Here is a 69,409-nt window from a genome sequence, read left to right on the forward strand (position 1 = left end):
AGATCAAAAGGACTAGGTATGTCATTGAACAGCATAGACATAATTGACCCCTATCTTGGAAAATAATAGATAGCTAATTAATGCATGAATTCAAATATATCCCAATAGTCATCATTTTGTTATGATCTTTCTTTGGAGCCGTTCTTTACAAACCCTCAGTGTATAAGAAATGGTACAGTGTATGGCATGTGGATACTTTTAAGACTGACAATGATGGATGGGGTGTGTTGGCTGTATTCGAAGTCGGCTGTTATATAACATCGTTCTCTCATCATGTGAAATCCAATACCTTGTCAAACCTAAGATCAGGTCACCGGTATGACTGTATAGTGTTTCATATATTTTGAACTCAGTCTTTTATCCAGTGTCGTCACTTTGAAGACAAACAGATGAATAGCATGAGAACACCCATTATTTAAAACCGTTTTACTGCCCCTTGAGAATATGATTGACCACATATTTTCTCCAATGAAAACAATTTTGAAATATTTAAGTGCAGCGCAGTACTATTATGTACATGGTGCATTACCATAACCTTGTACCGTAAAAAAAGTATAAAATGATGTAAAAATCCCTGCAATTCCTTAATCAGAAGTTTATATTTTGTTTTTGCATACAGTGATCAAATGCAGCATTATCACTTCACCATTACACCACAGAACTATATGAATGAACTGTATATTCATTCAGACACTTTGTATGTTTTACTGAGCCTACCTGGAGCTCCAGGTTGGTGGCATTTGCACTTTTGGGACCGTCGCACCAGACAAGCTGAATCAAGCACAACTAAAGTATATGAAATATTTCAAACACTATTTGGACCCAGGTTTGCAGAACACCATATGCGTCCAGTGTGATTCAGTGGACAGAGAGAACGGGGTGAACCAGTGGGCAGAGAGAACGGGGTGAACCAGTGGACAGAGAGAACGGGGTGAACCAGTGGACAGAGAGAACGGGGTGAACCAGTGGACAGAGAGAACGGGGTGAACCAGTGGACAGAGAGAACGGGGTGAACCAGTGGGCAGAGAGAACGGGGTGAACCAGTGGACAGAGAGAACGGGGTGAACCAGTGGACAGAGAGAACGGGGTGAACCAGTGGGCAGAGAGAACGGGGTGAACCAGTGGGCAGAGAGAACGGGGTGAACCAGTGGGCAGAGACAGTTCACTGCACATCCCTCAGCCTACTTCATTAAGCCCCCACAGGCAGATACATTGTTAAAATCACTCCGAGGGTGAAAACAGCATTGAAGATGTCATTACTTTCATCCTAGCACAACAGAGTAGATGTCCTTCCAAATTGCTTCCATTCTGCCTGGCTGACTGTCTGTAAAACCATCCTTCCCCGAACAGAGCTTCCCTCTGAGTGGCCCAGTGAATGCGGAGGAGGGAAGAGAAATCACTCTACCATAAACTCATTAAGCAAACACAGCAAATTAAGATTAAACCCATGCTGTCTCCCTCTGCTGTGATTCACCGATAATAACCGAGCAGATCAACAGGCCTTTATAGGGCTGAAACATCTCTCTCTCTCCCTCCCCCTCCAGCAACCGGAGGAAGTTTGAGATACCTTGTGTGTACTCATTATTGAAAATAGGATGTGTGTGAGTGTCTGTGAGTGGAGTGTATTTTGTTTTTAAACGAGGACATGCTACAGCCAAGCATCACAGAGGGCATTTGAAATGATCAAAGTCCTTTGGCATGGCTGGTGGATTCCTGCCATTCATCGATTCCATCCCCTTAAGATAACAAAAGGCAGGCTTTGTTATATGAGGGCAAGCAAGCGTTGAAATTGGGCAAAGTCTCGCAGGCAAGTGAAACTCTCAATGTTCACGTCTTCAGCATGGCCACATCAAATGGCAGTACTCACGTGATTGTGGACACCCTGAACTTTTGTAGCCAACTCCTATAACTGCCAGTTCAGCTTATCAGAATACACTAATCTATATCAAGACTATATCAAGACCATCCTCAACATAAATCCCAAATAGCACCCTATTCCCTATCTAGTGCACTACTTTCCCCCCTTCTTTTCTACCATAGGGCCCTGGTCAAAAGTAATGCACTTTACTGTATAGGGAACAGGGTGCTATTTGGGATGCAACCAATGTCTTTCTAAGGTCCATGTACAAATCATGTTTATTTCAGAGCTAAATAAAAGGCATGGGAAGCGTCAGAGACATGTGAGACGACACTTATACCGTTCTAATATGTTAATGGTGTGTGTCTTCGTACATAGCAGTGGTGACCAGTTCAAACTTGCATAAGAATACAGTAAACTCTGTTGAATGAAAATTGGAATTAGATTTTTTCTGTTTGTATAGGCCTATGTGTGCTCAGTGATGTAATTGTGTACATTGCTGTCTGATCCCTCCTTATAAAATCGTAATGTTCTGTCTGGTTTAAATCATATCAGTTTCAACAGTTTTGGCATATCAAAGTTTTTCTTCTGTTTTGTTGTTTCTTTGATGTTGTAGAATTGAATGGATAGATACATGTCATGAGAATCATCAGCAAGTACCCCTTCTACTGACAGATTGGTTGGAACAATTAAGGGGAAATATTGCATAACATAACCACAGACACTCACTGGAACACCAGGTGAAAATGTAGATATCTTGTTTCTTCTTCTTCATTCTAATTGGTTTGGAGGCGGACAGTGGAAACTGGGGAAATAAGTCACTTTCACACACAATGGCTCTGTTACAATTCATCTTGACTTCATTGTTACCCATTTGGAAAGAATGCCGACCGAAAATCTATTCGTCATGTCACTTGTAGGGTCGTGTGAGTGTAGTATGTAAAGATCCTTGCCAAAGCACTACCATCAACATATGTTCCTTGGTAGGTATTCAGCCTTTATGCAATCTCAAACATTTATTTTCTAACAATAGTATGTATATAGGCAAGTTATCATTACTCATTGTGTATTTATTCCAACTTTATTTATTTTTCTCTCTGCATTGTTGGGAAGGGCATGTAAGTAAGCATTTCACTGTTAGTCTACACCTGTTGTTTTCGAAGCACGTGAAAATAACATTAGACAAATAACAATAGTCAATGACTATTGTTTAGACTTCTAAGGTATTATACACATGCTGGTAGACATTATGGAATTAGCTGTCACCTTTCAACCAATCAGAGTAGGAGCATAAGAGATCCTTCAGATAGATAGTCACCGGGAAAAAATATGTTGAACTAACGTTTCAACTCAATTAAATATCAACCACAAATTGACATTGGTTTTACGTTACATCATCTTTTTTATGTTACGTCAGGGTACAGTCCGATTATTTCAGATGACAAGGTCACCATGGAGATGTGAGAGAGCCAGTGACCTCACCACTTGTAGCCCACTGCTTTTCATTACACCCTGGTGCTGCTTTGCCTTCTAGGGTTCCCAACGCTGCAGTTTAGCCCTTATTTTGATGGGCACCATACCTTTTCACCATAGCAACCTAAATCTACTTTAACCTTGGAAAATCCCTAATGATGTCCTCATTAACAGTTTTTTTTCCAGAGGAATAAGAAGGCAATGTGAGACTGTTCCTTCTCCCTAATGCTGAGCTGTAGGTCTCCTCTGTGGTATTGAAACTACTCAAGGGGAACTCACAGTAGTAGAGGAGTATTGTACTTGTGAATGTGCATATCTAAATAGTGGAGTTGAACAGTTGCTTTTAAAATGGGGGTGTAATTGTGTGTGTGTGGAGGGGGTGAGTGTGTGTGTGGAGGGGGTGAGTGTGTGTGTGGAGGGGGTGAGTGTGAAAGAGCTAGACTGGTTCCTCATTCCTGCGATTGGAAAAACAACAAACCGGCTGCCCCACCACTTGTTTTGGTAAACAGCTGATGATTGGCTATACTGCATTTCGTTCATTTAATAGTCCAAAAATGGATGTACCAAGCGAACAATGCCGTTTTAAGCAGAAAAGTTGTGGAATTTATTTTAGACAATACATTTTCAGAATAACAGCTAATCTCTAAACTTCAAAGGTCCGGCAGCTTTTCTTTTGGATACATGCCCTCCGATGCTGGCTCAACATACAATGCAGAAATGTTCAGCTCAGTTCAACTCAGGACAGGCTTTTCTGTGACGTGTATTTAGCCAGAGACAATGGTAAATGAGGGCTGTCATTTTGACTGCAGTGCCACAATTACGAGAGCAAAGCTGCTTTAGCTGTGCTGCACGATTTTCCTATTTTTTGGGAGAGTCTCAAGATTTCTGAGGACCGAATTTAGCCCAGCTGGTTGTTGTTTACGGGCCCTGTCAGAACATTTGATGAACACAGCAATATGCCTGCAAGTTGTGTTTCCTGCTTCTGTCATTGAGCTTTTCAAATCAAATGTCAGGCTTTGGTTTGCATGGGTAGCCTACATTATTAATTGGTATTATGTGCAATTACATTAAAGGAGAAGTTCACTTTATTTGAACAAAATCTCAATTTGTTATGTAAGTGGCATATTATAGAAGTGTTCAGACACTTTTTTTAAGATCTCACTTGTTTTTTAGAAACTTAGCCCACCAATGATATACTTCCTCATGCTCGTTTAGCAGTTATAGGGGCAGAGATTAAACATGAACATAGGCTCCAAAAACACAATATGTCCTTTTGGAAACGACAACGCTCTCAGTATAGTGATGCAGGTCTTTAGATGGTGTACACATGAAATTGTGTCATTCTGAACTTTATTCGTAACACTATATTCCATTTTGTGGGACTCTAAAGATACGTCTCTGTGTAAGCCCAGGATAATTTTCCGTGTGCGTATGAGCGGGCTACACCGAGAAAAACGGTACAAAATGGAATATAATGTTGCAGGTAATGTTTGGAATGGCAGAATGCTGTTGTTTCTAGGGGTACACCATCTGTTAGTTAATGAACTTCAAAGCAAGATCACTGCCGGGTGAGGTAGCACACAGTTCTACGCACTCAAGTGTGTCATCCAATGAGTTATTGATTCTCTGAATGTTTTAACCACAAAGTCTTTGATTCAACCAAAGTGGTCCTCCATTTTGGCAACACGTTGACCCAAGTCAAGATGTGGAGCTGATGACACAGACGCCAGTGAGATGAACTGCAGTTGTTAATGTCCCCTTTGAACACGGCACATTCTGTATCTGGCCCAGGGGCTTATGATATTAAAGTAACCAAATAAATACATCTGTCTCTGTCTCCCCTCTCTCTCTCTCTCTCTCTCTCTCTCTCTCTCTCTCTCTCTCTCTCTCTCTCTCTCGCTCTCTCTTTCTCTTTCCAATTAAATTCAAAGGGCTTTATTGGCATGGGAAACATAATGTTTCCATTGCCAAAGCAAGTGAAATAGATAATAAACAAAAGTGAAATAAACAACAACAAAAATGAACAGTAAACATTACACTCACAAAAGTTCCAAGCAATTTCAAATGTCATATTATGGCTTTATACAGTGCTGTAACGATGTGCAAATAGTTAAAGTCCAAAATAGAAAACAAATAAACATAAATATGGGTTGTATTTAGAATGGTGTTTGTTCTTCACTGGTCACACGTCACAAATCTTGCTGATGTGATGGCACACTGGTATTTCACCAAATAGATATGGGAGTTTATGAAAATTTGATTTGTTTTCGAATTCTTTGTGGGTCTGTGTAATCTGAGGGAAATATGTGTCTAATATGGTCATACATTTGGCAGGAGGTTAGGAAGTGCAGCTCAGTTTCCACCTCTCTCTCTCTATCTCTCTAATGTTTCTCTCCAATTGAGTTCATGGAGTATTTTATCATGATTGTGGCAAATGGTCCATTCCAACATCCATTTGTCAAGAGTAACAACTTTTCTGGTGCCCCTGACCTTTTCAAAGCTAAAGCCTCCAATAACGGGGGTCGACGGTACAGAAACATATCACACTGTTAAGAGGTAATTCTTCAGAGCAGAGTTGTTTGTGTTTATTACCGCTGTGTTTTTAGCTTATTGCCCTCGCTAGTCTCCTTACCCAAGCAGAATGACCAGTTTCAGTCCCACATGGCCGTGATCGAGGTATTACAGACACTTCCAAACAAATTAGCGCCAACAGAAGATATATGTGTACTCAGAATGCACACAGCCATTTTTCAGACAGACACCCTTTCTATGGGGCTGTTTTTCATGCTCTGACTTTTCAACAGCACAGTGGTCCCTCCCTACAAAACACTTCTGGGTAACAATGAGTCAAAAGCTGACTATTGGAATTCAATTGGTTTCTGGTGGACTGGTGGACTGGTGGGCTGCCCTGAAGGTTTAGGTCGGTGGCTATAGTATGACTTGATCCAGCCTGCAGAACAGGTTTTCAGTAGTGAGGCCTAGTGCAAGGACAAGTTCACCCTATTACTATGTAACTCACATTAATAACTGTAGCAGCGACATAGTAGTTGCGTAGGTGTTACTACGTAATTACATGGTAACAAGGTTGTAGCACTATCAGTTAATCTGAATCTTTGTCAAATCCATTAAAGGGAAGTCATACTGAAAAATATTATCCTGTCTCCTTATTTCTCCTGGTCAGCCTATTGTCTGCAAAGGTTGTTACATTGTAACTACATAGTAATTATAAAGGTTATAACCAAATGGGTTTCACTTTACATTAAGTTGCTTGCTCCTGGGTAGGTACATGATAACTACAAGTATATCCTATGTAGCTACATTGTTCTTACATTACACTTGATTCGGTATAGCGTTTGAGCCAGGTCATAACATAGAAATAAACAAATTGAAAATGACCGGTAGTTAATGACAGGGTGTGCCTTGTTGCAATTGTTCTTACCAGGTCCTAGCCTACTTATCAAGCCTGGTATTACATGTGGATTCGATGGTAGTGGCACCTTGTAGTTACATGTAACAAGGTCAGATATTGGTTAGAGTTATTAACATGGTAATTCACAGGTGACTTTCAAACATGTAATTACAAAACATCAGTTACATAGTGGAACAAGAACATGTATAATAGCATCAGTAATTACACATGTGGAATAACCTTCAGCAAGTGGATGTGTAATTACACATTCCTTGTTCCAATTGTGCAGTAACTGATAGTGCTACAACCTTATTACCATGTAATTACATAGTAACACCTATGTAACTACTGTTGTTACTACAGTTATTACTGTGTAGTTACATAGTAATAGGAGCAAAAATATAAAGTGTTACCTAAAATATATCAAAACCGTTTTTCCTACATCTACGAGCTGAAATGACCTCGCTTGAAACTTGATACATTCTTAGATTTGTTAATCTGTCTGTTGTACATGGCCTTCTAAATGCATTTAATTCTGCAACGCTGGTCATATTGATTTTCAAGGTTATCTAAGTGGCCCAGCCATTGCAAAGGCCAACTTAGTAAGGGCTCAATGGTTCCAAAGGACCGGAAAATATTTACCCTTTGAGGATGTTTGCTCCATCAGAAGAGAGTGAAGGGGCACACAGCCATCCACGTAGAGAAAAGGGGGAAATGAGTAGGGGAGTCTTTTCTGCTACTTGTTGTGTCCATGTGTCATCCATTGCACCGTTATGTCAAGCGCATAACGGGATTTCCGGACAGAAATTATCCTCACACATTGTGCGGTAGTACTGGGGGTAATACTCTTTCAGCTGAACTCAAAGCCAGAAAATAAATAATAAATAAAAAACTAAACTGGTGGCATGTCTAGATGTCTTTCCTTTTTTAAAACCTGTGCAACAAGCACCAAAAACACATCCCAATACATCAAACTTACTTCAACAGGTTTCTGTGGAGGATGGAAAATGTCATTACTTTGAGATCCACTTGTTTTGTTTTGATTTAAACATAGCTCGGTGACTGTGGGTTGCTACTCATCATGTAATTCTGGGTAGGGGACATTTTATTAGTTAAACCTTTATTGAAATGGAAACAATTAGCTGATCACAGTGGCTCAACCTTGACATTTAAACACACATGAAGGAGCAAACTGGACAAGAGCCAGGAGAGATCTGAGACCAGTTTATTTTGTATATGCGGTTATATACAGCATGTGTAAATATATTCTTCTTACAAGCTCAGTTTTAGTATTCCACAAAGTCAAACATCACAGAGCTGGCCAGTTTGGGTGATGGAAACGAGAGGGAAATGCTTAATAGGAATTTCTCTCTTAACAACTGAGATGATCCATGATCCACCTCTACGCAGACGACATCATTCTGTATACTTCTGGCCCTTCTTTGGACTCTGTGTTAACAACCCTCCAGACGAGCTTCAATGCCATACAACTCTCCTTCCGTGGCCTCCAACGGCTCTTAAATACAAGTAAAACTAAATGCATGCTCTTCAACCGATCGCTGCCTGCACCTGCCCACCCGTCCAGCATCACTACTCTGGACGGTTCTGACTTAGAATATGTGGACAACTACAAATACCTAGGTGTCTGGTTAGACTGTAAGCTCTCCTTCCAGACTCACATCAAACATCTCCAATCCAAAGTCAAATCTAGAATTGGCTTCCTATTTTGCAACAAAGCATCCTTCACTCATGCTGCCAAACATACCCTCATAAAACTGACCATCCTACCGATCCTCGACTTCGGCGATGTCATTTACAAAATAGCCTCCAATACCCTACTCAATAAACTGGATGCAGTCTATCACAGTGCCATCCGTTTTGTCACCAAAGCTCCATATACTACCCACCACTGCGACCTGTATGCTCTCGTTGGCTGGCACTCGCTTCATAATCGTCGCCAAACCCACTGGTTCCAGGTCATCTACAAGACCCTGCTAGGTTAAGTCCCCCCTTATCTCAGCTCACTGGTCACCATAGCAGCACCCACCTGTAGCACGCGCTCCAGCAGGTATATCTCTCTGGTCACCCCCAAAGCCAATTCCTCCTTTGGCCGTCTCTCCTTCCAGTTCTCTGCTGCCAATGACTGGAACGAGCTACAAAAATCTCTGAAACTCAAAACACGTATCTCCTCACTAGCTTTAAGCACCAGCTGTCAGAGCAGCTCACAGATCACTGCACCTGTACATAGCCCATCTATAATTTAGCCCAAACAACTACCGTAATTTCCGGACTATTGAGCGCACCTGAATATAAGCCGCACCCACTGAATGTTAAAAAAAGTATTATTTTGAACATAAATAAGCCGCACATGTCTATAAGCCGCAGGTGCCTACCGGTACATTGAAACAAATGAACTTTACACAGGCTTTAACGAAACACGGCTTGTAACAAAAATAAATAGGCTTTAACGAAACACGGCTTGTAACAAAAATAAATAGGCTTTAACAAAACACGGCTTGTAAAAAAAAACAATTTGCAGTAAGCTTTAGTTGTCTTTTTGCACTGAGTCAATTCCTAACGCTGCTGTTTCCAACGTCTTATCATCGACTCATTAAGACCAAGCTCCCGTGCAACAGATCTATTTCCTTTTCCAACAGCCAGATCAATCGCCTTCAATTTGAAAGCTGCATCATATGCATTTCTCCGTGTCTTTGCCATGATGAGGGTGACAAAATGACTACCGTAATCAGAATGATGGGAAGTTTGAGAGTGCTCGATTTAATCTAAACAGTAAACAAAAAAGTTGTTTGACCTTAACCCGTTCGGCAATTTCATTGGTCTAATGAAAGCTTCATGCCGCCAGAAAACTGAGCACGTCACAGAATGTGTTTTTTGGGCAAAAAAAATGTGAAAGCGGGAAAAATCCATATATTAGCCGCGTCATTGTTTAAGCCACGAGGTTCAAAGCGTGGGAAAAAAGTTGCGGCTTATAGTCCGGAAATTACGGTACCTCTTCCCCTATTGTATTTATTTATTTATTTATTTATTTTGCTCCTTTGCACCCCATTATTTCTATTTCTACTTTGCACTTTCTTCCACTACAAATCTACCATTCCAGTGTTTTACTTGCTATATTGTATTTACTTTGCCACCATGGCCTTTTTTGCCTTTACCTCCCTTATCTCACCTCATTTGCTCACATTGTATATAGACTTATTTTTCTACTGTATTATTGACTGTAAGTTTGTTTTACTCCATGTGTAACTCTGTGTTGTTGTATGTGTTGAACTGCTTTGCTTTATCTTGGCCAGGTCGCAATTGTAAATGAGAACTTGTTCTCAACTTGCCTACCTGGTTAAATAAAGGTGAAATAAAATAAATAAATAAATACCATATATTTGTGTATTTTTCACATGTACGGAATAGAAGACCTTTTGCAATTCTACAACCGGCCTTTTTATCCATTTTTCAGAAACAAACTGTGATGTGGTAGTAACAATTAAAGGGATAGTACAGCGATTTTACATATTCTAATATGGATTGCAGTCACTCCTTGTCCATAGACTGCATTCAATGTAAAGAAACACATTTCTAAATATGTCAAATCGCTTAACTATGACTTTAGAAGTAAGGTAGAGTAAGTATAACATTACATTTTAACATTTGAATTTCGGAGAAGGAGGTGTGGTGCACTGAAGAAGCGCTCCAGGCCTGTTTGTCAGACTCTTTGTTTCTCCCTGGCTGTACCATCACTGCCCCCTCCACTCAAGCTGCTGTATACTGCCTTTCTAGCCCACTGCCTCAACTCCCTTTCCATCGACCGGAACCAACTACTAGAGAGACTTTTCAATCTCCATCTCCATCAAATACTTTTCTATTGCCATTGTCACGCCCTGATCTGTTTCACCTGTCTTTGTGCTTGTCTCCACCCCCTTCCAGGTGTCGCCTGTTGCCAGTTTGTTTTGTTCGTCAAGCCTACCAGCATTTTCCCCCTTGCTCCTGTCTGTTTCTAGTTTTCCCGGTTTTGACCACTCTGCTTGCCCTGACCCTGAGCCTGCCGTTGTCACGGTTGTCGTTGGTGAAAGAGGACCAAAACGCAGCAGGTACGTGTATGCTCATCTTGATTTTTATTAACTACAAAAATGAACATACAAAATAACAAAACGAAACGAACGAACAACTACAAACAGTCTGGTAAAGCATACGGCTTACACACAGAACAATCACCCACGAATAACAAACACACCCTAATATATGGGACTCTCAATCAAAGGCAGATAGACAACACCTGCCTTCAACTGAGAGTCCCAACCCCAATCAGCACAACATAGAAACACACTCACCAGACTACACATAGAAATATATAAACATAGAACATCAACCCAAAACCCCGGAAATACTAAATCAAACCCCCCTTTGAACAAACACACCACCCTGAACCACACAAAACAAATACCCCCTGCCACGCCCTGACCAAACTACAAAACAATTAACCTTATATACTGGCCAGGACGTGACAGCCGTTCTGTACTTTGTCACACCACACTGGATTATTGACCTCTGCTTGCCCTGACCCTGAGCCTGCCTGCCTGCCGTTCTGTACCTTTTGGACTCTGATATGGATTACTGACCTCTGCCTGCCCTTCAACTGTCGTTTTGCCTGCCCCCTGTTCTCGTAATAAACTTTTACTTCGACACTGTCTGCATTTGGGTCTTCCCTAAAACGTGATAGACATTTTGTTTTTTGAACAATAAATACGTCTCTGACTTTCTTGTGATATCCCTGTCACGTATTTAAAATGTATGTACTGTGTGTATATGTGTATTTTTAACTGTTAAATAAAATAAAAATTACAATCAAGTAATATCTGAGAGGTCGTGTTTAGGGTTTCTGCATTGCCAAGACTAGGGGGAGTTGTAAGGGGTGATATGTTAGCCAGGACCAGAACTATACGTTGTATAATTAAGCAATAAGGCCCGAGGCGGTGTGATATATGGCCTACATTATATACCATGGCTAAGGGTTGTTCTTACGCATGACACATCACGGAGTGCCTGGATACAGCCCTTAGCCATGGTATATAGGCCATATACCACTAACCCCCGAGGTGCCTTATTGCTTTTATAAACCGGTTGCCAACACAGTAAGGCAACGAACTACACATCTAAATAGAAAATGTTGCTTTAATAAATAAATTCATTATAATTACATTCCGCCAGAAAAAGTAGTCCGGACAAAAGTCTCATTGCTTGACTGGTTGCTATGCAACAACCACAGGCTATCTAGCAAGCATACATTAAATGTATGCAAAAGCAACGCATTAGAGACACTTCTAGAGTGACTAACACATTCAAATTATTTATTCATGTTGATCTGAATGTTGCCATTTATTGTGCACAAATGAATTTTTTTCTCCATGTTGTTGGCTTGCCCATGCCATGTTGTCATTTGTTGTTGGCTTGCCCATGCCATGTTGTCGTTTGTTGTTGGCTTGCCCATGCCATGTTGTCGTTTGTTGTTGGCTTGCCCATGCCATGTTGTCATTTGTTGTTGGCTTGCCCATGCCATGTTGTCGTTTGTTGTTGGCTTGCCCATGCCATGTTGTCGTTTATTGTTGGATTGCCCATGCCATGTTGTCGTTTGTTGTTGGCTTGCCCATGCCATGTTGTCGTTTGTTGGTTCTAAGCTGCTGGAAATGCAAGCCGTTCTTTTAGCTCGGGGAGCTGCTGCTGTGTTGTCAGAGAACAGTACTCCACCGCTTCCAGATTTGGCCTCCTGTAACTTTGAAGAGAGGTTTTGAATGTGTGTCCTGTGACAGACAGTATTTCTCGCCTCTAGTCAAGCATCCGACAGTTTCTGGATCATGGTGGACCGGAGGCAGTGGTTTGTGTAAATCTGGGACGGGCCAGCTATTTTGCAGGATTTAGCCTTAGGCAACATTGCTGTGAGCGTGGTTACTCCCATCAGCTCTTCTGAAACATATAAGACAAAATAATGTTAACTAATAGTTTGGCCTAAAACACTACTGGTTCTATTGTCAGGGTACATTAGAATGATTTAACTAGCTAGCTAACAGTTACATACCATATGTAACGTTATCCATTCACTGGTGGGCAGCTTTGTCGCGCCCCTCTTCCTCAACTTTTTAATTACGCCGACAGACACTTTGTTGCTCGTTGCGAATTCAGTGTCCTTCTGTATACTCCATGTCAGACTGAGAGGGGGGTCGTTGATATGTCGGTTCAAACCAGAGTCCAGAGTAGCTGCTAATCCCATATTCTTCGCCATTCATGTTTCTCACTGAACAATGAAAGTCCCATAGAATGGTGTTCAGCTCCGTTTTTGTTGTATTCCCAAACTCACAGTGTATCTCTTTTTCTGCACACCAGTCAGTGAAGCAGATAAGTGCTCATCTTGTTTGTTTCACAATGTTCTTTTCTTTTTGGTGTCACGTCCTGACCAGTAAAGGGGTTATTTGTTATTATAGTTTGGTCAGGACGCGGCAGGGAGTATTTGTTTTATATGGTTCGGGGTGTGTGTGTATGTAGAGGGGTGTTTGGTTTATGTATTCCGGGGTTTTTGTCATTGTTCTATGTTAGTGTATTTCTATGCTCTGTCTAGTCATTTCTATTTCTACGTGTAGGTAATTGGGGTTGGGGCCTTCAATTGGAGGCAGCTGTCCTTCGTTGCCTCTGATTGAAGGTCCTATAAATAGGAATGTGTTTGTCATGGGATTTGTGGGAGGTTGTTCTTTGCATAGCTGTGTGTTGCCTGCAAGACTGTTTTGTCGTCTGTTCATCGGTTTTCTTGTTTTGTTTATTAAGTATTCACATTAAAAGTTAAATATGAGCACTCAACCTGCTGCGCCTTGGTTCATTCACTACGACGACCGTTACATTTGGTTTCTCTCAAGTTAATCTGAACGCTTCTTTTCTACATCGGCATGTCGAACTATTGTTGATGTAGCCATTTTATCGAGGTGAAAAGGCACAGTGATATCAAGGTGAAAAGCCTGAACACCATAGTCATGATATACATTCTCACATACACCCCGCTAAATGATGTTTTAGCCAATCAGCATCCAGTACCCAAACTACCCGGTTGATAATGACAACCAAATGCATATAACATTTGTGAAAGTTACTCGGTCAGTGTTTTTGGGTAACGACAGTGTTCAGGACCTGTCGTCGGAAGTCTTCTCAAAATACCCAGCTGCCCCAATGCTCATTGAGACGAAATTAATGTGGGAGACTGCCTAGCTCTCTCCAACAATAGGCGTGGATTACACGGCATGATGTAGTGGGTCTGTGAGTGTTGTTTCAGGGAAGCCAGAACACTTGAATCAGCAAATTCCACAGTGACTGAATGAGGTGGATGTGTTGGAGATAGGCTGTGGTCGTGAGCCTCTTTGACTGCATCATCACTTCGGGATCTAGACTGAAAAGCACAGCAGTTTGTGCATCGTCATGTTTATCTTTGGCATTCTAAACAGTTAAGTTAAAGTGATAGTTCAGTGATTTTACATATTTAGATATGACTGCTTTCAAGGTAGGGAAACAAATATCTACATGTGTAAAATTACTTAACTAGCCCTTTAAGATTACTGAACTATCCCTTTAATATGACTGAACTATCCCTTTAAGATAGTGGTCATAGGAGTATGCGTTATTACAGTTAAAGAGCTAACAACTTCCACACATCTGTCAACTTTTTGGCAAATCTAAGAAAGTTTGCAGGCTGTCATACAGTAGCTAGCCAGCAAATACATCACTACCACACAACATTGTTCAATGTTGACTCAAAGTTGCGGGCCTCAACATGCCATTGCTACTTTGTAACAACCATTGGACAACTTTTGTGTTGCGCTGCATGAAAATTGGTCATTGGTTGCTACTGCTCCCTACTGTATGTAATTCCCAGAAGTGGAGAGTGGGAGTCATCTGACTACTTGTCTCCACATCATTGACATTAAATACAAGTGATGAACACAAAGAACACAATATTCACGTGTTATTTATTTGTGCACAGATGAATGTATACATAGTATACAAATGCAGCTGATGAAAGAACAAGTCTTTTGCTGCACATAATGCAAAAAAAATGAAATAATTACAATTCCAAAGAATACAGGAACCATCTTTTAGATGGAAGATGTGGTTCCTCCGAACCAAGACTGTCAAAATAAACAACAGAGTTGTATCATGGGAGTGGATTCTATGCTAGGAAAGTACCTTTTCATTGGAATGTAGAGCAAAACAAAATGCCTTTTGTCACTTTCCTATGCATTGTAATAAAACAATTATTATGACATAATAATGTAACACAGGCTTTATTAGAAAAGTCAGTAGAGAGGACAAAGTTTCAGAAATTTCATTGCTGATGATGTGACATGGTCTTGTAAAGTTCCTATGATAATTTACCAGCATTGCATTGAAATAGCTGAACTGAACACACTGTAACTAATAGTATTTACTTGAAACTCAAATTCTCAAATGACCATCATGCAAAAGGGGACAAGGAAGAATATCAGCATCCACTCTACTGCAAGAGGTAAGAAAGCTATGCTATGTCAAGTTCACGTAGTGAATCTGAGATTTGTCTCTTGCAGTACAAAGGCTTTCCTCCTATTCAGTATCCAAGTATCTTTGGCGAAAACATGAATACAATCTGAGCTTTGTGAAATTTGCACTGTTCAAGACACAACATTAAGAGGAAAATTATGCATTGCACAATACAAGTACATTATTTCTTGAAACGAATCATTAGTTATATAGTACATACAGTGCGTTTGATTCTCTATGTCTATATATACATATATTGTTTCTTTCTCTTAAAATATTTCATTGTTTGGCCAAATTTGCTTTATTGCATCACTGGATTGATTAAAATCCGATTCATAATTGCTTTTATAATTGCCAATTGCTGATAATCTTTTCAAGTGTATAGGATATTTCATTAACAATTTTTAATTATCATATGAGAAATATTACTATCAACTGTTTAATCATGGAAACTGATAAAGGTATATTGTAGGGTTTTAACAAGACTTTAGCAAATTGTTCAGATTACAAGTGTAATTTTTATTTTATTTTTTAAAAGGATATTTAATTTATGTCAATGTACCTAATAGATTAACAATGAACAATATTAATAAAATTCCATTGTAAATACAAAAATATCATTTGAAACTAGTGCATGGACCAAACAGGTCTTATATTTTGCAGATACAGTACTGCATTTCACATTTCATTAAGATTATTACTGGAAAAAATGGGGATGGTGAATCACAGATGAAAGATGTTCACTGTTCCAGATTTCAATAAATCAAGATAGCAAACATACTGCTCCATAATCCAGTGGCTGATTTGAAGTTGATTGAGTCTCTTGTGTCAAATACGGTAAGTCTATAGACCTCCTGTATATAGACTGTACCTAGACCGGTGCTGTGTGTGCATGTGTGTTTTACTCTTTGTCTCACTAGAGGTAGAATGGCTGTGGCTGTGTCCAAAAATCGTTCTTCCCTACTGCCCACTAAAAGAATAAACGATGTATTAACCTTACTACATACTGTTTAGAACACACTGTTTTGTTAAAAATATTTGCAGTAACCAACAGATATCAACATACTAGGCTCCTCCCTACTGAGAGGGTGTCTTCTAATGGGTTGTTCCCTGCCTTTCATTCATTTTGGTACAGCCCTTCCCCTTTTCTGATTAGCAGCTGTTGTCAAACTCACGTGGATCTAATAAACACGATAATCTTCCTCAATAGTGTACAGCGAATTCATATTAGATTAAAAGCCAAAAGAAGTCCTGGCATTAAAACACTCAATATTAGAAATTTCCCATACAGTAAAACATTATATTTTCGCATACTCAAAAACCCTACTACTTAGGACACAAGTACGAGTATTCGGGCACTGCCAGTAACTCCAACTCAACTGAAATGGTCCCACAGTTTGTACCTCTACCCCTTTCTTTCCCTTAGCTGTTTCAAATACCATTTTGTCATCACAACAATGCCATGCACTATGGGAGTTTGTCAGAACCAAATAGGACAGCGAATGGGTTTTCTTTTCAAGAGCATCACTGGAACAACACAAAGAATCAGCAGACATAGAACTTCTCTAACACGGCTGCACTGTGCAGAAATCTAGTTCCTGTGGCTTCTTCATGCCAGAGCAGTGCTCTCTGGGTAGGTGCATGCCAGTCTGAGTGGTGCAACGCAGCGGCCGCCGTTTGAAGCCCCTCCCACATGTCTTGGAGCACAAAGACCACTGGCCTATGTCCCACATGGGACAGGGGTCCCCACATACCCTGGTGGCACCCGGCCTCTGTAAGCTGTCACAGTCCGTGGCTGTTTTGCCCTCTGGGTCCGTACACTGAACCAGTCTACTCTGGAGCCCGTTCCCACAGGTCACGGTGCACTCTTCCCATGCCCCTGTCGACCAGATGTTCGGGGGCATGGACTTGTGCGACGACTCCTTCAGCTTCACCTTGTTGCTGTCCATCAGGACGCTGTTCTGCGAGTGGCTCCTCTCCATTTTCTTCAGGATGTTCTCGTCCTTGTGGTTCTCCCGGCCCAGGTAGAAGGAGTATCGGACCCGGGGCGGGGTCATCTTCCCCACCGAGAGGACCTCTACGGTAAGTGCTTCCTGGAGAGGCCTGGTGGCCTGGAGGATCTCCACAGCACTAGTAGTGCCGCTGTAGCGCAGCAGGCTGCCCTTCACAATGATGTCCCGCTCCACCGCTGACACCACGTAGTTCCCGTTCAGAAGGTATTTGCCATGTCGGTTCTTCACCGCTAGGTAGTTGTCATCGTTAACCAAGCCTCTGTAGCCACGCTGCCGGATGTCGATGTTGGACGCTCCCACAGGCAACATCACCACAAAGTTGTAGCCATGTCTGAAAAAATTATGGTGACATAAAGTATGATGACATAAAGTATGATGACATAAAGTATGATGACATAAAGTATGCTGACATAAAGTATGATGACATAAAGTATGATGACATAAAGTATGCTGACATAAAGTATGGTGACATAAAGTATGATGACATAAAGTATGATGACATAAAGTATGATGACATAAAGTATGCTGACATGAAGTATGCTGCAATAAAGTATGGTGACATAAAGTATGGTTACATAAAGTATGCTGACAAAGTATGATGACAAAGTATGATGACATAAAGTATGATGACATAAAGTATGCTGACATAAAGTATGCTGCAATAAAGTATGCTGACATAAAGTATGCTGCAATAAAGTATGATGACATAAAGTATGCTGACATAAAGTATGATGACATAAAGTATGGTGACATAAAGTATGCTGACATAAAGTATGATGACATAAAGTATGCTGCAATAAAGTATGATGACATAAAGTATGCTGACATAAAGTATGATGACATAAAGTATGCTGACATAAAGTATGATGACATAAAGTATGGTGATATAAAGTATGCTGACATAAAGTATGATGACATAAAGTATGCTGACATAAAGTATGCTGACATAAAGTATGATGACATAAAGTATGCTGACATAAAGTATGATGACATAAAGTATGCTGCAATAAAGTATGATGACATAAAGTATGCTGACATAAAGTATGATGACATAAAGTATGCTGCAATAAAGTATGATGACATAAAGTATGCTGACATAAAGTATGATGACATAAAGTATGGTGATATAAAGTATGGTGACATAAAGTATGGTACAATAAAGTAGTAGATTCTTGCATGCACTGTAAGTGCTGGTCACTTACATGGGTTTGGTGAACAATCCGGACACTTTCTTGCATCTTTGGTTGTCCCCTCCACACACACCACACTTGTCATACCTCTTATTGGAGCTGAGCTTGCCGTCACAGCCCGCCTTGATACATTTCCCTTGGACACACACTGCAGAGGTGTCAGGAGAACAGGGTGTTCCGTCAACCACCTGTAGGTGTGAATAGGGAAATATATTTGTGAGAGAAAAAGGAAGCGAGAGAAAGAGTGCATGTGTGTGTGTGTGTGTGTGTGTGTGTGTGTGAGAGAGAGAGAGAGAGTGTGAGTGTGAGCTTGACACTAACTTTTCCTTCAGAAAAGTAGAACACATTTTTTACTTGTCCGAAAGCTCAAGTCACTTGGTCTGTAACACAATGCGCCAAAAAGGTAACTGGAAATAGTGTAGTATGACGCAAGGAACCACTTTACAAAATGAAATGTATTATTATCATTATTATGCCTATTAGCATACAGAAAATCAGACAAAAATGTAGGCAACCCTCTGCCTTTTGGCTTCTTTGCAGATTCAAGACTGTCTCAAAATACAACACTGCCCCTTTAAAGGCCCAATGCAGCCATTTTATATCAATATCAAATCATTTCTGTGTAACAATTAAGGACCTTACTGTAATAGATTTCCATTAAAATGGGCAAAAGCTGCTTTTTAGCAATAAACAATATTTCAAGCAAGAATTTTGCTAGGACTATCTGGGAGTGGTCTGAATGGGGATGGGAAAACTGAAAACTAGCTGGTATTGGCAGAGAGTTTTAGAACTCTTTTTGTTACTTTTCTATTAACCAATGAATCGCATGGTGACGTCACCATGGAAAGCCGATACTCCTGCCAAAGAAAACCTGCTGATTAGAAGGTCCTGTGTAGAGTGTATTTTCAACCAGCAACTGTCAGGAAATAACACTGATCCATTTTCCACACTTTTACAGTGCTAGTTTCATCAGCAGTTCTACAATATGATATAAAACACAGGAAAACAGAATTTTGACTGCACTGGCCTTTAAGTCTCTCCTTGAGGATGATTGCAACACTGGCCAACATTTACAACCAAATACTTTTTATGTCTTTATAAAATAATTTCCTCATTCAATGAATCAGGTGGCAAATGGCTAAATTAGGGTACTTCAAAGGTAGCTAACTAAGACATGTTTATCTATAAACCTAAGGCAAAAACATTCAAGTTTCAGGGGATATCTATTGACTGCATGGGAGAGATTTGTTAATTCTAAGAATATATTTTAAAGTTGTCAGAATGACATGGCCAATGTTGAATAGATGGGAATGCCAGCATTCCAATGGTGTCAGTGTCACGTCCTGACCAGTTGTAACGCCCTGGCCATAGAGAGGGGGTTTTGTTCTTTATTTTGGTTAGGCCAGGGTGTTACATTGGGTGGGCGTTCTATGTTCATTTTCTATGTTGTCTGTTTCATTGATTTTGGCCATGTGGCTTCCAAACAGGCACAGCTGTTGTTGGTTGTTGCTGATTGGGAGTCACACATAAGTGCCTGTTTTTCCGTTGGGGTTTTGTGGGTAATTGTTTCTGTTTAGATCATTTCCGAACAGGACTGTTTTGCTGTCGGTTATCTTGTTTTTGTATAGTGTTCTTACGTTAATTAAATACAATCATGATGAACACTAACTCCGCTGCGCCTTGGTCTACTCTCTCTCCCGACAGCCGTTACACCAGTAAAGGGGTTATTTGAGTTTGGTCAGGACGTGGCAGGGGGTATTTGTTTTATATGGTTCGGGGTGGTTGGTTATGTAGAGGGGTGTTAGATTTATGTATTCCGGGGGTTTTGGTTATTGTTCTATGTTAGTGTATTTCTATGTTCTGTCTAGTCGTTTGTATTTCTATGTTTTGCTAATTGGTGTTGGGGCCTTCAGTTGGAGGCAGCTGTCTATGGTTGCCTCTGATTGAAGGTCCTATAATTAGGCGTATGTTTGTTTTGGGGTTTGTGGGAGATTGTTCTTTGTACGGCTGTGTGAGCCTACAAGGCTGTTTGTCGTCTGTTTTTCGTGTTAAATAAAATGAGCATTCACATACCCGCTGCGCCTTGGTCCATCCATTACTACGACCGTGACAGTCAGATAACTTTTTTTCAGCTCCCAATACTCAGCGCTGCAGAGATGGTTTTACAACCGGAGTATGAAGCATTGGTTTATTAAGTCACCCATTCATCAACTGCATGTCGGCCATTTGCAGTGTGCCAGTGGAAAGTTTTTAGGGACATCGGACTAGACAAAGACATAATACATGCTAATAGCTAAATCATTAACTATCAACATAACTAGCCAGGCTACACGATATGTGGTGAATTGGCTATCTAGTTAGACTACAGGCTATCATTATTTTATAGGCTAGTGTCACAGTATCCACAGAAGGTGGCGCCCCTCGGTCGGGCGGCGCTCGGCGGTCATCGTCGCCGGCCTACTAGCTGCCACCGATCCATGTTTCTGTGTCTTTTGGTTTTGTCTGTCTTTTCCGCACCTGTTTCTTGTCTGTCATTAGTGGGGGTGGTATTTAGTGTGTCTTTTCAGTTCAGGATTTCGTGCGGGATTGTTTTATGTCATTTCAGTATAGACGTTAGTGAGCACTGCTCCCTATTTTCTATTATTGACCGGGCTGCGCCCCATGTGTCATTTGTTTTGGGAACATGTTTCCCTCTTTGATTATTGTGTGCGCTCTGTGCCTTTCGGCTTCTTGTGTTTTCCGGATTGTTATTAAACACTACGATCTACCGGACCTCTGTCTCCTGCAATTGACTCTGCCTCTCTACTGATCCTGGGAACTCGTGACAGCTAGGGTCTCTCACTGGCACACATTTACATTTTTTATTTAACCTTTATTTAACTAGGCAAGTCAGTTAGAAGAAATTCTTATTTACCATGACAGCCTACCCTGGCTAAACCCTAACCCGGACGACGCTGGGCCAATTGTGCACCGCCCTATGGGACTCCCAATCATGGCCAGTTGTGACACAGCCTCTAGCACTGAGAAGCAGTGGCTTAGACCACTGCACCACTCGGGAGCCCACATGCAGGTGATGCACACACCATGCCTTTTCCAGGACTTCCATGACAGTACGAATTCTGTTTGCTGACCAAAAATCATGTTATAACTGCAAATAACTCCAAAATCAGTAAGGAATATCAATATGTGCAGACGCGGTTACACTGCTCTGTTCTTTAATCACAAACCCTTGCAACCGGGAATTATTGAAAAATCGCTCATGTCAATGCAATACAATACGCTCTGCAGAAATTGGGAAAACAGCAATACTTTGCATCCAGAGGACAGTGATCCATTTCTGATCCAATTCTGATTGGAGTAATTGTTAGATATTGTAATTGTTAGAGAGAGATTCCATTCTAAAAGACCACAAATGGATCCACACTTTTCTATCCAGCAACTATCTGGACCATCTAAGGACAGAACAGCAAACAAGCAAGTATAAATATCAGAGTGCTCAAAGGGAAAGAGAGGTCTGGTATGTATTGCTATAAAAGCTTGTTTGGTTGGTTGGTTGTGTAAATACTTGCCGACATACAACAGCTGTAAACGATACAGTCCATACAGTCTCTCTCTCTTTCTCTCTCTCTTGCTCTCTCTCTCTGTCTCTCGCTCTCTCTCTCGCTCTCGCTCTCTCTCTCTCAATTAAATTCAGTTAAAAGGGATTTATTGGCATGGAAAACATATGTTTACATTGCCAAAGCAAGTGAAATAGATAATAAACAAAAGTAATCAATCAAAAATTAACAGTAAACATTAAGTCACAAGTTTCAAAGGAATAGACACATTTCAAATGTCATATTATGGCTATGTACCGTGTTAAAATTATGTGCAAATAGTTAAAGTACAAAAGGGAAAATTAATAAAGATAAATATGGGTTGTATTTACAATGGTGTTTGTTCTTCACTGGTTGCCCTTGTGGCAACAGGTCACAAATGTTGTTGCTTGATGGCACACTGTGGTAAATCTTGATGGCACGCTGTGGTATTTCACCCAATATATATGAGATTTTATCAAAATTTGACTTGTTTTGGAATTCTTTGTGGGTCTGTGTAAACTGAGGGAAATATGTGTCTCTAATATGGTCATACTGTACATTTGGTTAGAAAGTGAAACTCAGTTTCCACCTCATTTTGTGGGCAGTGTGCACATAGCCTGTTTTCTTTTGAGAGCCAGGTCTGTCTACGGCAGCCTCTCTCAATAGCAAGGCCATGCTCACTGAGTCTGTACATAGTCAAAGCTTTCCTTAATTTTGGGTCAGTCACAGTGTTCCGGTATTCTGCCACTGTGTACTCTCTGTTTAGGGCCAAATAGCATTCCAGTTTTCTCCGTTTTTTGGTAAATTCTTTCAATTGTTTTAAGTAATTATCTTTTTGTTTTCTCATGATTTGGTTGGGTCTAATTGTGTTGCTATTGCTGTCCTGGGGCTCTGTGGGGTCTGTTTGTGTTTGTGAACAGGACCAGCTTGCTTAAGGGACTCTTCTCTAGGTTAATCTCTCTGTAGGTCATGGCTTTGTTATGGAAAGTTTGGAAATCGCTTCCTTTTAGGTGGTTGTAGAATTTAACGTCTCTTTTCTGGATTTTGATAATTAGTGGGTATCGGCCTAATTCTGCTCTACATGCGTTCTTTGGTGTTTGACGTTGTACACAGAGGATGTTTTTGCAGAATTCTGCATGCAGAGTCTCAATTTGGTGTTTGTCCCATTTTGTGAATTCTTGCTTGGTGAGCGGACCCCAGACCTCACAACCATAAAGGGCAATGGGTTCTATAACTAATTCAAGTATTTTTTGCCAGATGGGATGTCGAATGTTATGTTCCTTTGATGGCGTAGAAGGCCTTTCTTGCCTTGTCTCGCAGATCGTTCACAGCTTTGTGTGAGTGTCTTTTGTTTGTGTACATGGATTTTATTACATTGTATGTTTTCCCAAAACCGCTTTCCATCAATTTGTATAGCAAACCCTCATGCCAAATTGAGTCAAATGCTTTTTTTAAATCAACAAAGCGTGAGAAGACTTTGAATTTGTTTTGGTTTCTTTGTCAATTAGGGTGTGCAAGGTGAATACGTGGTCTGTCGTATGGTAATTTGGTAAAAAGACAATTTGACATTTGCCATTACATTGTTTTCACTGTGGAAATGTACAAGTCTGCTGTTAATGATAATGTAGAGGATTTTCCCAAGATTGCTGTTGATGCATATCCCACAGTAGTTATTGGCATCAAATTTGTTTCTACTTTTGTGGATTGGGGTGATCAGTCCTTGGTTCCAAATATTGGGGAAGATGCCAGAGCTGTGGATGATGTTAAAGAGTTTAAGTATAGCCAATTGAAATTTGTGGCCTGTATATTTTATCATTTCATTTGGGATACCATCAACACAACATGCCTTTTTGGGTTGGAGGGTTTGTATTTTGTAATGTAGTTCATTCAATGTAATTGGAGAATACAGTGGGTTCTGGTAGTCTTTAATATTTGATTTTAAGATTTTTAGATTTGATAAGGAAGCTGAAAGGTCCAATATACTGTTTAGGCTTTCTACTGCCAAGTTTACACCCTGCTTGGTTGGTTAGTTGGTTGTGTAAATACTTGCCGACATACAACAGCTGTAAACAACACAGTCTCCCTCTCCCTCTCTTTCTCTTTCTCTCTCTCTCTTTTGCCCAGGACTGGAACCTCTCTCACATTCTCGCTCTCACTTTCTCTCTCTCTCTCTCTCTCTCTCTCTCTCTCTCTCTCTCTCTCTCTCTCTCTCTCTCTCTCTCTCTCTCTCCCTCTCTCTCTCTCTCTCTCTCACACATTCTCTCTCTCACATCCTCTCTTTATCTTTCTCTCTTTCTCTATCTCTCTCTCTCACATTCTCTCTGTCTCTCTCTCTCTTTGCCATGACTGGTACCTCTGCCCTCTCTCACTCTACACTTCCCTATATCAGAGAGATAGATACTGTAATCAAGTTTCTGACTGCCATTCTTCTTCACACTCTTCAGAGACAACATGACTTATGCCTTAGTTTGGTTACAATGGTTGTAGCCTACAACATTGCGTTTAACTCTTCATTAACAGTGCCACCTGTCATTAGATCACCAAATGTGAGACAGACAGTGTTTGTTGGGTAACACTTTACTTGACACCCAGCATCATAACGATGTCATAATATGTCATAACAGTGCATTTTATATATATATATTTTTTTAAATATGATGAAAAAACATGACTATAAAGAATTAATTCCAACAAAGGATTACAGAAACAAACTTTCAAATGAATGGAAACTTCTTGGCAGGGTAAAAAAACCACATTTGAATAAATGTGAGTTTTGACAGTCTCATGTAGGTGTCATAACCAGCCATAAAATAACACAATATATGTGACAACAGGTGTAAATATGTGTAATGACAGTGTTATGACCATATTATGACAGGTTATGACAAGTTAGGTCAGCTGTTATGACATATTACGACACTGGGTGTCAAGTAAAGTGTTACCGTTTGGAGAAGTGTATTTCTCCACAGCCTTTCTCAACATTCTTCAGCAGGTTGCTACTGCAGTCTGCAGGTACTCACCTTTGGAGCAAGGACATAGAAGTAGCCTGTTCCATTGGCCCTGCAGATGAGCTTGCACTTGTCCTTGGGTGACACTCCAGAATATTTGGGGACCCACACCACAGACGCTGAGAGCCTATTGGTGTTGAGGCTGAATCCGTTGAACGCCTCGCACTGCTCCTCACGGAAGCTTTTGCCTATGGATTGTATGCTTATTAGTAACGTGGATCCATACGAGTACACATCTGTAAAAAAACATGTGGATCATCCTTTAATGAAGCAACTTATAAAGGCTTTAGGAAATTCAAAAAGTCTTCATGAGCACTACATACATGCTTGACAATTTTTTTTACAATTAAATATTGTCGGATAGGTGCAGTGAAACGTGTTGATTACATCTGGTGCATTGCCAAATGTGACATTACCTTTTCCCACTGTTCATACAACATGACGTTTGCTTATGAATGATTTCTGAAGCTTCTGTATAAGCTTTATCATGTACTAATGGCTTTCTTTAACATTTCAAATTGTAATTTTAAAGTGGGACCTTTGTTTCACACGTATTTTTACATTAGCGTATCAGCAAATCTTATTTCTTGTGGTAAGGAAGCAAAATGCATTTTTCGAAATAATATAATTAAGGATTATTTAAAACTTCACAATGAGTTCTACCTGATTCTGGGCATGCGTCCAAATAGCAGGAGCGATGCTTCACACGGAGTCCTTGGCAGTATTTCCCCCCATATTCTGGAACAGGGTTGTTACAGTCTCTTTTGGCCAGCTGAACTCCTCCCCCACAGGTTCTGGAACACGACCCATACACACCCCACGTCCCCCATCCACCGTCCACCTGTAGGAGAACTACACATTTAGAACCTGTACTCTAAATTACACGTAGAACCAATAGTAACATTTTAGTGTACATTCAGAAATATAGTTTACAGTACATATTATTACAAAGATATAGATGTTTTATTGTTGTTAGACTGTGAAATCATTGTATTCATTGTGAGATCAGTCTCTATCAACATCTATATCAATAGTACTAACTAAGCAGATCAGAACACTGACAGTGAGTGTGCTCACCTTGGTCTTATTGATATTGTTCTTGTCGGTGCACACCCCTCGGAAGCAGAGCTTACTGTTGCCACAGCTGGTGCCATCGGCCCAGGGGAAATGACGTGTCTGGCAGACCAGCTGGCCTCTGGCCTTGCCCGTGCACCACAGCTTGGAGCAGTGCTGCATGTAGGGACAGGGCTTGGAGCCCGTACCGAAGGCCAGCTCACACTGGCGGTGGAGGCTGTAGTTGGTGCCTGGGAGGCTCTCAGGCAGAGCCAGACGTTTTTGGGGCTGATCCAGAAGACAGTCCCCTTTCGAAGAAAAACAACCACAGAGTCAAGATATCAGCCGTGCAAAGCTTTTTGTAAACCATTACATTGTCATAATTTCCAGCCCAAATAAGTGCAAATACCTGTGCAAAAAAAACGACTCTTTTTTAAACATTAAACAAGCATTGGAGCTCGTTATATGTCACAGTCAGCTAATGCAGATGTTGAACAGGGACAGTATTTGACATGAGAGGCCCATGAACTCCAATGCCATTGCTTCTAATTGCATTGCCCCATTCAAGAACTCCAATAGTGAGAACTGTTTAGATTTGCTGCAAGGGTGAGAACAAAGTCTGATGTTTTTCAAAGGGGGGGGGCATATATACATTTGTATGACAGCTATAATTTACACAGGCAGAACTCACACTCACACGCACATGCATGCACATTGTATGACAGCTCCAATTGACAGAGACCGAGCTGAGGGGCTGACTGACCGTGGCCTCTGTCCAGGAAGTCTGTAATGATGGCTGCACTGCACACAGACCAGGGGTTGGCACGGTCGATCTGGATCAGCGTGGGGGACATCATGTGGTTGTCCTTGAGCTTCCCAAACACCTCATTGCAGGCGTTCACATTGTCATGGGGCATGTTGAAGACATGGCCTGAAGGACAGAAGAAATAGCACAGGGAGGAAATATGACCAGAATGACTAGAAAATCTGAAAATACAGAACATTGGTTTGAGAGTACCAGGTTCATTTCATCATCATCTCATCATCATCATCATCGTCATTTTAATCAATGTCAATCATTATCAACAAATTCCAATAATGTACTAATTCACGTGTCAAGCTCATTCCATGGAGGGCCGAGTTTCTGCGGGTTTTCGCACCTCCTTTGTATTTAATTGAGGAATAAAGGTCACTAATTACAAAGGAACTCCCCTCACCTGGTTGTCTAGGTCTTAATTGAAAGGAAAAAACTAGAACCTGCAGACACCAGGCCCTCCATGGAATGAGTTTGACACCCATGTCCTAATTAGAGGATGATTTAAAAAAGAGGAAAAATCCCATTCTCTGCTCAACAAGCCATTGAGATCTTGCTACTGTCGAGTGGTGGTTTGGTTGCAGATATTTTCCCCTTTTATTAAGTTTGCAGTGTCCATTTGTTTTGCTCAGCCTGCAGTAGCTCACGGCGCTAGCCTGACCTGGTACCAGCTGCTTATGTTCGTAGTGAAGACCACTGACAGTGGAACATAATCCCAGATTCATTGGGACGAGGACAATGACAGTCAAGGAGATTTACTAGTCTTCTTCACTGCATCTGTTCACGGCAGGACTGAAGTTGGATCGCCATACTTTTCTCTTCTAAATCATATAGCATACAATTATACTATATGTTGTAGGCCTATACAGTATGTTGTGAAATGTAATTTATTCACTTGAACTCCATCCCACTCCAAATATCAAACCAGCCCCTTTTCACAATATGAAGTTTAATATTCACAGGCAGCGGAAGGAAAACAGTAAGATGGAACTGAGGACTTTGTTTCCAACAACAAGTCAAGTCATCTCATCCCACATGGAAATGACGACTTCACAAATGGATGTCAAATATGACAGTCCTTTCTTGAAGGAAATTGTATAATTAGTTCATAGAAATGTGCACCTTAAACCACTGCCTCTCAATGGGGCCTCACATCTGCTAGTACTTCTCCATCTGTTTTCAGGCTTTACTCCCTTTTCACAGCTCCACATGGATGACTGAAAACACTTAATCGCAACTGTCACTTGTTGTCTCATTAATAATACTAGCCTTGACAAAAATGGCTTCAGTGGTAATGAGACTGTTGGACAGAATGACACCCATTTCACTGGATCAAAGGAAGAAGGTGAGAAAAGTTCAAGAGTTTTCAATGGGGCCTGGTCTTTTTTCCCCCACCCATGTCTGACAGATTAGAATAGGCAATCAAATTATGCACGTGCACGTGGGGAATCAAGGACCCCATAGGGCAGTTCACACATTGAGGGATTATGTATGCTCTTTGGTCCAATTTACATCATCTCATTTCTACGGAGGTTGATGAACTGTGCAGTACATCCACAACAACAGACTACAATTGAATTAGTTAACACCACATGACATCATCAACACCTATCATCTTTTGTGCAAGACATGCATAATGCTTACATGTTCACTCTGGCAATAACATAATAACATACACGTCTACTTGGGCATTGACATATTATTTATTAGCTGTGAACATTGAAGACGACGAGGTGCCCAATGAAGAGCTCCGTTGCCTGTTTGTCAGATGTTTCTACCTCCCTGCCTGGCTGTTCCATCTATACTCCCTCCTTTCAAGATACAACTTTATGAACCTCCTGTCATCTTAAACTGTGGAAGACCATCACCCAAGTACTGACAGATCTCTACATTTGTTTTGCAAACGTTTTTGTTTGTTCTGTTTTTAATAGCGACTTTGATTCTACGTGTGATGAAAAGCACTATATAAAATAAATATATTATTATTATTATTTAGTCTTCACACGCTATCTAAAACCTATAAGGGTTCTTCGGCTGTCCCCATAGATCAAATCACCACGATGTCACAATAGCAAGCACATTTTATTCTGGTTTGTAAATGCAGAATTCTGTGTATGGTTGGTTCTCTGCATGGCTCTGGTCTGTATTTACAAATAACTATCGTATAATGTAGATGACAGTATGGTAGGCGGCCGGCAAAATTGTCGCTATTTTCACAAATGGAACAGGGTCAAATGATCAGATCTTAATACTCTTTGGCATTAAATTGCCTGGACCAATATATCTATCTGAAAACAGGGGGGCAGGTATCCTAGCGCTTAGAGTGTTGGGCCAGTAACCGAAGGGTAGCTAGTTTGAATCCCCAAGCCGGCAAGGTGAAAAATCTGTTGATCTGCCCTTGAACAAGGCACTTAACCGGTGTCAATAATGGCTGATCCCTGACCATGACCCTGCTCTCTGAGTGTCTCAGGGAGAGTTGGAATGTACAAAAAACACACTTGTACAAGTTACCCTCTTGTACATGCAGTGAAACAGGACAAATATAAGCACCACTATTTGAGTATATGCAGGATTATAAGCAGAGTCATTGTACAGTGTTTTCCTTCTTTCTGAGATTTTAAACATGTTCTGATCTTAATAATAGTTGGTATATAGCTGGTCTGGACTTGAAAAAACAATATAAAAGAAATCCACACACTCTCTCTCACACACTCCTAGAGTATATTATACAGTGCAAGTCAATGGAGAGGGAGGCCTGCTACAGAATTCTCCCTCTTTCTCTCCCTCTCTCACAAGCACACTTGTATACACACATACCACAGACATACATACACACACGGGTGAGCATGGATGTCTCAAGGTAGGGTGGGGTAAGCAAAATGACTTATCTCTGTGCACTTTCTGACCACTTCTACAATGGGCAAACATGTATGGAAGGTGTCATTCAAATCAAAAAGAGTGCAGCCAAAAAGTGATTAAATTCATAATATGAATGACCCACACTTATTCCACAGCAAAAGGTCAAAAATAACAATTCTACAGTTCTCACCAATCAAAGAAACCAGTTAGGACATCAGACTAAACATAATTAGCTTCAAAGACCTGTATTTGAAAATCAATTCAGAATGGTTGGGCTTTCCCACCATGTGATGTTTGTGTGTGTGTGTGTGTGTGTGTGCGTGTGTGTGTGTGTGTGTGTGTGTGTGTGTGTGTGTGTGTGTGTGTGTGTGTGTGTGTGTGTGTGTGTGTGTGTGTGTGTGTGTGTGTGTGTGTGTGTGTGTGTGTGTGCAAGCGTGTGTCTACAGTGGTTCCTCCTTTAAAAGTTGTGTCATACTGCGGCACACCTTGTGTGCTGCTGCAGCATTCTGTGGCATGTAATTTAATTGTCAGCCATTTTTTCTGTTAATGCAAGTTAGTGCTAGTTTGACCTCCAGAGGGCATCTTTGAGAAGCATTCGATAGTCTTCCATATTGGCATTACCAGAGATGGGGAGGGCACGCGGGAGACCGGGGTTCAATTCCCCCAATGGGGAGGAAGGAGTAGGCTGTCCTTGTAAATAACAATTTGTTCTTAACTGATTCCATATGTGTTATTTCATAGTTGTGACATCTACACTATTATTCTACAATGTAAACGATAGTAAAAATAAAGAAAGATCCTGGAATGAGTAGGTGTGTCCAAACTTTTGACTGTTACTTGCTTAATTAATTTGATTAATATTATGGTGTTTCTATTCCATGAAAAAATGAAAAACCCTCTGGGTAGGATGGAACGGAAAATATGGCGCTGTACAATGTGATGGTCGGCAGTACAGTACTGGGCTATTTAGCTAAAGAATCCCTGTGTCGTGCGAATGGGAGACTGTGGTATGTGTGTACATGTGAGAGAGGGAGAGAAAGAGGGAGAATGCTGTAACATACCTCACTCTCCATTGTCTTACATTGGATCTGCTTATACTGTATAATCTACTCTAGGAATGTGTGTGAGAGTGTGTGGATTTGTTTAGATATTGTTTATATACAGTACCGGTCAAAAGTTTGGACACACATACTCATTCATTGTTTTTTCTTTATTTTTAATATTTTCTACATTGAAGAATAATAGTGAAGACATCAAAACTATAAAATAGCACATATGGAATCATGTAGTAACCAAAAAAGTGTTAAACAAATCAAAATATATTTTATATGTGAGATTCTTCAAAGTAGCCACCCGTTGCCTTGATGACAGCTTTGCACACTCTTGGCATCCTCTCAACCAGCTTCACCTGGAATGCTTTTCCAACAGTCTTGAAGGAGTTCCCACATATGCTGAGCACTTGTTGGCTGCTTTTCCTTCACTCTGCGGTCCAACTCAATTGCGGTCCTCTCAATTGGGTTGAGGTTGGGGGATTGTGGAGGCCAGGTCATCTGATGCAGCCCTCCATCACTCTCCTTTTTGGTCAAATAGCCCTTACACAACCTGTAGGTGTGTTGGGTCATTGTCCTGTTGAAAAACAAATGATAGTCCCACTAAATGCAAACCAGATGGGATGGTGTATCGCTGCAGAATTCTGTGGTAGCCATGCTGGTTAAGTGTGCCTTGAGTTCTAAATAAATCACAAACAGTGTCACCAGCAAAGCACTCCCACACCATCACACCTCCTCCATGCTTCACGGTGGGAACCAGACATGCAGCGATCATCCTTTCACCTACTCTGCATCTCACAAATACACGGCAAAATTCTCAATTTGCACTCATCAGACCAAAGGACAGATTTACAACAGTCTAATCTCCATTGCTCATGTTTTTTGGCCCAAGCAAGTCTCTTCTTATTATTGGTGTCCTTTAGTTGTGGTTTCTTTGCAGCAATTCGACCATGAAGGCCTGATTCACGCAGTCTCCTCTGAACAGTTGATGTTGAGATGTGTCTGTTACTTGAACTCTGTGAAGCATTTATTTGGGCTGCAATTTCTGAGGCTGGTAACTCTAATGGACTTATCCTCTGCAGCAGAGGTAACTCTGGGTCTTCTTTTCCTGTGGCAGTCCTCATGAGAGCCAGTTTCATCATAACGCTTGATGGTTTTTGCGACTGCACTTGAAGAAACTTTCTAAAATTCTTGAAATTTTCCACATTGACTGACCTTCATGTCTTAAAGTAATGATGGACTGTCATTTCTCTTTGCTTATTTGAGCTGTTCTTGCCATAATATGGACTTGGTCTTTTACCAAATTGGGCTATCTTCTGTATTCCCCCCTACCTTGTCACATCACAACTGATTGGCTCAAACACATTAAGAAAAGAAATTCCACAAATTAACTTTAAACAAGGCATACCTGCTAATTGAAATGCATTCCAGGTGACTACCTCATGAAGCTGGTTGAGAGAATGCCAAGAGTTTGCAACGTTGTCATCAAGGCAAAGGATGGCTACTGAAGAATCTCAAATACAAAATATATTTAGATTAGTTTTTTCACTTTTTTGGTTCCTACATGATTCCATGTGTGTTATTTATATACAAACCTTTCTAATATTGAGTTGCACCCCCTTTTGCCCTCAGAACAGCCACAATTCATCGGGGCATGGACTTTACAAGGCGTTGAAAACATTCCACAGGAATGCTGGCCCATGTTGACCCCAATACTTCCCACAATTGTGTCAAATTGGCTGGATGTTCTTTGGGTGGTGGACCATTCTTGATACACACGGGAAACTGTTGAGCATGAGAAACCCAGCATCGTTGCAGTTCTTGACTCAAACCGGTGCGACTGGCATCTACTACTATACCCCATTCAATGCCACTTAAATCATTTGTCTTGCCCATTCACCTTCTGAATGGCACCCATACACAATCCATGACTCAGTGGACTCAAGGCATTAAAATCCTTCTGTAACCCTTTTCCTCTACACAGATTTAACTAGAGGAACCTGTAGAATAACCATTTTTAGTTCAAGGTAAAACCCTTTTGGTTCTAGGTGGAACGCTTTTGATATACATGTAGAACCCTTTCCACAAAGGGTTCTACATGGAACCAAAAGGGCTCTCCTATGGGGACAGCCGGAGAACCCTTTTGGAACCCTTTTTTCTTAGAGTGTTCTGGTAGATCTGATCTGAATGATACCGATAATACACAAGTAAGTGATCTTCACTCACCCAGTTCATGAGCAGTGGTGAAGGCCGAAGGGAGACCGTCATCCTCGATGACAGAGCAGCTTCTCTTGGGATCACACATAGTGCCCACGTCTGCCATGCCTAAGGTGTCACAGGTAGTGGCTCCACACAAGTCCTGTTGCAGAAGACAAATTAAATGTAATCATCTGGACAATGTGATGAGATGGGGAGATGTGTAGGTGTGTAATGTAATTTGTCTTACCCGTATAAGTGTGTTGCTATTTCATTGCATATCCACCATCTTTTGGTAGATATTAAAGCAGAAAACACTAACAATCTGGTCCATTGTTCTGGTTGGGCCCATTTCTTTATCTCTCTCTCTCCCTGTCTCTCTCTGATGTGCAAAAAATCTGGCCCAGTGAGCTAACCCTTTAATCCGCAAGATGCTTAGGGAATGTTACAGCTGTCAGAGAAGAACAATTCCACTGCCACGTGCCAAGGGGTCTGTCTGACAATGTCACTGATAAAAAAGGTATTGTACTTAGCCATTGTACAACACTTTCAAATACAAGTTTATTTGATTTGAGTCTGAGAATTCTTATCCAATACAACTGCATTGTTCATACAAGCACATTAACACCATGCCTCTAGCCTACAATATTCAATTCAATAACCCCCTCCCCAATAAAGTCAATAAACACTCTTTATCCCCACAGGGTAACTGTATAGGTCAAGGCATCTTCGCCATGTAAGTGGGATCATTTTACACCACTTTGATCACAGTTGGACAGAATCAGTCTCAGAATGAAATGTTATGCATGTTGCTATGCACTCAAAGAGAACCAATGCATCAGATTGCTTCCAGCCAAGCTAGGCTTAATGGAAAACAGACAGACTGGCTGAGTCCAGGCTGAGAGGCAGGACTAAAGGCTCACAGCTGGAAGTGAGTGGATCATCACAGAGAAATTGATACTTCCCATTCTACCATATGAGTGTGTAAAATCCTAGCTCTGGTCCAGGGCGTTAGTGCTAATACTGAGCCTTCTGTTAGCAAGCTGCTCTGAAGCCCTGGACCAGAGCTAGTGAAAATCCTGCCTGGCCTGTTCTACCTGTGGCATTTCTCAACTCAGGTTGGGATCATAGAGAAGGATAGAGGCCTCTAGTGACCAAAAGGCAGTTTTAGCATGGGCAGTGCCATTGAGGGCTTCCACCATGCTTCCGCCAATTTAAAGTAGTCAAAGTAGTGAGTGGGGATTCCTATGTGATTTAGCCTCAATTGGGCTGCCCATGCTTTCACAGATGCTATAATGGCACAGATATAAAGATGAGTCCTCTATCTATCTCTATGGTCGGGATGGAAAAATAGGTGACCGCCTATACCCACTTTCCTGAAAGATGTGAAACAATCTTTGTTCATATGGTTCAATCTTGTTCCATGAGCCTGTTTTTTACTCAGTGATCCTAATAGTGTGGACCTTTATGCTAAATCTTCTGCAACGTGATTCATGACAGGAAAAAGGAGGGGGACTTTTAAGATGTCAAGACAGATGTGATGCTTGTCCGCTGTGCAATTGCAAGCAATGTTTTCATTTTTGCGTTGAGTAAAAATTTGAATTGGAAGTGGAATTTTAGTTTATTTCCTTATTAATTGAATAGGAATTGACACCCAAACCCATCTTGTCTCAGCCTTATCAGGCTGCATGTAACACACAGGGATGTGTCTATAAAAGAACACTTAGTATTGTATTTGCAGATAATGTATTGGGTTACATAATGAGATAATTACTCCAAATGGAAATAATTGATGATTGCATGAAAGCTAATCTGCAAGAAAACATCAAAAAGAGTTGACACCAGGCTGCATTTTACCACTCCTTACCTGTTTGGTGAATAGGACTGCGGTGTCCCAATATTCAGGGTGCTTGTCATTGTATTTGTTTAAATGTTTCTGCCAAGAACAGAAACTGCGTAGAGTGAGGGCAGCATTGGTGGAAACCTTGGGTCCTTTCTCTGCTTCGTTGATCACCATGAAGCCCACTACCACTATGTTTATGGAGTTCATGATGCTGGGGTGCTTGTACAGCTTCGCAGCAACAGACATCAGGGTCAACAGGTAATGTTTCAAGTCATCCCCGTGAAATTTGGCCATAGACTCATCAGCCACGACAAGAACCTCCACAAACCTAGGGATGGAGGCAAACCTTTTGGATCTACCCAGGCTCTTCAATACAGTTTCAGTAAGGTTGTCCATCTCCAGTCCTTTCATGTGTTTATATTTCTCAAAAGACCCTGAAATGCTTTGGGTCAAACCAGGTCCTACTCCACACCTGTTCGTGGTGGAATTGCCGCTGGAGTCCCTGTCGCGTCCCCGGCGGCGTATGACGTGGGTTCTTCTCTCAGTATTCACTGTATGTACACTTCCTGCCCTCTCGTTCGAAAGCTGATTGATGAAATATTCCATGCCCTGGTAAGAAAATGCGCCTTGTAAGCCTTTGCAGAGGCTCAGCGCAGCATACGATTCCTGGTCTGCATTGACATCGCCAGAGTAGAAGCAGTGGCTCAGGTCTGTGGTTGCAGAGGAATTTGACGCTAAGGAGCCGCTGTGAGGAGGGATGTTGGGCGCAATAAATGTAGAATCCGGTAAAAGGTTGAGATAAAATTCTTGACTGAAAGACGTTATTTTAAAAACAACTAGTCGGTCATTCTTTCTCTCCTCCGTCTGTCGAATAGTATGTCTTTCTAAATGTTTATGGTCTAATCGAACAGGTACGCAAAAATCAATTTCGATGCAATAGTTCATTTTTGCATATAATAGGACATCCATAAAAATAAACAGAGAGCCAATAAACATAGTCATCTTTGCAATGCAAAAACTATTACTTATCGATAAATCCGCCACTGGCCTTGGTGGTACCAAGTCTGCATGTGATCCAGTGCGCTGTGTCACAGAGCCGCAGTTGAGCGTCCTCAAAGGATGAAAGACCAAACGATGTGATCGATTCCCATCTTGAACCAGACTATTGAGGCCAGCCTGCTCTTTGGACTTGGTGAGTTTGACTCAGTCTAGAGTCATGTTTATAAACATCGGGAACTGTCAACGGAAATGTAGGGAGGTCCTTGGAAAAGCTCATTGGACATGGTCTAACCCCTTGGTTTATGCTTTGAACCGCAGCCACTTGTAGCGCTCTAAATATTATTATCACATGTGGCACAAGCTGAACTGTCTCCTCCCACTATCGGAACCAAAAGTGCGTCTCTGACGCAATGGGTTGAACACTCATCGCCAACCACAAAGTAGCCTACTAAAGTAACCCTTTTGGTACAGTGCCAATTGTACAGTGTTAGTTATAGATTCAGGTGAAACTAATATGACTTAATCCGGCATAACTAATCGATTGATTAAGCTATAATCTTATACAAACGAATTATCGTACAAGGTAACTAGGCTTAATGACCTAACAGTTCAAACTCCATGCGTAATGCAAATACACCCAAGAAATATTGAAAAATAGCCTAATAATATTTCCAACAATGTCTAACCTGTTCTAGGCTATAGTTTAAAAAATAACAACACCTGTTGCGCCTGCAGTAGAGTGCGCATCTCTGGTCATTCCCGCGCGTAAAGGGCATCTAATTATTTTGTAATCCAATACTACCACCTTGTGGTTGAAATGTTTAATCAGAACCTTACCTTAAATAACCTACTTTTATATAGCGCTAACATGTCATTTTTTGCCAATGCCACTTCGAAGCTAATAAGACCCCCAAGTAATATCAGCGTTCATTGGTTACATTATATGACATGTTTTGCTCTCTTGTGATGAAGGGCAAAAAGGACACGTGTTAGCGCAATATAAAAAGTAGGTTAGTTTAGGTAAGGGTAGCCTAGTGGTTAGAGCGTTGGACTAGTAACCGCAAGGTTGCAATATCGCAACCCCGAGCTGACGAGGTAAAAATCTGTCGTTCTACCCCTGAACAAGGCAGAACGACAGGCTGTCATTGAAAATAAGAATTTGTTCTTAACTGACTTGCCTAGTTAAATAAAGGTAAAACAAAAAATATTTAGATAAGGTACTGTGGAAGCTTTTCATCCACAAGGTGGTAGTATTGGATGACAAAATAATGAGATTCCCTTTACGCGCGGGAATGACCAGATAAGAGTCTTATCTCTTAAACATAATTCTCTAATGTGTTCCATGACATCTCTTTATCATTGATTTATTCGACTGATGAGGACCATGGTCGTGGTGGGTATGCTATAGCCTACTTATGGGAGTCGCTTGGGGGCCACTGCACTGGCAGTCACTCAAAGTTTAAAACAACTGACGGAGCCCTTACATTATAATTTGGGTATCCAGGTTGCAGCGTCCTGTGCTGTAGGTCTATGCCGAGTTAATGTTAGTTACAGGGTTGTCAAACTGCAGCTATTTCAGAAGGGGGGAGTGTCGGTCTCTTCTCATTGGATCCGTTTTATCCAAGAGTTTCTCATGAGGTACGAGTGGGAGGAGAATTTGAGGCAACGAGTGGTATACAAGAAAGTATAAATACCTCCGCTACTCCTAGTATTCAGTGGTGCTGCCGAGTGGTAGAACAGTATTTTAGCTCCGCTATAATAGCATGAAGATCACACAATTAAACCAAAAATATCAAACATTATCGACACAGACTGACTATACAGCAGTGGGTTTTTGTCACATTATACTGATGAAAAAATATTTTAGTTGTGAGGTCCCTAAGACAAACAAATAGTTAAGTGACTCGAGATTTTCTACCGACTACAGACATTATCAATTGACGTGTACAGCTGCGTATGGGCTTGGTCCGGAATTTTGGTTGAAAGGTTGTTTTTGTTTTAAACATTTTTTTGTGCAATTTCCATTGCAGAATATGTGTTCAAATAGGTGTTTCGTTTTACTAGTCCTGTGCGTAATCGACAAATCACTTTCTAAATTGTTTGATTCTGAGGAAATTGTACCTGTCAGGTTAAATGGAAGAAGCAGTGGTCGTTTTTGGAAACGAAGTGAAGAACAGCCGAGATTTAGACTCAGTGCCTTTGGCCGAGATTTCACTTTGAATTTAAGCCCGGATAACAGTTTCTTATCTACTACAATGACAATTCAACGCATCAAAGCAAACGATCTCCACACTTTACGCAGCGCCTCAGGTGCCCATGGCAGACAAACCTCTGAGACTGAACCGGACTTTCACAACTTGATAAACAAGACTGAGGAGACGGAAAGAGATTTGAGGAGCTGTTTTTACTCGGGGACTGTGGACTCCAACCAAGATTCTGTTGTTGCGGTCAGTCTCTGTTATGGCATCCTTGGATCGTTTGTTACAGACGGGGATGAGTATTTCATTGAGCCCAAAGTGCTCGGCTCAGGGAGAAGGGAGAGGTCCACTGAACAGTTACATTTTATCAAAAGGACGACACCCACAGAAGCACCACATGACACTCAAACTGTATTTGGTCAACTGAGTGAGAAGAGTCGTGTAAAAGCTGACAAGGACAGTTTTATTCATGAGGAAAAAGATCCTGAGAGACAATTACGAGGGAAACGCTTTGTATCAGCACCACGATTTATTGAGACTCTGGTGGTTGCAGACGCGTCCATGACACATTTCTATGGAGATGAGATAAAGGTAGGATATATTCGATTAATATAGCCTATGTTGACTAATTTATTTTATTGCATTTAATCCAACCCCCAATGCGAAAACACCCACAGCCAAAATGTTTTATGGAAAAACGAATTTCTGTTTCAATTGAAAATAATTATAGCCTATATTTTGGGTGCAGAAACAATGTTTTTGATCTGTACTGTCATGCCAGACTATGCACTCCACACTTGCTGATTAGCTGATCTGCATGGCGTAAACTAAGTTGGAGTAATGAGATCATTTTAAAAGGAAGAGTGCATAGAGAGTAATGACGGGATTGGGAAACCTCTGATAAGGTCAGGCGGGAGAATTATGCTTTGGCAGTAATTTCGTTCCGCATTCATTATGACTTAGCTACTAAATCATCACAATTAAACAATGTTGGGGTCATGCAAGTGATAAAGAGCATGAGCATTAGACATTTTTAAAGATACTTCCTATTTTTTTTTTAAACGGGGGGAAAACATATGTGTGTGTTTACTTCGTTATTTCACTCACTTAGGTTTTTTCCCTCCAGTTTTAGCCTAAATCATCACCACCTTGTAAACCTCCCTAATGCTGGTTGTCCTCCCTTGCTCCAGCATTATATCCTGACCTTGGTCTCTATGGCAGCCCAGCTTTACAAACATCCCAGTATCAAGAACTCTGTCCACATGGTGGTGGTGAAGATGGTGGTGGTGGAAGACGAGGAGGTTGGACCGTCACTCTCCAATAACGGGGGAGTCGCACTGCGCAATTTCTGTGCCTGGCAACAACAGTTCAACCCGGCCAGCCAGAGGCATCCTGAGCACTACGACACTGCTCTACTTTTCACCCGAGAGGTGAGCACTGCCTGCCCCATATGTATACTGTCACACATTACATCAATGTCACAGGATCTCCATAACCCCATATTCCATAACGATGTTACCATATGGTTTGGAGAGTTAATGAAATAATGTAAGCAAACAGTGATATATTTGATTATGTATCCTCTAATGAAATACAATTGGCTGAATCAGATCGGATGAGCTTCAAAACATATAGGGCTGAATGCTCTCCTATGAGCTATTTTTAGAATTGCTACAAATCAGCCTTGAGTGATGATGACATCCCTAAAACGGCCAGAGTATGGGTGTAATGTTGCTGCCCTGAATTTGACCTGCCGAAGAATGTGTGCCACATGCCTCTCCATAAGAGAAACCCAAAAACTTGAGACTTAAATTGGAAGTAGTTTGCACAAGTGCTGCTCCAGTGAGCTATGCTTCTGCAAAACAAGGTGTACACTGTGCTGAGTTGAATTCAGCATGTCACTCTTGAGTCCAGATGTCCTTTGAATCATGTATGGTTATGTCTTGTGGTTTCGGTCATAGGCCCCAGGAAACATTTATCTCAGTCACAGAAAGCGAGCCTGACATGTGAAGGGAAAATGTTGAGGCATGTCGTTGAAATATATATCTAATACCACACCATTCATTTCCCCACATCATAGATCTGCTTCTGTCTGCCAGGAATATTTATTTGCTTCATTTTATGATGGAAACATTGACAAACAAGTTTTTTTGGCATTAGCGCTCAAGTGAAAAGAGGAAAAAAACAAGCAGGGACAAATAGAAATGCTGTCTAAAGATTCACTGTTTGAAACAGCTGCTGTCTGTCTTCCAGGATATTTGTGGACATCAGAGTTGTGACACCCTGGGGGTTGCTGATGTGGGAACTGCGTGCGATCCAAAAAGGAGTTGCTCTGTCATTGAGGACAATGGACTTCAAGCAGCTTTCACTGCTGCCCATGAACTTGGTATGACTTGTGCATTAAACAATTTTTACTTTCTCAAACTTCTATATTGACCATATATAAAGATATTATAGGTCTACATACATTTTTCCTCTTGTCAAAAAGGGTCTGCTAAATGTACAGAAATATTTTGACAGAAAGGGGCACACCCATGAGCCGAAAGCTTATGCAAAAGTGTGTTAGCTTACAACTAATAACTGTGTGGTTTAATGAGATACGAACTTGATATGAACCATACAGTCCACCCCCAAGACTAAAGTAGATGTAAACTATTAGCAACTTTACTTCCATAGCATACCTTAAATAGTATTAATTTAATTTGAATGGTATTGTTCTGCTTTAGGCCACGTGCTGAGTATGCCACACGACGACTCCAAGAATTGCGAGAGGATGTTTGGGAATCTGGGCGGCCATCACATGATGGCCCCTCTGTTCATTCACCTCAACAAGAATTTCCCCTGGTCCCCTTGCAGCGCTCTCTACATCACAGAGTTCTTTGACAACGGACACGGTATGTCATGCTGATAAACAACACTGACAACTCAGATGTAGGCAAAGAAAACATATTTGGTAACACTTTCTATGAGGAAAGTGTTAGTGTTTATTTTTATTAAAAGCTTTTAAATGATTTGATATTACAATAACGTTTTTACAACTATTGTACTTGTTTTATTCTACTGCACGTATATCACAACATATGAATACTGTGTGTTGAGGTCAGTAGGCTGGACCTGAATGAAATCACATAATTTTTTTTAAAACTCAGCAGTTGCTGGTAGATACATTTTTTTAAAAGCCTTCTAGGTCTGTTTTTACTAGAGCCTTCTAGTTTAAACCACTCTGTTATGAGGGCCCAGTTTTTACTTCTGTATTTTCTTTTATAATATCTACCCTCTTAAAGAAATGATGGCCTCTGACAACGACAATAAATACTTCCAGGAGAAGTGACTTATTGTAAGCCATTCCAAAGGCTCATAATGCTTATAACAAGTTATAAAGCATTATACCTGCAGGCTTCACACGTGTTCACAATGTTAACTCCACCTGTAGTTTCTCACCGCAGGTTTGCTTATATGCAAAAGAGTCACAAAAATTTGCACTAATAAATCTCAAAATGGAGATAAATTGGAGACATCCTAAGGAAATTACAGATTGGCTGCCAGATTGTTTGTGGTTACTACTTATATCTGAAATTGGGTGTGAATGGCATTGTGTTTGTTATTTGAAGAGATTCATATTATTTTGTAACATTTAATCAAGACCTTTCTTTCCTCTGAGTCATACAGACAGAGAAGGTTTCGGTTCTCACGAGCCAAAAGTAACAGCTGTTACGAGCAAATAATATGTTCTTTATCAGTTAGTCAGTGATTCCAAAGAGAGTGTATGTGGCTAAGAATGTGGTCTGATCACCAGGTCAAGAACAACATTACACTAAAGCTCATTGAATATTTATCCAAATAAGAGATCATGGGTTTGAGAAGCTTCACCAACTGTCCAGAATGTGATTGTGTGAAGACTCCAACAAAGTCAGCTTCTGTCACTGTCAAGTCTCCACATTATACAACCTGTTGATTTTTTGAAAACAGAACTCTCGTGTGTTCAATCACAGGCGACTGCCTCTTGGATCCACCGGAGAGCATCTTACCGTTACCCAGTGAACTCCCAGGCACCACATACAGCCTCAACCGCCAGTGTCAGCAGATGTTTGGGGAGGAGTTTGTGCACTGCCCCAACACCTCTGACAGTGATGTCTGCAGCCAGCTGTGGTGCAGGGAGGAGGGCAAGCCCCACTGCACCACCAATAATGGCAGCCTTCACTGGGCGGATGGCACCACGTGCGCCACCAACAGGAGCTGTCTGCACGGTGCATGCATGGCAGCCCACGAGGTCATGCAGCCAAAGGTAAGCCCTAGTTTTTCTCAGAAAAGGGGAGAAAAAAAATCTACATTTGGTCTTGTAGTATTGCATTTTGACAAAAACTCTGTCTCAGAATGCCTTGTTAGTTACTATATGTGGATTAATTTCTCTGTGATAGAGTATTTCCTTCCTGCTTTGTAAGGAAGACCGTACTTTTGAGAGTACAAGCTCTGTTGACATGCTGGCAGTCAATATACTTTTTTCTCACCCACTAGTAAAAGCTTGTGAAAACACACCTACATGCACACACACACACACACACACACACACACACACACACACACACACACACACACACACAACCACCCACACACACACACACTTTAGTCTTGCCAAGTGCGCCACGGGTTCTGCAAGTGGTGACACATAGAACAGGAATGTGGGAGACAGCAGAAGCGTGCCACACTGACGGACAGATTTACCCAAGTCATGGCATGCCAAGAGACGCCTCAGCCTAGACTGTGGTTGAGTTGGACGGCTGATGTTATCATGGCCCTCAGTACTCACTCTGTTTCGTTTTGACTTTACCACAGGTGGTTGTGGATGGTGGCTGGGGTGCTTGGGGACCATGGCAACAGTGCTCTAGGACATGTGGAGGGGGTGTGGAGTTCTCCTACAGGGAGTGCACAGATCCCGTGCCCCAGAACGGCGGCAAGTACTGCGAGGGCCAGAGAGTCCAGTACCAGTCCTGCAACCCCCAGATGTGTGAGGAAAATGATGGTGAGCCATATTTTGTCTAGGCATTTGCACTACAGAATTTCCCTTCATTTATATAGTGGTGAGCTATAGTGGTGTTTTTAACCTAGATTTTTCAATAAATGTCTCTGCTTTGATATTAGATTGATGGATAATTATTTTCCCTTTGTCATTTTCTCCAACCTTAGGGAAGAGTTTTAGAGAGGAGCAGTGTGAGAAGTATAACAGCTTCAACTATCTGGACATTCTGGGGAACATGAAGCAATGGATTCCAAAGTACGCTGGTGTGTCGCCCCGGGACAGATGTAAACTCTTCTGCCGGGCCAAAGGCAGCAGTGAATTCAAAGTCTTTGAAGCCAAGGTACGTTCACTAAAAATCATCTGTAGAATGTTGGCCACTGTAAATACATATTTTACAGCTTGCCTTCACTGTTTGGTGGATCACAGTGTTAAGTAAATTGAGACCTTAAGTTTGAATGTGTGGTCCATAGGTTGTCGACGGCACGACATGTGGTCCTGACACTACGTCTGTCTGTGTACAAGGCCAATGTGTCAAGGCGGGCTGTGACCAAGAGATCGGCTCAAACAAGAGGCTTGACAAGTGTGGCTTGTGTGGTGGGAATGGCCTCAGTTGCAGGAAGATCACTGGTTCATACAACAAAGCCACGTGAGTACACCTAAATATTCCAATTGCAATTATGGTAACAAGCATTTATGACCCTAATGTCTTAGCTATTATCGTCTTATAATGATACAGACTAAATAACAATCATATTTAGAAAGCATTATTGGTTGATTGTCTTTTGTGCTGCTGATGTGATTACAGCTGTAATGAGACATTTGCTTTTTTCTTTCAGTTATGGATATAGCGACATTGTGACCATTCCTGTCGGGGCTACCAATATTGACATCAAACAGCGCAGCCATAGAAACATCACACACGATGGAAACTACCTGGCGATCAAGCGAGAGAGCGGTGGCTACATACTGAATGGTAACTTCTCTGTGTCCACAGTGGAGCAGGATATTCCTGTTCTCGGGGCTGTGCTGAAGTACAGTGGCTCGTCCACCACCTTGGAGAGAATCCAAAGCTTCAGACAATTGAGGGAGGCTGTCACAATCCAGTTGCTGGCCACTGCTGGGGAGGCATCTCCACCCAAGGTCAAATACACATTCTTTATCCCCAAAGATGTGTCTTTCACTAAATCCAAAGAGAAAAAGGCTTCGTTGCATATGATCCAGGCTTTCAGTGTGCCCCAGTGGCATTTGGGCAAATGGTCAGAGTGCTCCAAGAGTTGCAGCTCCGGGTGGTCCCGACGGAATGTTGAATGCAGAGACAATGCTGGTTTCCATTCCAATACTTGCGATAAGGACCTGAAACCCACAGATATCAGACCCTGTGCTGATCTGCCATGCCCCATTTGGCAAATGGGGCCTTGGTCGTCCTGTTCACGAACTTGTGGCCAGGGGGAACGCCGACGCAGTGTTGTCTGTATAGACTACACCGGCAAGACTGTCGAGTCGGAGAAGTGTGACGCTAACAAGCAACCTGCGCCAGTGTCGGGAGAGTGTGTTTACCAAGAGTGCTAGCGAGGAGACATGAAGACAGAGATAACTTTGGGAGGGGTAGTGTAGTGGATTCTTAACCACCCCGACCCGACCGTGCTTTAGAGAAAAGCAGGGAAACCCTAGTTTGGAAATGAAGAGTGCACTAACTAACCCGGACAAGTCATAGGACACTGGCCTGTGACTTGATGTTTTACAACCACTAGAGAAGTTTGAACCAATAGAGATCTAGCTACCTCAGGATGTACATGTGTTGTTTTGTTAAAATAGACAAAGGTACTGTATGCAAAATATTATTCTCTCCTAAAAGCAATTACTTTGCATAAAACCTACTGACAAACACCATTGCGGTTAAATATACCTCAATTTTCCAGCATATAACCCAGAACTATACAGTCAGAGACTCAGAGCCAATAAATGAACTGGGCTAATAAAGTTAGTCTAAAGGCATACTATTCGTACCATAACATGTGACATTATCATTGCAAGACAACGACTTACAGTGCGTATTATTTTTGAGTAAAAAGGGTTTGTGTAAAACATTTGATTAGGTGGACAAGATGGAAAACTTTGTAAAATACCTTGCTTGTGGATACCTTGCTTGTGGTTTGCTCTTTTGTTTAATTTCCTTGGGAAAAATAAGTATTTTTCTAAATGTGAGATTGTGTTTACTGCCTGTAAAAAATGTGTCAAACTTTATCTGCTATCTTATTATTGATTAATGATTTGTGGGACTGATATGCTTAAAGATGAAAATGTAAGTTCACCCATAATCATTCAAATGATACAGGGGATTAGGTCTGCCATTGACTAATCTCTCGTGGGCAGACTACGTAACATAATCTGATGCAATTACGCAACATTTTAGTTTTGGGTTTTTGAGATTAGACATTGACAGACATTAAATTGAAGAATATACTTTGTAACAAAAAAGCAACCAGCATAATTAGTAGTAAGAATGAACCAGACATTTTAGTGTTCCTAAAAAAAATAACAGAGTTTGAGTGTACACTTTCTTTGTGTAAAATTTAGTTTAGCAGACCATGGTCAGGAATCTGATCTGAGGAAAATCAGTGTAAGAGGGGATTTTTTTCTCTGTTCTGTACGTTTTATGTAGTGTTTTAAAGGAATTATATGGCTACAGAGAATTGTAAGTACAGCCAAATTCAATAAAAACACATGATGTGTGAAATGGTATATTATGGTGCATCAAAAATACTTTGTATAAAGAACAAGTCCTTTGTTTGTAATAATTTCATAGTTGATTTAAAAAATATATATTATTCATAATGGGAAGAGTGCTCTATTGTTTGTCAGATGTCTGTATATGTTTGATTTCTCATTCCAGTTTGTATGTCATAAAACAAAAAAGGCAAAATATGATATACCTTCAGTGAAGGACCATACTATATTATTATTGTAGCTTCCTTTTAAAGCTATTTAAAACATGAAATTATAACATTTTCAAATGCTGCTGTCTTTGAGATTTATGTCTACAATAAAATGGAAAAATACATCACATTTTACTATATGCAGTAAACATTGAGTTGTATCTTTTGTTACCCGTTTTGTAAAGTTAAAGACCCACTTTAGCTATGTTTGGCCTACAACGGGTCTGCTTCTCCTTCCACTGCAGTCTTCTGGTTTAAACACAGAGAACAAAAATACAAATATGTGCACACTACACACATTGTTCAATCTTCCTATTAGATGGACATACACATCAGACAATGAAAGTGTGTTTTAAATTATCCTTGGTCCATAATTTCTGTTCTTCTGGCTAGCATTTATGGGCTTATTGTATTACATGCAAATAGTTGATCAGTTTACTTTTAGAGGTACCGTAGCCTATATGAAAGGAGCTTTTTGACAGCATGATCCTCATCCAAACAAAAGAATTCAGAGGCTATCTTCAGTATCATCCAATTGAATGGTCCAGAACTGTGTGTGCAGACTCTTGACCACAGTATAACAATAACATATTCAGAGATGAACCTGCAGCTGTGCCTGCAGAAATTATAGCTAATTTCTTTGGATACATGACAAATCAAATTCATATTTTTTTCCCATTGTCATTTCCAAACAAAGTATTTTGGGGCACAGCTCATGGATTCTGCTCATGCATTCTTAGGGCAATTCAACTCGATGCCAGTAGGCTTCCCGCTGGGCACACACTGGTTGAATCAATGTTGTTTCCACGTCATTTCAATGAAATTACATTGAACCAACATTAAATAGATGTTGAATTGACGTTTTTGCCCAGTGGGTTGGCTACATAATATGATAGGCTAAGAAAACGAGTGTTACTAGTGGCCTAGTAGACTACAAAGCAACCTCGTCAACAGGTTTGGACCTCTTGGTGTTACGGTTAAGGTGTTAGACTGACAGAGATCCGTGTTCAAGTCCCAGTTGGACTATGTGTTACGGGCCTTACACGCAGGGAGCTGCAAACCCTGGCGAAGCCCCATACAGTTTATGAAAAATCTTGAAAACTCTGGCGGCAACACGGGCGGCAAGTTAAAATATGTGTGGCAGAGAAAAATGACCCAAACAAAGAGGTGTATTGGGTTCTCACTCAAATAGATGTTGCATAAAGCTTACTTCATTATTCAATTATTTTAATTATTTTCACTTCACCAGGGATTCAGTGTGCAGGTATAATTGTATTTTTATTTCATTTTAAAGTTTTGCAGCTCGTGGATTTCTGTGCTCAAGACCACAGAAGAAGACAAATCCAGAAGTAGTTGGTTGTTGTTACCTAGATAACGTTTGACAATCCTGTATGTAATCATCTTCCATCCTTCATCATGCAGTCTTTCATAGCCCTTGTGCTGTATGTTTAACTATCCTTTATGTTTTATGAACTCTTTTTATGCTGTTATTTAGCTGTTTTTATAACTTTTTACTACATCAAAAAGTATTTGATCCCCTGCTGATTTTGTACGTTTGCCCACTGACAAAGAAATTATCAGTCTAATTTTATTGGTAGGTTTATTTGAACAGTGAGAGACAGAATAACAACAAAAAAATCCAGAAAAATGCATGTAAAAAATGTTATAAATTGATTTGCATTTTAATGAGGGAAATAAGTATTTGACCCCCTCTCAATCAGAAAAAATTCTGGCTCCCAGGTATCTTTTATACAGGTAACGAGCTGAGATTAGGAGCACATTCTTAAAGGGAGTGCTCCTAATCTCAGCTTGTTACCTGTATAAAAGACACCTGTCCACAGAAGCAATCAATCAGATTCCAAACTCTCCACCATGGCCAAGACCAAAGAGCTCTCCAAGGATGTCAGGGACAAGATTGTAGACCTACACAAGGCTGGAATGGGCTACAAGACCATCGCCAAGCAGCTTGGTGAGAAGGTGACAACAGTTAGTGCGATTATTCGCAAATGGAAGAAACACAAAAGAACTGTAAATCTCCCAATCTCCGCTGTGGAGCTTTGCAGCTTTGCAGCTCCTTCAGGGTTATCTTTGGTCTCTTTGTTGCCTCTCTGATTAATGCCCTCCTTGCCTGGTCTGTGAGTTTTGGTGGGCGGCCCTCTCTTGGCAGGTTTGTTGTGGTGCCATATTCTTTCCATTTTTTAATAATGGATTTAATGGTGTTCTGTGGGATGTTCAAAGCTTTAGATTTTTTTTTATAACCCAACCCTGATCTGTACTTCTCCACAACTTTGTCCCTGACCTGTTTGGAGAGCTCCTTGGTCTTCATGGTGCCACTTGCTTGGTGGTGCCCCTTGCTTAGTGGTGTTGAAAACTCGGGGGCCTTTCAGAATAGGTGTATATATACTGAGATCATGTGACAGATCATGTGACACTTAGATTGCACACAGGTGGACTTTATTTAACTAATTATGTGACTTCTGAAGGTAATTGGTTGCAAGGTAATCTTATTTAGGAGCTTCATAGCAAAGGGGGTGAATACACATGCACGCGCCACTTTTCAGTTTTTGAATGTTTTGTATTTTTGCAAACTAGTCATTTTTTTCATTTCACTTCACCAATTTGGACTATTTTGTGTATGTCCATTACATGAAATCAAAATAAAAATCTATTTAAATTACAGGTTGTAAATGCAACAAAATAGGAAGAATGCCAAGGGGGTGAATACTTTTGCATGGCACTGTAATATTTTTTATAATTGTATAAACTGCCTTAGTTTTGCTGGACCACAGGAAGACTAGCTGCTACCTTGGCAGCAGCTAATGGGGATCCATAATAAATACAAATACAAATACAAAGGGATTAATAAAAATGTATAAACATGTAATTTAATATGTAATTAATTTGATAAAATATACAAATTTAAATTAAGTTTATAAGCTTATTATTTATGGTTTGATTATGTAACTAAAGTTAGAAACTTGAGGAAATAACATGTACACTAGTCTTGTGGTGACACAGTAGTGAAATAAGACGTCAATAGTACATTTTTATTAGGCAAAAAGTAATAAATATGTCATTTTTCAATATTAATACAAAAGGGCTTACAGTGCATTCGGAAAGCATTCAGATCCCTTGACTTTTCCACATTTTGTTCCTTTACAGCTTTACTCTAAAATTTGTAAAATATTTTTTTCCCTCATCAGTCTACACACAATACCCCATAATGACAAAGCAAAAACAGGTTTTTAGAAATCGAGCAAATGTATAAAGAAAAACAAACTGAAATATCACATTTACGTAAATATTCAGACCCTTTACTCAGTACTTTGTTGAAGCACCTTTGGCAGCGATTACAGCCTCGAGTCTTCCTGGGCATGACGCTACAAGCTTGGCACACCTGTATTTGGGAAGTTTCTCCCATTCTTCTCTGTAGATCCTCTCAAGCTCTGTCAGGTTAGATGGGAAGCGTTGCTGGACAGCTATTTTCAGGTCTCTCCAGAGATGTTCGATCTGGTTCAAGTCAGGGTTCTGGCTGGGCCACTCAAGGACATTCAGAGACTTGTCCTGAAGCCACTATTGCATTGTCTTGGCTGTGTGCTTAGGGTCGTTGTCCTGTTGGAAGGTGAACCTTCACCCCAGTCTGAGGTCCTGAGCGCTCTGGAGCAGGTTTTCATCAAGGATCTCTCTGTACTTTGCTCTGTTCATCTTTCCCTCGATCCTGAGTAGCCTCCGAGTCCCTGCCGCTGAAAAACATTCCCACATCATGATGCTGCCACCACCATGCTTCACCGTAGGGATGGTACCTGGTTTCCTCCAGACGTGACGCTCGGAATTCAGGCCAAGTAGTTGAATCTTGGTTTCATCAAACCAGGGAATGTTGTTTCTCGAGGTCTGAGAGTCCTTAGGTGCCTTTTGGCAAACTCCAAGCAGACTGTTATGTGACTTTTTCTGAGGAGTGGCTTCTGCCTGGCCTCTCTACCATAAAGGCCTGATTGGTGGAGTGCTGCAGAGATTGTTGTCCTTCTGGAAGGTTCTGCCATCTCCACAGAGGAACTCTGGAGCTCTGTCAGAGTGACCATCGGGTTCTTGGTCACCTCCCTGACCAAGGTCCTTCTCCCTTGATTGCTCAGTTTGGCCCGGCGGCCAGCTCTAGAAAGAGTCTTGGTGGTTCCAAACTTCTTCCATTTAAGAATGATGGAGGCTACTGTTCTTGGGGACCTTCAAGGCTGTGGAATTGTTTTGCTCTGACATGCACTGTAAATTGTGGGACCTTATATAGACAGGTGTGTGCCTTTCCAAATCATGTCCTTAGAATAAGGCTGTAACGTAAGAAAATGTGGAAAAAGTCAAGGGGTCTGAATACTTTCCAAATACACTGTAGTAGGAAATGAAAAAGGATCAGAAGCAGTTCAGTGGTGATCTGCAGTGGCACAACACTGCACACACAGATAGCAATAGTAATTCTATCGGGATTGAGTAGGCATACAGCAGTAATGTGTAGGCATTTTGTAGTAATTCAATAGAGAATGTGGGTTACACAGTGGTCATTAAGGAATAATTTTGTAGTGATTTGAGGAGGAAATATGTAGTGTTCATCAGTAGTGAAACGTCACAATTTGTCACTCATTACTACTTAAATTACAAGTGTCAAGATTATGGGCATGTGGTAGCAGTGTGTAGGAGGAGGTTCCTAGGTGTGAGAAGTGTGCAGAAGGGCATGAGACAAAGGAATGTGTAGCATTGGGGAAAGTAGGGGTATGTGTTAATTGTGAGGGTGCCCATGGGGCTGGCGATCAGAAATGTCCTGTGGAGAGAGGCAGGTTGAGATTTCCAGGTTTAGAGTAGTGCAGAAATTGTCAAATGCTGAGGCAGTGAAGAAAGTAGAGGAAGATGGGTCACGGGGGAGGGATCCTGAGAGGAGTGTTGTGAGTAGTAGATATGTACCAGTACATAGTGATAGGTGAACAAGTGATATATGTTTCAGTAAGATTGGATTTTATAGCATTTATGGTTATCAACTGTACTGCAGAGATGGAACATAAGTCGCAGAAAATTGAGGTTGTGGTGGCAGCTGCAGAGAGGTATTTGGGTGTGCGAGACTTGACATCAGAAGAGTTACAGGTTAAGTTATGGTGTCCCATCCTTTCAGGTTGTTCGCCTGAGGTAGTACTAAATAGATTTAAATAGTGGTGTAGGGTGGTGTTATTTTTTATTTTTTAAATTGTGAGTTAGATTGTGAGTTAGATGGTAAATTGTGAGTTAGATGGTAAGGTATTTGTTAATTTAAAAAAATACATATATTTTTTTTCAAGCAAAGTAAAAGGGAGTTGTACTCCAGTCCAGTAGTTGGCGGTAATGCAACATTTATTGGCTGCCGATGCCGACCGCTGTTAAACATCATCGAATAAGAAGAATGTATTTCAGGAGGCAGCACACAGGAAGTGAAGCAGTAGTACACCACAGGGGAGAGTGATTAGTCCTCTGTTGTTCTCAATCATGATCAATGATGCTTACTCTCCGGTACAGCCGGCTATTGGAAAGTCGTTATTTGCAGATGATGGGGCCTTATGGAGGAGGGGAGGCAATGTGCTATACATAGTCAGGAAGGTACAGGATGCAATTGATGAGGTAGAGCAGTGGGCATTAATGTGGAGATTCAGGTTCTCTGTAGGGAAAACTCAGACAGTGTTCTTTACCAGGAGGAAGGTGCGAGATGAGGTATGCTTGAGGTTATATGGGAGAAACTTGGAGAGGGTGGGGGCCTTCAGGTTCCTCGGGGTGTACTTTGACACTAGACTGACCTGGGCAGAACACATTGAGAGAGTGGTGGAAAGTGTAATAAGGTACTATATGTGATGCGCTGTCTGACGGGGAAGGAGTGGGGGGCTGGGCGTTCCTCATTGAGGACCATGTATTTTGCATTGATCTGATCTGTAATAGACTATGGAAGTATACTGTATGGTTTGGCAGCCCGGACATCATTGGAAAGACTAGATGTCATACAGGGTCAAGGACTCAGAATATGTAGTGGGGCCTTTCGGACATCTCCCAGAGGCTGCACTACAGGTGGAGATGGGGGATATGCCATTACAGATTAGGAGACAGCAGCTGGCAATTAATTATTGGGTCAACCTACAGGGACATGGGGTGTCTCATCCTGCAAAAAGGGATTTTACAGGCATGCTGGGAACATGAGCAAAGACAGAACACAAGCTTTGGGTGAGTGGGTAATACCCAGACGAAGGAGATGGGACTGTATGGAAGGGAGTTTAGTCCAATGGTAGCTATTCCTGTAAATCCAGCATGGCTACTCCCGCCTCCAGTAGTTGATCTATAAGTGTTGGAGAGACTACAGAAAGATATGGAGGGTCTTGATCCATCTGATTTGTTTAATAGAGGTCTGAACACTGTTTAACAGGATTTTGTGGCCATTTACACAGATGGCTCAAAAGATCCAAGGACAGGATGTACTGGGTCAGCATTTGTAGTTCAGGAATGCGGGGTGGAAGTCAGGAAGCATATTACAGATGATCTGGCTGTATAAACGGCAGAGCTGATGGCCATACTGTTGGCCTTGCAGTGGGTGGAGGAAGTCAAGCCAGACAGAGTAGTTATTTGCTCTGACTCATGTGCAGTGTTAATGAGTCTCCAGTCATTTAGGTCACGTAGCGGACAAGACCTGCTTTATGAGGTGCTACAAACCCATGGCAGGATTAGACAGATGGGTATACAGATAAGATTTACTTGGGTCTCAGCCCATGTGGGGTTGGAGGGGAATGAGGCATTTGATGTAGTGGCTAAACAAGCACTTAGAAGTGGGGATGTTGATGTTGTAGTTTCAATGAGCAAGGCAGAGGCAAAAAGCCTGACATGGACAGTGATGGTACAGAGATGGCAGGAGCAGTGGAATAGAGATACTAAGGGTAGGCATTTATTTCAAGCACAGAGGAAAGTCGGGGAGGGGAGGGCAGGAAGGGACAGGCTATTTTTTACAAGATTAAGGCTATTTTTACAAGATTAAGGGTGGGACACAGCCTGTTGAATAAAACCTTAAATGTGATAGGAAAGCATCCAACAGGAAAGTGTGATTATTGCCAGGAAACAGACTGCGGAGCATATATTGCTATAGCGTGGGCAGTATCAGAGGGAAAGAGATGCCGAGATTTAGTATGAGGGAGAAGGGGATACAGGAAATTAGTTTAAATAGTATTTTCAGTAGCACGTCATTAGATATAGTCTCAAATATATTTTTTAAGATAAACGGTTCTGGACGGTAGGATTTAGTTTCTCTGGCCCACACTCCAGTACAGTAGGTGGCGGTCATGCACCATAACGTTGGATGCCAACCGCCAATAAACCCCACCGAAGAAGAAGTCTTGACTGGCATGGTGGAGCACTGGTTGTAGAGTGCATGTTGCAACATTTGGTGAGACCACATGGCTACTGAGGCTTGTGAGAGGAACTGTTTAAAGAAAATGGACACTTGCCATCTAGGGTGCATCACGTCTTGTGTCTCATTTTTGGTCTATTGATAAATGTTTTACTTGTATTGGGTTCAAAAGTGTTCATGAGCGCTACTGGACCTGAAATGAGGAAAAGTGCATTCTGAACTGATTTTAAAGCCTTATATTTATTAAATGTTGGGAAATTGCCTGTGCTTTGTTGGTACTTCACCCTGCCTGCTCAACCCAGCTCGAAAATAACCTGCCATTTTTCCACCCTGTGATTACAACCATATTTAGCTACATAAATTGCTTTCGAGAGCCGTCAGACATGATCTTTACCAAATCAGATGTTGCCTACTGTAATTTGAGTTGCGCGTTGCATTATGGGACACGAATAAAGTGCAAAAAGGATTTGCACAGAGGCTAGCTAAAATAATCTCAACGAAACGCTAAAAAAAACAATTTTGTAAACCTTTAAAAAACAACTTGTGCTATCGACAGCTCCAAGTATTAATGAAAATCTCAAATGTATCCGTTTTTGGCCAACGAATGCTTCCCAAGGAATTCCAAAGAACGGGCTAAATAGGCAAGGATAACAACCAGACAGCTTTCAAGTTAGGCTGCTGCACGCCCAGCTGTGGTGTGTTTACATTGGCCTCTTTTGACTCCACAACCCGAGGCCGATCAAGTCGAACAACAGACGGAATCACACACTGTTCTATCGACTGAAGGTATATTTTGTTGCATAGTCAGTAACTAGATCGCAGGACACTGCTAGCTAGTTATAAGGTGCGGAAGCTTGGTGTGTATTTGTAGTTTACTAGCCAGTCAAGTAAACGTTACATCAGATGGCTAGTTTACGCAACTAGCTAGCTGGTGGCTTGTACAAGCCTCTGTAATTGTTCATAGCCAGCGAACTAGTTATTTGTTTTGACTTTTTACAAAGCTTTCTTTTGTTAGCTAACTAGCTTGTAGTTAGCTAATCAACTAGCTAGATCGCAACTTGTTGTTGCTTGCTGTGTGCAAAGCACTGTTAATGTGTACAAGTGAAAATGCTAGCTAAGTTCAGTTGAGCCTACGCCCCCTTCGTCTGTAAACATAATGCCTGTCCCAATTTTGGAGGAGCTCTATTGGTTATTTGTGTCGCACCTGATTTGATTAGTAAGAACTAACAACTTCATTGCAGCAGCTAACGTAACATAGTAAGCTATTTTCGTCCGTATGATGATGAAATCCCAAGAACGTTAGTGGAGGCTGTTCAAGTAGGGATAACCTTCTAGAAATAATGTTTTATTTCATAATGCAGGCTATTAGGCCTAGCTACTCGTCAATAGGTTTTTAGTTTGAGACTTCGAGTTGGTGTTTCTACAGGGAATTATCTAGGCCTATTTATGGACCCTTCACCTATAAAAACTTAGGGCTAGTTCTTGAAAGTTCAAGCCTGGCAATGCTTGAGTCGGCTTTTGGATTAGGTTAGCCAAAACTTAGAATCAAGAGAATATGATTTTGAAAGGTAACAACAACCCACACTCCTCCACTGCAGCTAAAATCAGTGGCATAAGCCTAATTTGCGTTGCCTCTATTGGGCCAACAGCCTGAGAGTATTTCCCCTTTTTTTCTTAGTGAGAACGGCAAGCTCTCCCAAAGAGAGCCCCTTCAGGAGAGTGTTTTGTTTGATGGAAAATCTCATGCCTCAGAGCAGCCACATGTCTGAGGGGCAGCTGCACTTGTAGTGTGGACTCCACATGCATTTGGATTTCACCATGATGCATCTGCTTTGATTGTTGTTACATAACTTGCCATTTATCCTCCATGCTGTCTACCTCTCTCTTCCACCCTCTCACTGCACTGCTCTCTTCCACCCTCTCACTGCCCTGCTCTCTTTCACCCTCTCACTGCCTGCTCTCTTCCACCCTCTCACTGCCTGCTCTCTTCCACCCTCTCACTGCCCTGCTCTCTTCCACCCTCTCACTGCCCTGCTCTCTTCCACCCTCTCACTGCCCTGCTCTCTTTCACCCTCTCACTGCCCTGCTCTCTTTCACCCTCTCACTGCCCTGCTCTCTTTCACCCTCTCACTGCCCTGCTCTCTTTCACCCTCTCACTGCCCTGCTCTCTTTCACCCTCTCACTGCCCTGCTCTCTTTCACCCTCTCACTGCCCTGCTCTCTTTCACCCTCTCACTGCCCTGCTCTCTTTCACCCTCTCACTGCCCTGCTCTCTTTCACCCTCTCACTGCCCTGCTCTCTTTCACCCTCTCACTGCCCTGCTCTCTTTCACCCTCTCACTGCCCTGCTCTCTTTCACCCTCTCACTGCCCTGCTCTCTTTCACCCTCTCACTGCCCTGCTCTCTTTCACCCTCTCACTGCCCTGCTCTCTTTCACCCTCTCACTGCCCTGCTCTCTTTCACCCTCTCACTGCCTGCTCTCTTTCACCCTCTCACTGCCCTGCTCTCTTTCACCCTCTCACTGCCCTGCTCTCTTTCACCCTCTCACTGCCCTGCTCTCTTTCACCCTCTCACTGCCCTGCTCTCTTTCACCCTCTCACTGCCCTGCTCTCTTTCACCCTCTCACTGCCCTGCTCTCTTTCACCCTCTCACTGCCCTGCTCTTTCACCCTCTCACTGCCTGCTCTCTTTCACCCTCTCACTGCCCTGCTCTCTTTCACCCTCTCACTGCCCTGCTCTCTTTCACCCTCTCACTGCCCTGCTCTCTTTCACCCTCTCACTGCCCTGCTCTCTTTCACCCTCTCACTGCCCTGCTCTCTTCCACCCTCTCACTGCCTGCTCTCTTCCACCCTCTCACTGCCTGCTCTCTTCCACCCTCTCACTGCCCTGCTCTCTTCCACCCTCTCACTGCCCTGCTCTCTTCCACCCTCTCACTGCCCTGCTCTCTTTCACCCTCTCACTGCCCTGCTCTCTTCCACCCTCTCACTGCCTGCTCTCTTCCCACCCTCTCACTGCCTGCTCTCTTCCACCCTCTCACTGCCCTGCTCTCTTCCACCCTCTCACTGCCCTGCTCTCTTCCACCCTCTCACTGCCCTGCTCTCTTCCACCCTCTCACTGCCCTGCTCTCTTTCACCCTCTCACTGCCTGCTCTCTTTCGTAGTAACTTCTTGGAAGAAACCAAACAGGACCTTTAGGTTAATTTGATATGCTTTTACACAATTACATCATTTGTTTGAACAATTTGGCTGTAGGGTTTCATTGGAATGTAGGATAATGTAAGCAGCACTTCAGTTGTCCTCAACCATCAACAATACAAAAACTTGTAGCAGAAATAAAATGCAGATTGTTTGGTGTTAGGTTAAGTTTGTTTTGAGATTTGTTTATCTTCTTTCTAAACCATAGCAAGAGCTGTAAATACATTGTCTCTGAACATCCACATTTATTTTCTGCTAGTAGCACATTTGTACGTTAGATCTTTGGGGGATGAAATCAATCTGAGTTTCAGTGGGTTTCCAAATGTCAAGAGGGATGTTTCTCTTGGCTCGGCACTCCTTCATCGCCATTTGTTTCTGCATTTCTTCCGCCACCCTGTTAAGACCATGTCGTGAGGCCAAATTAAAGTCACGTAGGCTTAACTGAGCTCCTCTAATCCTATCATCTGACAGAGTAGATTTACTATAGTATGTGGTATTTTCTTTTTTAATACCATGACTGGGTTTATATTTAGGTTGTTTTTGTTTGTTTGGTATAGCCATTGTTTAACATCCATAAAAATAATGAAATACAAACATTACATTGACTTTATAGCAAAGGCCCAATGTAGGCCAACATTGAAGGCTAATTTTCCATTCTTCCTGTAGGTACACTAAGACAAAGATGGGGGTCAAAACCTTTACCCACAGTTCCCCCACGCACAGTCAAGAGATGCTGGAAAAACTAAACACTCTGCGCAACGAGGGCCACCTCTGCGACGTCACCATCCGGGTCCAGGACAAGTTGTTTCTGGCGCACAAGGTGGTGCTGGCCTGCTGCAGTGAGTTCTTCCGCTCCAAACTAGTAGGCAGGCCTGATGAAGAGGATAAGTTTGTGTTGGACTTGCACCACGTCACGGTGAGCGGTTTCACCCCTCTGCTGGAGTACGCCTACACCTCCACCCTCTCCATCAGCACGGAGAACATCATCGACGTTTTAGCCGCCGCCAGTTACATGCAGATGTTCGCTGTGGCGAGCACGTGCTCAGAATTCATGAAGTCCAGCATCCTCTGGAGTGCCGGGAGCATTGGGCAGGAGAAACCGCAGGAGTCGGCTCTCGGCGAGAGTGCTTCCTCCCACTGCGCCTTGACCCCATTGGACAGCAGCCTGTCGCCTGTATCGTCTGACTGCAGCGTGATGGAGAGGAACATCCCTGTGTGTCGCGAGTCACGCCGCAAACGTAAGAGCTTTATCATGATGTCCCCAGAGAGCCCACTCAAATGCACCTCGCAGATCACCTCGCCGCAGATGCCCAACCCATCGCCCTCCTCCTTCTCGGAGACCACCACCCAACCAGTGGACTCTTCCCTGGCCTTCCCGTGGACGTTCCCCTTCGGTATCGACCGGAGGTTCCACCCGGATAAGCAGCCCAAGCTTCCCGAGAGCCCATGCCGTCTGGACCAGGCAGGGCCCTCGGAGGTGAGCCGCCGTCTGAGTGACTTCCTGGCCTGCGAAAGCTCCATTAAGGTGCCGCTGTCGCTGGCGGGCCCTGAGGAGGACGTGCGTGTGAAGGTGGAGCGGCTGAGTGACGAGGAGGTCCAGGAGACGTCGTCGCAGCCCGTCAGCGCTTCCCAGAGTTCCCTGAGTGACCAGCAGACAGTACCCTGCAGTGAACAGGTCCAGGAGGACCTCCTCATCAGCCCACAGTCCTCCTCCATAGGTATGGGTCTCTCAAACTGACAACACTTAGATGGTTTCAGACCTCAACAGAAGTCTTATGTCAAGGTGAGATTGCATCCCACGCCTACGGTTGTGGATTTTTAGCTAAATGCTTCGTCCCCAAATTAATGGAAGAGCTAGGCCTAACCACATAGTCTGGTGTGCATATCTTTTCCATTCGTTTTGAATTGCGGCATGTAGCTGGGTCTACATAATGGATGACCTAGGATGTGGACTTATCTCAATACAAGCCCACCAACCTTTTTTCCTCTTTACACTTTTTGGGAGTGTAATTTACCACAATTTAAAGGGCTAATTTGCAGTTGCTACATACCTTTTTTGTTTTAGAAATTAATTATATTTAGCCCTACCCTATTGATTCTTGGAGAATATAACTTATAAAGTCATCATGAACTTTGTTCAACTATCGTACCCAATCAGAACCCAAAATATAATCTTGTTTTACTCAAAGTAACAAAGTAGGCTTAAATATAAACAAACACTGGATAGCCTCAAAACATTTTTAAAATTATAATTTTGATGTTATGAATGGTCAATCCTTGGATCGATAGCTCTGTCTGAATTTGAGTGGCTACATTTCTCTAGCCCCATTCATCAACTGTTTTCCCAAACAGTGGTGGGAAGGACACTCAATTGCTTCAACTGCGGATTGCCACTTTAAAGCTATTCATTCTTTGCATTAGATCTGTGTATGGGTTCGATCCCAAACCATGTCTTATGGAAATCAGACTGAGAAAGAGCTAGTAACTGGGGGAAATTATATTTCTTCTTTGTTTTGGCATAGGTTCGATAGATGAGGGAGTCACAGAAGGGTTGCCCTCAATGCAAAGTACATCCAATGCTGGAGGTCATGCTGAGGATGATGAAAGGTAACAATATGATTGGTTGAAGCCTTAGGAGAGCAGATGGTACGGAAGAAGTAGATGGATATATACAGTTGAAGTCAGAAGTTGACATACACTAAGGTTGGTGTCATTAAAACTCGTCTTTCAACCACTCCACAAATTTCTTGTCAACAAACTATAGTTTTGGCAAGTCGGTTAGGACATCTACTTTTTGCATGACACAAGTAATTGTTCCAGCAATTGTTTACAGACAAATTATTTCACTTATAATTCACTGTATTCCAATTCCAGTGGGTCAGAAGTTTACATACACTAAGTTGACTGTGCCTTTAAACAGCTTGGAAAATTCCAGAAAATGATGTCCTGGCTTTAGAAGCTTCTGATGGGCTAATTGACATCATTTGAGTCAATTGGAGGTGTACCTGTGGATGTATTTCAAGGCCTACCTTCAAACTCACTGCCTCTTTGCTTGACATCATGGGAAAATCTAAAGAAATCAGCCAAGACCTCAGAAAACAAATTGTTGACCTCTACAAGTCTGGTTCATCCTTGGGAGCAATTTCCAAACGCCTGACGGTACCACGTTCATCTGTACAAACAATAGTATGCAGGTTTAAACTACATGGGACCACACAGCCGTCATAGCGCTCAGGAAGGAGACGCGTTCTGTCTCCTAGAGATGAACGTACTTTGGTGCGAAAAGTGCAAATCAATCCCAGAACAACAGCAAAGGACCTTGTGAAGATGCTGGAGGAAACGGGTACAAAAGTATCTATATCCACAGTAAAACGAGTCCTATATCGACATAACCTGAAAGGCCACTCAGCAAGGAAGAATCCACTGCTCCAAAACCATCATAAAAAAGCCAGACTACGGTTTGCAACTGCACATGGGGACAAAGATTGTACCTTTTGGAGAAATGTCCTCTGGTCTGATGAAACAAAAATAGAACTGTTTGGCCATAATGACCATCGTTATGTTTGGAGGAAAAAGGGGAAGGCTTGCAAGCCGAAGAACACCATCCCAACCGTGAAGCACGGGGGTGGCAGCATCATGTTGTGTGGGTGCTTTGCTGCGGGAGGGACTGGTGCTCTTCACAAAATAGATGGCATCATGAGGTAGGAACATTTTGTGGATATATTGAAGCAACATCTCAAGACATCAGTCAGGAAGTTAAAGCTTGGTTGCAAATGGGTCTTCCAAATGGACAATGACCCCAAGCATACTTCCAGAGGACAACAAAGCCAAGGTATTGGAGTGGCCATCACAAAGCCCTGACCTCAATCCTATAGGACATTTGTGGGCCGAACTGAAAAAGTGTGTGCGAGCAAGGAGGCCTACAAACCTGACTCAGTTACACTATCTCTGTCAGGAAGAATGGGCCAAAATTCACCCAACTTATTGTGGGAAGGTTGTGGAAGGCAATGCTACCAAATACTAATTGAGTGTATGTAAACTTCTGACCCACTGGGAATGTGATGAAAGAAATAAAAGCTGAAATAAATCACTCTAATATTATTCTGACATTTCACATTCTTAAAATAAAGTGGTGATCCTAACTGACCTAAGACAGGGCATTTTTACTAGGATTAAATGTTGGGAATTGTGAAAAACTGAGTTTAAATGTTTTTTGCTAAGGTGTATGTAAACTTCCGACTTCAACTGTATACACAGTACCACTCGTACGTTTGGACACCTACTTATTCCAGGGTTTTTCTTTATTTTGAATTTTTTTCTACATTGTAGAATAATAGTGAAGACATCAGAGCTATGAAATAACACACATGGAGTCATGAAGTAACCAAAAAAGTCTTAAACAAATCAAAATATATTTTATATTTGAGATTCTTCAAAGTACTTACCCTTTGCCTTGATGACAGCTTTGCACACTCTTGGCATTATCTCAACCAGCTTCATGAGGTAGTAACCTGGAATGCATTCCAATTAACAGGTGTGCCTTGTTAAAAGTACATTTCTGAATTCTTAATTCTTTTGAGCCAATCTGTTTTGTTGTGACAAGGTAGGGGTGGTATACAGAAGATAGCCCAATTTGGTAAAAGACCAAGTCCATATTATGGCAAGAACAGCTCAAATAAGCAAAGAGAAATGACAGTCCATCATTACTTTAAGACATGAAGGTCCGTCAATACGGAAAATGTCGAACTTTCAAAGTTTCTTCAAGTGCAGTCACAAAAACCATCAAGCGCTAAGATGAAACTGGCTGTCATGAGGACCGCCACAGGAAAGGAAGACCCAGAGTTACCTCTGCTGCAGAGAGGTAGTTCATTAGATTTACCAGCCTCAGAAATTGCAGCCCAAATAAATGCTTCACGGAGTTCAAGTAACAGACACATCTCAACATCAACTGTTCAGAGGAGACTGCATGAATCAGGCCTTCATTGTCGAATTGCTGCAAAGAAACCACTACTAAAGGACACCAATAATAAGAGGAGACTTGCTTGGGCCAAGAAACTTGAGCAATGGACATTAGACCGGTGGAAATCTGTCCTTTTGGTCTGATGAGTCAAATTTGAGATTTTTGGTTCCAGATGCAGAGTAGGTAAACGGATAATCTCTATATGTGTGGCTCCCACCGTGAAGCATGGAGGAGGAGATGTGGGAGTGCTTTGCTGGTGACACTGTCAGTTTATTTAGAGTTTAAGGTATACTTCACCAGCATGGCTACCACAGCATTCTGCGGCAATACGCCATCCCATCTGGTTTGCGTTTAGTGGGACTATGACCCAAAACACACCTCCGGGCTGTGTAAGGGCTATTTGACCAAGAAGGAGAGGGATGGAGTGCTGCATCAGATGACCTGGCCTCCACGATCACCCGACCTCAACCTAATTCAGATGGTTTGGAATGAGTTGGACCGCAGAGTGAAGGAAAAGCAGCCAACAAGTACTCAGCATATGTGGGAACTCCTTCAAGACTGTTGGAAAAGCATTCCATGTGAAGCTGGTTGAGAGAATGCCAAAAGTGTGCAAAGCTGACATTAAGGCAAAGGGTGGCTACTTTGAAGAATATAAAATATATTTGTATTTATTTAACACTTAATTAACATTTTTGGTTACTACATTATTTCATAGTTTTGGTGTCTTAGCTATTATTCTACAATGTAGAAAATAGTTCACAAAAATTGAAAAACCCTTGAATGAGTACGTTCTTCCAAACTTTTGACTGATACTGTGTGTGTGTGTGTGTGTGTGTGTGTGTGTGTGTGTGTGTGTGTGTGTGTGTGTGTATATATATGTATGTGTATATATGTGTATATGTGTATGTATATATATGTGTATATATGTGTATATATATGTGTATATATATGTATATATATGTGTGTGTGTGTGTGTGTGTGTGTGTGTGTGTGTGTGTGTGTGTGTATGTATGTATGTATGTATGTATGTATGTATGTATGTATGTATGTATGTATGTATGTATGTATGTATGTATGTATGTATGTATGTATGTATGTATGTATGTATGTATGTATGTATGTATGTATGTATGTATGTATGTATGTATGTATGTATGTATGTATGTATGTGTATATATATGTGTATATATATGTGTGTGTGTTCCATTTTGCCTTTTCAGCTGGTATGGAATCCTTGGGTCTTGATGTTTTTATGATGACGGTTTTGATCTGGCACCACAAGCTTTACCAAATGTGTGCGTACCTCACTGAAGCACCACATCCTCTTTCTTGTTTCTCAGATTAGAAAGCCTCCAGTACCCTTACCACTTATACATAAGCCCTTCCATCCGCCCTGGCACTAACGGGCCTGACAGACCTTTCCAGTGCCCCACGTGTGGCGTCCGATTCACCCGCATACAGAACTTGAAGCAACATATGCTCATCCACTCTGGTAGGTATTTCCACACATCCACTATGCAGTTGGAGAAGGCTGTGTAGACTAACTACTGCTCTGCAACCTGTTATGTCCTATCTGTTATGTCATAGGTACCCATCTGGAAAGTAGCTCATGTGACTTGTACTGTATTTACATTGCCCCCTACAGTAGTTCCATGCGTCCTCTATCCACCCGATGATAGGAGCCAGAGATCAATGGTATGAATGGCTATTTAATAGTTTGACTCATGGCACACTGTGGAGAAGGATGAAGGGCATTCCAGGGAACATTGATTTTGGAAACACTTGAGGCTTAGTGTCTCCCGCCTCGGTTGACATCGGAAAAACACACTCATCAAGCGCACACATGTCCAAACTCATGCTTGACAACAGTGGAACATTATAACAGGAAATGTCAACCAAATATCGGCACTAATTTCAACTTGACTCTTAAACTTCACAAACAAGCAGTGCTACATTCAATGAGATCGAGTGTTGTTGTTTAAACTTTTCCAGCCCTTGATACAACAAGTTAGATTTTTGGAGTGTAATGTCCCATTTAATGTCTCCTATAAGCTTGAAGCATGAAGTTGTCCAAAAGTAATCAGGCTTGCATGTGAACAGTCCCATTTGTGCAGCCATGCACAGTTACAGCATGTGGAAAGTAACTAACTATAGGCTGCAGGCAAGGACTCCATATTGTGTCCCAACAAATAATGGGATAATTGTCTCTGGTACTCCAAACATCAGACACACACCGCTCACATTCATCAAGAAGACCATCAGGGTTCTATCCCCCAGCCAACACACACATCTACTAGACCCAATTATGAAATATATAGGGGATTATTCCATCAAAGCAAGGGGGGGGGGGGGGGGGGGGGGGGGTTCTCTGCCCTGCAGCCCTGTAGCTGTGTCCAGAGGTTTTTCACTACTGTAGCTCCTATGGGTTGTTATTTTAAACTGGCCAGTCAAGTATACCGTAGAGTAGGGCTGACTATCTGGTTGAAAATACCTCATGGGGCTCAAGTATTTTTCTTCAGGGTCATTTAAGCTTGATCCATAGTGTTGTATGCAGTTAAAAGTAATGCAGTTCACGTCTGCTTAAATTAACCTTCTCTGGCTCTGCGCAATGGGCTTCATTGGAAATTCTCGTAAACGTACGCCTCAAAGTGTCGTTGATGTATTTTTATATTTCTCATTGAAAAAAGTCAGGCTTAATCTTAGTTGTGGCATGTTTACGAGGGCCATAAATAACTGAGTCAACGGAAGCTCTTTTTGTAGTATTCCATGGCCACTGAGTTCTATGGAAATAATGACTCGTGTGCCAACTCAATCTCCCTTCATATTGTTCCCCTGGTCCGTTCGGCACAGAAATGGTTGTTGCGGCCCGTGTGTCAATGAACCATGCGCGACATTGGAGACTGGATGCCTTTGTCACAGAACACAGACAGCTGATGTTCTGAAAGAGCTGCAAAATTTGGATCCCTACAAATCAGCTGGGCTTGGCAATCTGGACCCTCTCTTTCTAAAATGATCTGCCGAAATTGTTGCAACCCCTATTACTAGCCTGTTCAACCTCTCTTTCGTATCGTCTGAGATCCCCAAAGATTGGAAAGCTGCCGCGGTCATCCCCCCTCTTCAAAGGGGGAGACACTCTAGACCCAATCTGTTATAGACCTATATCCATCCTGCCCTGCCTTTCTAAAATCTTTGAAAGCCAAGTTAACAAACAGATCACCGACCATTTCAAATCCCACCGTACCTTCTCCACTATGCAATCTGGTTTCCGAGCTGGTCATGGATGCACCTCAGCCACGCTCAAGGTCCTAAACGATATCATAACTGCCATCAATAAAAGACAGTACTGTGCAGCCGTCTTCATCGACCTGGCCAAGGCTTTCGACTCTGTCAATCACCGCATTCTTATCAGCAGACTCAATAGCCTTGGTTTCTCAAATGACTGCTGTGCTTGGTTCACCAACTACTTCTCAGATAGAGTTCAGTGTGTCAAATCGGAGGGCCTGTTGTCCGGACCCCTGGCAGTCTTTATGGGTGTGCCACAGGGTTCAATTCTCGGGCCGACTCTTTTCTCTGTATATATCAACAATGTCGCTCTTGCTGCGGGTGATTCCCTGATCCACCTCTACGCAGACCACACCATTCTGTATACATCTGGCCCTTCTTTGGACACTGTGTTAACTAACCTCCAAACGAGCTTCAATGCCATACAACGCTCCTTCTGTGGCCTCCAACTGCTCTTAAGCGCGAGCAAAACCAAATGCATGCTTTTCAACCGTTCGCTGCCCGAACCTGCCCGCCCGACTAGCATCACTACTCTGGACGGTTCTGACCTAGAATACGTGGACAATTACAAATACCTAGGTGTCTGGCTAGATTGTAAACTCTCCTTCCAGACTCATATATCAAACATCTCCAATCCAAAATCAAATCTAGAATCGGCTTTCTATTTCGCAACAAAGCATCCTTCACTCACGCCACCCTAGTAAAACTGACTATCCTACCGGTCCTCGACTCCGGCAACGTCATCTACAAAATATCTTCCAATATTCTACTCAGCAAATTGAATGCAGTCTGTCACAGTGCCATGCGTTTTGTTACCAAAGCGCCGTATACCACCCACCACTGCGACCTGTATGCTCTAGTCGGCTGGCCCTCGCTACATATTCTTCGCCAGACCCACTGGCTCCAGGTCATCTATAAGTCTATGCTAGGTAAAGCTCCGCCTTATCTCAGCTCACTGGTCACAATAACAACACCCACCCGTAGCACGCGCTCCAGCAGGTCTATCTCACTGGTCATCCCCAAAGCCAACACCTCCTTTGGCCGCCTTTGCTTCCGGTTTTCTGAGGTCAGTGACTGGAACGAATTGCAAAAATCGCTGAAGCTGGAGACTTACATTTCCCTCACTAACTTTAAACATCAGCTATCTGAGCAGCTAACCGATCGCTGCAGCTGTACATAGTCCATCTGTAAATAGCCCACCCAATCTACCTACCTCATCCCCATATTGTTTTTATTTACTTTGCTGCTCTTTTGCACACCAGTATCACTATTTACACACCATCATCTCCTCATCATCTGCTCATCTATCACTCCAGTGTTAATCTGCTAAATTGTAATTACTTTGCTACTATGGCCTATTGCCTTACCACCTCATGCCATTTACACACACTGTATATAGACTTTCTTTTTTTCTATTGTGTTATTGACTATACGCTTGTTTATTCCATGTGTAACTGTGTTGTTGTTTCTGTCGCACTGCTTTGCTTTATCTTGGCCAGGTCGCATTTGTAAATGAGAACTTGTGCTCAACTGGCCTACTTGGTTAAATAAAGGTGAAATAAAAATAAACCAGTTTCTTTAGTGTGCGTGCATACTATACTGTAGGTCATGCAATGATGATTTCTACCCGTTTCTGTAGCCATTACGCTGACAAATTTTATACACCTATTTTTAACACTCACATTTTACTTTTTTGTGATACATTTTTTAACACCGACATCTGTTTTTAGTTTTGTGATAGTTTTAACATTAACAGTTCTAAAAATCAATGTCATAATGCAGAATTCATAGTTAATCTATTGTAGTGATTCTAATGTGCAACACAAGTAATCTTTCTCTTTTGTTCATCCCTTTCTCAACAGGCATTAAGCCCTTCCAGTGTGATCGCTGTGGGAAAAAGTTCACACGGGCCTACTCCCTGAAGATGCACCGGCTGAAGCACGAAGGTAAACGCTGTTTCCGGTGCCAGATTTGTAGTGCCACATTCACGTCCTTCGGCGAATACAAGCACCACATGAGGGTGTCCCGCCACATAATCCGCAAGCCCCGGATTTACGAGTGCAAAACGTGCGGCGCCATGTTTACCAACTCTGGCAATTTAATTGTACACCTGCGGAGTCTGAACCATGAAGCATCTGAACTAGCAAACTACTTCCAGAGCAGGTGAGGAGTCCCGGGGTGTCGTCCCTTCATTTACTCAGCTTAACGTAGCACAGGAAATAAGCAAAAAATACAAATAAACCTCCCATAGTGGCCGTGTTCAGGGAGAAATACTATTAAGCTATTCGGAATTGGTTCATTACACAGGCCCAACTAACTGTTGAACACTAAGCATACCGTAAAACCTACAGTACAACACATCTCAGTCATGCTGAATGTGGTTCAAAAGCAGTCTTTGGCCACTTTCCTCATCCCTATATAGTGGGATATATAATGTAGAATAGACTATTACATTAGTTACTATTGTGTATTTTGTTGTCTAATTTATTAATTGAACCATTCCATGCTGTTATCTTAGTTGCTAGCCTTTGAGAAACATACAGTATCAAATGATGCGTGTTAGGGGCTTTAAATCCTTTCGTCTTGTTTGCAACAATTTGGATAAATTACATAACCTATTTCTGTCAGAATGCATTTTGCTTTTCCATATAGGAATTTCACTCCGTTTTAATGGCTTTCATTTAAATGTATTGCTCATAGAACTTAAAGTACTTCTACATAAAGCAGACATGGACTCATATATTCTAGACTTTTCCACTTCTTAATCAACTCAAGCCCTCACAGGTTTTTTAGGGCTCAAATGGGCCACTGACTTTTTAAAATGTTATAGTATAGTATGTCTACGCCTGAGATCATAACACTGTATGGAAAATTCTTTGGCGATCCAGTTTAATTCTCAAAAAACAGATCACAGGCCTCACATAAAAGATCTGTCACCGTATTATCTTTCAAGAAAATGGGCCGATTTCCATCCGTTTTTGAAATTACACCATATTTACTGTGTAGTCTACTTTATATAGGAGGTCTAGAGACACCTTTTATCAACAGCCTTTTCTCGTCTGTTATGTCTCTACGTGGTCCCAGTGATTTCCTCATGCCCGACTACCTGAGCCAAGTGCAGGAGGAGGAGACTCTGGGGCAGTACGAGCTGGTGGAGCACGGCTTCGAAGGCAACAACTCGTCTGTCCAGATGGCGGTCATCTCCCAGGTCTCCTCCACCCAGAATTGCGAGAGCAGCACCTTCCCCCTGGACCCCTTATCCCTGAAGGACGAAAAGGTGTCGGAGGAGCCAAAGACAAACGGCAGTAGCAGCTCCCCGGATGGCTCTGAGGAGGAGAACGCCCATATCAAAGAGCTGGCTTCCATTTCGATTGAGTGACCGTCACCTAATTGTCCCCCTCGCCCCCCCCTTCCAATCCAAAGCCCTGACTTTGGAAAGTGCCTGAGATTGCCCCTCTTAACATTCACCTCTAGAATTGGAGGTCTTAACTTTACTAACAGTGACAAGTAGTTTCTTTCCTTACTTATTGGATTATTGTTTTTGTATAATGAAAGTTCATATGATAGACGCCGTCTTACTTCTTGAGTGCCGTCGCTTTGGGCAAGCTTAGTGTTACTAAATATTGTTTGATAATCGAATGCTACATTGGATTTTGTCGTGATCTATGTTAGAGGCGTGTATGCATTCCTTTGTGAGTAGGAGCACAGTACATTTTAAACTTTTTCACACAAAAAAAGTTTGAACATGAAATTGCATCGTAGAGCTCTTTGTCTCTCACTTTCGTTATGAAATGAACTGTAGCTACTACACTTGACTTGTATTGGGTGTTAATGTAGGTATCTACTGGTGGCTTAGACCCGCAAAGGCATGGCAGCATAGCATTTTATTTCATACGCGAAGTCAGTTGTTAAATCATCAAGAAAGACGCAGTGCAGTGGCTGCCCATTTCCGATATCTGGAACAGCTAGGCTAAGTTCAAATGTGAAGTTGAAGTGGAGTAAATTTGTCAGACCTATTTCATTAATACTTGTCCCTAACATTTCTTGTGTGGTGGAAGTCTCTATACTGAAGTATTTGTAATATGTCAGCTGTGTCACTATAACTACAATTTGTTGAATGTCAAAAACAATTGTCACTACCGTGACGTAGAAGTAATATATCACCGTAAGTGACGTATTACTAATATGTCAGCTTTGGTGACATAACTACTATACTTTAATGTCACTATTTTGAATAATGAGACCATGTTGCATTTGGTGGAGAATGTGTTGGTAAATTTACACTGACTGTTTACTTTGGACATGACATTTCAGAAGCTAGTGTCTTGACTGTGGGTGACATTCTTCGGACTAACGTTGTACTAATCAAGTGGTCAGCACATTAGAATTTGTAGCTGGGTGCCTTGCTTTTACTGTGAGTTGAGTTGTGTAATTCAATGTATATGGAGCCAGGAGAGGTCTTCAATGACATGGCAAACATGACATTGCTTTGTATCATGAAGTATGATCGATGGGTATTTTAGTCTTCATGG

General features: G+C 41.8%; 3 protein-coding genes across 4 annotated transcripts in view; 2 read left to right on the forward strand and 1 right to left on the reverse strand.

The window, feature by feature from the left end:
- Nucleotides 1-14,736: 14,736 nt before the first annotated feature.
- On the reverse strand, nt 14,737-36,272 carry adamts15b (ADAM metallopeptidase with thrombospondin type 1 motif, 15b). The gene is made up of 8 exons (XM_029772854.1): nt 34,929-36,272; nt 33,092-33,224; nt 26,907-27,074; nt 26,168-26,451; nt 25,754-25,931; nt 25,103-25,278; nt 18,517-18,692; nt 14,737-17,645 (listed from the first exon to the last, which is right to left on the reverse strand). The coding sequence occupies exons 1-8, from the start codon at nt 35,904-35,906 to the stop codon at nt 16,868-16,870; spliced, it is 2,871 nt and encodes a 956-aa protein (XP_029628714.1). The 5' UTR covers nt 35,907-36,272; the 3' UTR covers nt 14,737-16,867.
- Nucleotides 36,273-37,603: 1,331 nt separating this feature from the next.
- On the forward strand, nt 37,604-46,203 carry LOC115206177 (A disintegrin and metalloproteinase with thrombospondin motifs 8). Its single transcript, XM_029772855.1, has 9 exons — nt 37,604-38,692; nt 39,292-39,531; nt 40,355-40,487; nt 40,828-40,995; nt 42,094-42,386; nt 42,935-43,121; nt 43,286-43,458; nt 43,589-43,764; nt 43,955-46,203. Exons 1-9 carry the CDS (start codon nt 37,937-37,939, stop codon nt 44,685-44,687), a joined length of 2,859 nt encoding a protein of 952 aa, XP_029628715.1. The 5' UTR covers nt 37,604-37,936; the 3' UTR covers nt 44,688-46,203.
- A 7,652-nt stretch (nt 46,204-53,855) lies between these two features.
- LOC115206181 (zinc finger and BTB domain-containing protein 44) overlaps nt 53,856-69,409 on the forward strand; it is a 17,181-nt gene continuing 1,627 nt past the window's right edge. The window contains exons 1-6 of one of the 2 annotated variants that reach the window (XM_029772860.1): nt 53,856-54,230; nt 57,302-58,353; nt 59,158-59,242; nt 62,936-63,087; nt 66,740-67,040; nt 67,962-69,409. The exon at nt 67,962-69,409 is cut by the window's right edge and continues 1,627 nt beyond it. In XM_029772860.1, coding sequence (XP_029628720.1) covers nt 57,318-58,353; nt 59,158-59,242; nt 62,936-63,087; nt 66,740-67,040; nt 67,962-68,256 — 1,869 coding nt within the window. In that variant the 5' untranslated portion in view covers nt 53,856-54,230; nt 57,302-57,317 and the 3' untranslated portion in view covers nt 68,257-69,409. The remainder of the gene's footprint in view (nt 54,231-57,301; nt 58,354-59,157; nt 59,243-62,935; nt 63,088-66,739; nt 67,041-67,961) is intronic. The other variant, XM_029772861.1, reaches the window with a different exon arrangement.

Source organism: Salmo trutta, chromosome 13 (genome assembly GCF_901001165.1).
Source record: "Salmo trutta chromosome 13, fSalTru1.1, whole genome shotgun sequence".
NCBI classification, from domain to species: Eukaryota; Metazoa; Chordata; class Actinopteri; order Salmoniformes; family Salmonidae; genus Salmo; species Salmo trutta.

What these genes read in the sequence shown, in the direction of transcription:
- adamts15b (XM_029772854.1), bottom strand. Translation starts at nt 35,906, where the DNA reads ATGACTATGTTTATTGGCTCTCTGTTTATTTTTATGGATGTCCTATTA. An exon ending in ACAATATCAATAAGACCAAG is followed by an intron (nt 25,932 to 26,167) that starts GTGAGCACACTC and finishes GTTCTCCTACAG; the next exon opens with GTGGACGGTGGATGGGGGAC. An exon ending in GGATTGTTCACCAAACCCAT is followed by an intron (nt 17,646 to 18,516) that starts GTAAGTGACCAG and finishes TAATTTTTTCAG; the next exon opens with ACATGGCTACAACTTTGTGG.
- LOC115206177 (XM_029772855.1), top strand. Translation starts at nt 37,937, where the DNA reads ATGTGTTCAAATAGGTGTTTCGTTTTACTAGTCCTGTGCGTAATCGAC. An exon ending in TCTATGGAGATGAGATAAAG is followed by an intron (nt 38,693 to 39,291) that starts GTAGGATATATT and finishes CCCTTGCTCCAG; the next exon opens with CATTATATCCTGACCTTGGT. An exon ending in CACTGCTGCCCATGAACTTG is followed by an intron (nt 40,488 to 40,827) that starts GTATGACTTGTG and finishes GTTCTGCTTTAG; the next exon opens with GCCACGTGCTGAGTATGCCA.